General features: G+C 35.3%; 1 protein-coding gene, 2 long non-coding RNA genes and 1 other non-coding gene across 12 annotated transcripts; 2 read left to right on the forward strand and 2 right to left on the reverse strand.

Moving 5' to 3' along the window:
• Positions 1-11,028: 11,028 nt before the first annotated feature.
• LOC112754089 (uncharacterized) lies at positions 11,029-20,076 on the forward strand. The gene is made up of 5 exons (XR_003178383.3): positions 11,029-11,404; positions 11,922-12,073; positions 16,987-17,039; positions 18,083-18,147; positions 18,223-20,076. It is a non-coding gene; the product is annotated as an uncharacterized lncRNA (long non-coding RNA).
• Positions 20,077-42,398: 22,322 nt separating this feature from the next.
• Positions 42,399-47,625, forward strand: LOC112758046 (uncharacterized). 9 transcript variants are annotated; one of them, XM_072219268.1, is made up of 7 exons: positions 42,399-42,770; positions 42,841-42,933; positions 43,710-43,835; positions 44,129-44,647; positions 44,732-44,957; positions 45,049-46,159; positions 46,829-47,625. In XM_072219268.1, the coding sequence occupies exons 6-7, from the start codon at positions 45,845-45,847 to the stop codon at positions 47,372-47,374; spliced, it is 861 nt and encodes a 286-aa protein (XP_072075369.1). In that variant the 5' UTR covers positions 42,399-42,770; positions 42,841-42,933; positions 43,710-43,835; positions 44,129-44,647; positions 44,732-44,957; positions 45,049-45,844; the 3' UTR covers positions 47,375-47,625. The 9 variants fall into 9 exon arrangements, with proteins under 9 accessions (XP_072075369.1, XP_025662396.1, XP_025662393.1 ...); XM_072219269.1 differs by having other exon boundaries at positions 42,615-42,770; positions 43,749-43,835; positions 44,133-44,647; XM_025806608.3 differs by lacking the exon at positions 46,829-47,625 and having other exon boundaries at positions 42,541-42,770; positions 44,133-44,647; positions 45,049-45,706.
• Positions 47,626-48,165: 540 nt separating this feature from the next.
• LOC112758047 (uncharacterized) lies at positions 48,166-50,357 on the reverse strand. The gene is made up of 2 exons (XR_003179490.3): positions 49,960-50,357; positions 48,166-48,673 (listed from the first exon to the last, which is right to left on the reverse strand). It is a non-coding gene; the product is annotated as an uncharacterized lncRNA (long non-coding RNA).
• Positions 50,358-53,629: 3,272 nt separating this feature from the next.
• On the reverse strand, positions 53,630-53,737 carry LOC112761344 (small nucleolar RNA R71). The gene has a single exon (XR_003181744.1). It is a non-coding gene; the product is annotated as a small nucleolar RNA R71 (small nucleolar RNA).
• Between the last annotated feature and the right edge of the window lie 18,352 nt (positions 53,738-72,089).

A 72,089-nucleotide genomic window follows, 5' to 3' on the forward strand; every position in this document is an offset into this window, starting at 1 on the left:
TTAAGTCTCTATACTTTTTTTCCTTTTAATTGGGTCCCTATACGTTAATTTTTTTTTTCAATTTAGTCCCTATTAACGTTAAACGTCAAAAAAAACGTTAGTGAATTGTGAAATTACTTTTATACCCTTAGGGACTTAATTGAAAAGAAAAAAATATAGGGACTTAATTGAAAATTCGGTAAAACTATAAATATTCAATGAAAGATATTCCTATAATCCCTATTCAATGATTCTAAGACATGAAAAATATTCCTATAATCCCTTTTATTTTATCACTATCATTCTTTTGCTTATTTATATACAAATTGTACCAAAAATACCTTCTTTTTTTTTTTGACTTTCAAAATACCTTATCTTAAGAACCTAAAAAAAAGAATGGATAAAATGAAATAGAAATAGTAGTAATAAGCATATATAAAATTCAATTTTCATCCTTCTTATTCATTATGATAATGTAACATTTTACATTTGTGTGAATTCATAGAATATAATTTATGTCTTTATTATATCATGGTACACAATAAAAAACCACAAGACTATGTAATTTGTGTTATTGAAATTTAAAATATGCAAATCAGTTCTTGTGTTGCAGCCTCCCACTTCCTGAACTAGCATAGAGATCAATAATAACATTGATAACGGACGATTTTGAGCGGAGAAGGATTCTAAGATAGCAAACTTCAGTTCATCAGGTGTCCCAATAATTTATTGCATAAAGTAAATATATGCAACCATATATGATCATATCAAAGTTTTGAATATCAATGCCATATACACAATCTTGGAGAGTAGTTAGGGAAGATGGCTGCATATAACAAGAAAAATAAAAATTAAGTTTACATTATATGAATATGTCACTGTAAATGCAAGCTTAAAGATGTGAGGTGTTGTACCTTCATATATGCATCTAAATCACGGTCCGTCATTATTATTGCTTCTTTCTCTCTTCTATTTACTTCCTTCAAAAGCGCTTTCATACAAGGAGAACAAAACATCACTCAAGCCAGTTTAACTAAATCAAGTGTTTCCCTAACTGTCATCTCTGGAATATGAAGATCATATTGGCTTACATAAGCCGAGGATTTTTGAGGAATAAATTCTTCTAGTGTGTGTCTATTGTAAGAAATTTTCAGTTTTACCTATTAAAAAAGATATAAAATGCATGTGAAAATGGAACAAGCATGCAAAAAGATCCATTTTAATTTAAACAAGTTATCACATTTGAAATGTCAAATAAATTAAATAGAAACTATCAACTATTGAGTTTCATTCCACCTCATTCATAATTAATTTCTTTGTGGTACTATATATTAGCAGACAAAAAAATACTATGACAAATTAATGCAGCAATGCTTGAAAGATTCAATATGGCATGACATGCAGATGCCATTTTCAAACACCAATTATTATAGAAAAAGTTAGTCAAGAAAAAATTACAAGAAAAAAGGCTAAAGATTCAGAATCTTGAGAGAATGGTCAAGTCTTCCTGTCAGAGCCAACAATAGTGTTGTTTTGCCACTTCCTGGAGGGCCAAGCAATAAGGTCATCCCGAAAGAGAATCAAGCATTGAAAACAAATCAGTAGTACAATCAAGTTATGAATTATGTTATTGAATACTGATCATCAAACCCTAAATAGAAACAAACAATAAACAAGTATTCAAGTAATCATGAAGTAAAACATATGCAATTGAAGATAGACTCAAATTTCTTTACAATCATGATGCTGAAAAATAAAAACTAATATCATACATGTTGTGAAGTAACCAGCACGGGGAGCAGAGAACAGGGGTGGGTTATGCACCATGTGAATGAGGGATTAGGAGTTTGCCACTTCCATTCTCCTTTCACGGGTTCCTCTCTTTCAGATTTTGGGTAATCTGAACTGATTTTGGGTGAAATCACTATATTAGGTTAGGGTTAGCAGCGGGGCTTCATGGAATTGATGCTAATCGAAGTTGATTCTGCGTCACATTGAAAAGATCGGATGTCAATTGCAGCTATCTTGACAAATTGCAGCAAACGGAAAAACCGCAAGTAATTTGTCGCGATCTTCCGTATTTTCTGTAGTGGGCGCAGCGAGGTGACACGAGGCGAGGCGAGGCACGGTGAGGGCTTCGACGGGCAAACAATGCAGAAGACCACAGAACAGAGCAACGCATAACAGAGCAGCACAGGGAGAAGGATGCGACAGACGGACGACCACCAAGCCTCCGCCACGGACGACGACGACTATGGATGAAGACTACGGACCGATGGAGAAGAAGTGCAGTGCACACGACCTTCAGAGAGCAAGTTAGGGCTGGATAGGGCTTTTTTTTCTTTGAGATAAAATATGAAGGGTTCTTTTAGTATTTTAAAAAAATAGATGTATGGTCAACTAGCTATTCTAACTAATTCATAAGAATATTCGTTTTTTAAATAGAATATTCCATTATCTTAAACGTTATACTCACGGTAGGGACTTAATTGAAAAAAAAATTAATGTATAGGGACCCAATTAAAAGAAAAAAAAGTATAGGGACCTAATTGAAAATTTCGCGAAACTATAGGGACCAACAGAGTAATTAAACCTATTTTAAACACATGAGACACATCCAGAAAATACATCTATAAAGACACTTCTATTAGACACAGCCATAAAAAATACATTTTTATTAGACCCATCCACAAAAACACTTCCATTAAATATAATCATAAATAAGAGTTGGCTGAAGTTGGCAGAAATATTGTTGGTAACGTAGCGAGATTGATTTTTTTTTGTGACTGAACATAACATAAAGAAAAAACACCTAAGAGAAAGAGTAGCACTCCTCTCTAATAATAATGTCTAAATTATTAGGGGCTGTAACCACTCTAGATACACCTGCTTGTTTAAAGCAGCAGTCTTAGCCATTAAATCAGCCGCTCTGTTTGCTGTACGCTGGATGAGCACTAAAGTAGCTGTCCAATTGCGCTGAAGCATCTCTTTGATTTTGTCAAGCAGATCAGAGTCATTCGTAATCATGCTGGTTGTGCCTCACGAAACAAGAAGAAACGCATCAAGATTATCAGTTTCACATATGACCTCTTTACACTCGCAATCCCAAGCCATAACAAGCCCTCTCCAAATAGCATGAAGCTCACAAGAGAGAACACTAGAAAGAGGTATACTGGCAGAATAACCTTTCATCCAAATTCCCATGCTGTCTCTAATAATACATCCAAAGCCAGCTAATTGTCCATTTTCAAAAACGCTTGCATCGCAGTTCACTTTACAGACATTCATTGGAGGTGGTTCCCAGTTATATTGCAAAGAGGAAGGAATAATATGTTTTTGGTTGGTAACAACCTTAGAGAAATCGCGAGCAGTATGTTGAACTAAGTGAACAATTTTCTCCTTACTCCATGGATCATCTTGATGGAAGATGTCATTGTTCCTATCCCTCCAAATCCACCAAAAGGCCGCTGCAAAGAGAAACTCATTTTTGTTGATGTTAGAACGCATCCAAGACACAAAATTCAAACTAGAGTCCTCAGCGGTCATTCCCAAATTTAAGCTAATCCAAATCTGACGAGCTTTTTGGCAAGTCCTAAAGTAGTGGTTAATATCCTCTAGAGCAAGATAACATCGCTGACAAAAATCAGAAGTAGCAAGACCTCTTTAAAATTGGTAACTAGATGTGGGAAGTCCGTTGTTGAGACAAAGTCAGAGCAGACACTTTATCTTCTCCGGTATTCTCAAGCGCCAAAGCCAAAGCCAATTTTCATTATCGTTCCAGTCAAATTTCTTCTTCAATAGCCATTCATACCCGCTTTTAGTCGAGTAGGTGAGAGTATTTGAGTTTGTCCAAAACTAACCTGTTTTATCTCCTGCCTGCTTGATAGGATCAAAGAGCATCAAATCAAGTTTAACTTCTTCCGAAATCATTGTGCAAAGAATATCCCACCGCCAATGTCCATGGTACCAGACATCTTCTAGCTTCAAGTGAGAATCAGAGATGTGCACAAAAGGAACCAAAGGAGCTAGCGTTCCACATGGTCGCCAAGCATGATACCAAAAGGATTGAGACATCCTGCCTGTACACCAATCAAAACCATCACGAAGCTTTTCTATTGTCTTATAAATCGCTCGCCAAGTGCTTGAAATATTATTAGAAAAATTGGGTGAAAAGTAAGACCTCCCAGATAAATATTTTGCCAACATAATTCTTACCCAAAGCTTATCATTATTATGCAGTAATTGCCAAACAAGCTTTTCTAATAAAGCAAAATTTACACACTGGGTATCTCTAATTCCCAAGCCTCCATATTTTCTTGGAGTGACAACTTTGCTCCACTTGACATAATTTAAGCAACGCTCCCCCACCTTTCCCTTCCACAAGAATTGTCTAAGCACAGAATCAATCTTTTGACAAACCGAAGTAGAAAAAAGAGTCACTTGCATCTGATAAATAGGAAGAGAAGAAGCAACAGATTTAATTAAGCAAAGCCTTCCTGCTCTGTTAAGGAGCTGACATTTCTAACTAGCCAGCCTATTCTTGATCTTCTCTAAAGAGTCCAAAAAAATAGACCTAGCAGCTCGAGGATGATTAAGGTTCACCCCCAAATATTTGCCTAGGTCACTAGTAAAAAGAATATGAGAAACACCAGACAATATTTTCTTCCTTCTATTAGAGATATTTCTAGAACAAATAGCTTTAGATTTTTCAATGTTAACCTTCATACCTGAAGCTTTGCAGAACAACTCCAAGGTGTGCACAACATTCTGAACTTGACTTTTCTTCGCTTTACAAAAAAGGAGGAGGTCATCTGCAAACATCAAGTGAGAAACTCTAGGTCCTCCTCTAGAAACAGCCACACCATCCCAAATACCTTCGTCAACTTGTTTGGAAATGAAGCACGCCAATCTCTCCATGCACAAAACAAATATATAAGGAGAAATTGGATCTCCTTGCCTGAGCCCTCTATGAGGTTGGAAGCTGTCCAATCTATTCCCATTCCAAAGGATGGAAAGATTTGAAACCTGAACACAATTCATTACAAGCCGAATAATTAGAGAAGAAAAGCCAAAAGATTCAAGAGTGTGCTCAAGAAAATTCCAATCAACTTTATCATAAGCCTTTTCTAAATCAATCTTAAAAGCCATAGCTCCTTTTCTATACTTTGTCCGCTTAAGAAAGTGAAGAACTTCTTGGGCCACAATAATATTATCAGGCGCTCCTCTACCATGTATAAACCCTCCCTGAGTTGGGCTAACAATCTCATCCAAAAAAGGTCATAATCTATTAACCAACACTTTAGTCACTAGCTTATAAATTACATTACAAAGGCTTATTGGCCGAAAATCCTTCAATCTAGTTGGAGGGTCGCATTTAGGGATAAGAACAATCAAAGTTTCCAACAAAGAATGGCTTAAAGTCTCCCCTAAGAAAGCTTTCTGAACAGTACACCACACCTCATGACCCACCACATCCCAATATTCCTTGAAGAAAAAAACTTGAAAACCATCCGGCCCAGGAGCTTTGAACGAGCTCATATTATCCAGAGCTTCTTTAACCTCCAACATTGTTACTGGTTTAGACAATTATCACAAGCATCCTGGCTAAGAGATGGCATAGGAATTTCTCCCATGCAATTAACCTCAACAGGCTCAGTAGAGCAAAAAATATTTTTGAAAAAATGAACGACCTCTCTTTGCAAAACTTCCGGATCATCAGACCAGGACCCATCACTGACCAGCAACCCATGAACCTTGTTAGATTTTCTTCTAATGATGGTTTGCATATGGAAAAAGCTAGTATTTCTATCACCATACCGAACCCATTGATCTCTTGACTTCTGGTACCAAAGCAATTCTTCCTGGGCCAAAACTAGATTATACTCAGCTCTCAATTCTTCCTCTTTGTGCTTCAAAATCGGATCATCGTCAGCTACCATTTTCCATTGAATACAATTCAAATAAGCCTCCAATTCCCTCTTTTTAATAAAAATATTGCCGAAGACCGTAGAGTTGAATTCCAACGAAACTTCTTGAACCCCCAACAACTTCCTATGGATGCCAAAGTCTGTACTATTCCAAGATTTCTGAACAATGGCCTTGTAATCAGGATGCGTTGTCCATGCCGCTTGGAATCTAAAAGGCTGGTTTGCTTTCTTGATAGGAACTCCTTGACATCGAATAAGTAGGGGACAATAATCAGAGTGGGAACAGTTGAGAACTTCAACAAAAGCTTCTGGAAAAAGAAGACGCCATTCTGCAGTATAGCAAGCTCTATCCAATCTCTTTGCAATTTTTCTATTTCCTTGAATTTTACGGAACTAAGTAAACCGTCTTCCAGAGGTTGTCAGACCAAAAAGACCACAAGAATCTAGAGTACTTGCAAAGACACTACTGCGAGTCGAATAGTAATTACCCCATTCACCTCATGAACACTCAAAATATCATTAAAATCCCCAACCACCACCCATGGGTCCTGAATGCACAAACCAATATCAAGCAGATGACTCCATAATTCTACTCTATTAGTGGCTTGAGGGCTGCCATAAACCGCACTGCAAATCCATCTTTGCCCACCACCATCAATTTCCAAAGTTACACATTGATTCATAGCCCAAAGAATTTTACAAGAAAATTTTAAATTAGTAGAGAGGAACCAAATTCCTCCCTTATGTCCAACAGCATCTACAATCCCTACATGATAATAGCCTAATCTCCCCCAAAATTCTTTCATAGTTTCAAACCCAATATGAGTTTCCACCAAAATAAAAAAAGTTGGTTGAAATCTTCGTACTAACTCCTTACAGTGCACACGAGACATCTTATTTGACGCCCCCCTTATATTCCAACTAATAATATTTAAATGGTCACAATCCATAAAAATAAATTAAATAATTGGAATTTATAATCATTCTACCTCACGTTGATGGACCCCTGTCTCCAATTGTCTTCTAGTGGACTTGCGTCGCAGAACCATCATTCTTCTGTTGAGGTTGGTTCTCCAAGTTTGTTGTTGTACTAGCTTTATCAAGCTCTTTTTGTACTCGAGAATTCGTTGACAATGCTTCAGTAGGTGAGTTTTGAAGCGAAATAGGACGCTGCCTTTTGTGCCCTACTTTAGAAAAAGGAGTACTCTGATCCTTGAAAGCCACCTGAGTTGTTCCCAAAGAGCCAAGCGTGGATGGATGATCTTTCTTTTCCTTAGACTCCACCTTTGCATTTGATAAAGACTTCACCTTTGCATTTGATGAGGATCCAGCATGCATTTTATTAGACCCAAAAGAAAATTTCTTACTTATCAAATTGGAGCATATTGCTACATTGGCTTTTTTTGGCACCACATTGGGGCCTTTACCCATTTTTTCCTTGCCTTTTCTACTAACTATAACCCATTCACCATCTTTTGCTTGAGTATCCCTATCCATGCATGATTCTTGTAAATTATCATGCACAAGACTCGCTGCTCCATGCTTCTCCATAATTGGAATTGATTTGGCATTAATTCCAAATTCAAAAGTTGAATTTTGATTTTTTACTTGGATTTGACTACCTTCTGTCGTTTTCTCGTTGTTATCCACCGAAAACAGTGACGACAAATTTTTCTCCTTCACCATGGTTTCCTTCCCAATGCCAATGTTGTTCTCTTTCACACATTCTCTTGTTACATGCCCAAAGCAGCTACATTTTTCACAAATTAAATTCAAGTGCTCATATTCTATGTCATACATATGACCATCAACTTGAATCTTTTTATGACTGGAAGTCCCAAGTTAATTTTCACACATGCTCTTGCATACTTTCCCCTATCCGCAGACTTGGTGGCTAAGTCGATGCGGATCGGTTTACCAACAGCTGACGCAATCATTTTCATGGCTCTCTCTTGATAATAGTTAATGTTTAAACCTGTGATTCTTATCCAAACCATAGTAGATCCAAAAGTGTTTTCATAAGGTCTGAATGAAGAACTCCAAGGCTTAACCGCAACATAACTACCAGTAATCATCCACGGTCCTCCAAGGAGAACTTTTTCTCTATCCTCCAAGAGATCAAATTTGACTAAGAAATAGCCAAAACCGACATCTAGTACCTCATATCCTCCTTTGGTTCTCCAGACTCCTTTAAGCCTGTGCGTGATTGCCGTATAGCTAAAGTTTTTTCCAAGAACTTTGATCACGATGGCATCTTTGTAGGGTTCTGCCAATATCTCCTTTGCTTCTTCAGTGAACGTCAAAGTTGGTATCTCCGAATCGCCTTACTTACCAACTACTGTAGCCATCTTATCCCCATCAAGAGAATCATCAACCTCCAAAGCTCTCCTTGTTGAGGCACCCACAATTTTATCTCTGAATGATATCCGCTAACCTTGAATCTTGTTATTGTCTCCTTTAATTTCCTCCTTTTCACCTGATGCATGCCCACCTCTACTCTCCCCCTTATTGCTCTCGCCGGCATGGCCGGCTGCCTCGCTATGTGCCACCCTCGAAGACTCTCCCCCACTCTCTCCCCTCTCCATTTCAAAATTCAAAAAATAGCGAGATTGATTTATCAATCATCAAAATCATCACTATCTTTCTTATTTTTTGAGCTGTTATATGACTCAAAATTTTATTGTAAGTGGTGGTGTCCAAATTACATGAAAGTACTAAATTGCAGCATTAAAAACGTGGCCCAATCAAATTTAGGTAAATACAATAATAAAAAGTTGGAAACTTAAAAAAGGAAAAGTATTGAGAAACAACAATTTTATTAAATTTTAGTCAGCATGTAATTAGTAAAAGAAAAATGAGTAATTTTATACATTGAATGAAATCTCACACCATTAAAAATATTATTGATGACTACTTGATGGCTAAAAATTACAAAAATTACTAGCTCTCTAGCACTTCTCCTTAAAATAATAGAAATCATATTAGAGAAAAAACAAAATTTGCCGCTCTCACGTATCAATATAATTTTTTAAATAATAATTAAAATAATCTTTTTTAATTTAATTCAAAACATTATGAATAAGTAATATTTTTTATATAAAATTTGAGAAAGAAATCAAAATTATTTTTAATTTATTTTTTTTAAATCGTCCATAAAATTAAAATTTTTTTAAAATAATTTTTATTAAAATATATTATTTTTTGACTATTTTATCTTGTTATAAAATTTTATTTTTTAACACTTATCAATAATGAAAAAGAAAGGAGAAGGAGAAAGAAGCACCAATGGAAGAAAAGCAGATAAAAGAAAAAAGAGAAAGATAAAGAAAGAGAATTGGTTGGAATAGAAAAAAAAAGAATTAAAGGAAAAAAAGGAAAGGAATAGACGAAGGTGTAGGAAGTTACTGTCACCGCGACTGCAAATTAAGGAGAAGGAAGGATTGATAGAAAGAAGGAGAGTAGAGAGAAAACGGGTGTTGTTTCAGTAGCCGAGTTCTCTGCCTCTGCCTTTTCTCGTGAGAGAATTGAGAGAGGGTTCGGTTGCTGCTAATAGTTTATTGTTTATGAAAGTGTTCTATTTTCTTTTCCTCTTTTTTCTCTTTGATATTTATTTAATGAGCGCCGAAGAGGAAGGGGGCGCGGATGAACTGCGGCGAGGATGACGAACGCCTCTAGGTTTATGATGTGCGGTGAATATGACTGTTGTGATTTCTTCAGGGTTTTGTATGATATTAGTTAATAATTAGATGATTTAAGGTTTATTTTAGAATTTTAAAATCGAAATTTTAAATTTTAATTAATTTAATTTTTGGATGTGTATTTAAAAAGTAATATATTAATAATTAAATATATTAAATCTGAAATGAAACTTTAAAATTTAAATTTTAAATTTTAGTTTTATTTAGTTTATATTTTAGATATATATTTAATTTTAAAAGACACTAAATTTATTTATAATTTTTAGATGTGTTTATTTTATTTTTTTTAATTATTACAATAAAAAGTTAAATATTATACAATTTTTAAAAAATATCTAATTAAATTATTATTTATTTAATTAAAAATCTAAATTTTAATTTTAAATTATTTTTTTAACCGTTGTTTATCTTGTTCACAGTATACATTTAGCCTATTCTATATTACTATTTATTATTTATAAAAATATTTTATTCTACGTAAATAATTGGTACTGTTAATTGTTAACTGTTAATGAAAGAATTTTTCTGCCTCTTTTCAATCTTTACTTTCTCTATTTGTTTTAAATAAAAATAAATTATTTTATTATGAATAATTTAATTCCAAATTTTAAGAATTAAAAAATATTTATCCTTTTAATTCAATAATTAGGATGATTCATTAGTTTTATTTGAAATAACTCATTTTAAAATTTGGCAGACAAATTTTAAAAGTTATTATTTAAAAAATAACTAAAAAAAAATCCTTACAAGGTCGTTTTTATACATGTCATTAAAAAAATTAAGTCTATCCATCTTCTTTTTACTTTGACACTTAAAAATAGTATATGTTCTGTCATAAGAGAATAATTTCATACTATCGAATGTAACCCGTTATTCTTTGTAGTGAAATGATATTATTATTATTGTCCTTAAATTTAAATATTGAAATACTTAAAATTAAATTATTATCAAATTATTATTATTAGTGTTGTTTTAATTGGAATATTTGATGTTAAATTATTATTGTTGGCGTTATTCTTTGAGTACTTAACATTATATTATTATTATTATTATTATTATTATTATTATTATTGTTGGTGTTTGATGTTAACGCTTTGAAAAAGTATAGGGAGCCAATGAAATATTTGTATAATGTGTACAATAGAAATTTAAAGAGTATTAGAAATATAATCATTAGTGTTTTTTTTATTATTTTATTGCATTGGCGTTGAGAAAGTTGAGAATTAAAAATAAAATATTAAAAAAGAATAAAATAGTAAAAACATATATTTCAATAAAAAATAATTTTTAAAAAATTTTATTTGAAAGATGATTTAAAAAAATTAAAAATAATTTTAATTTCAATTGACCAAAAGAATATTTGTTCTTAATTTTTGAATTAAATTAAAAATAAAAAATATTTTAATTATTATTTGAAAAATTATAATTATTTAACTTGCAGAAGATTTTTACTTTCTATTAAATGCATACTTGGAGAATAAATATACCTTTTTAAGAGTACGAGAAGAGGCATCGATAGAGATAGAGAGAGAAGCAGATCAAATAAAAAAAAGGGAGAGACAAAGAAGAGAACTCGTTAAGAGAGGAAGGAAAAGTTGAAGGAAAAAGAAAGGAAAGGAAAGGTTAGGTAGAGGCCACGGTGCAGGAAGTCACTACGCCATGGCCACCGCAGGTTAAGGAGAAGGATAGATTGACAGAGAGGAGAGTAGAGAGAAAATGGTGTTGTTAAGGAGACGTTGCTGGGAGGAGAATCGGAGGAGAAAGAGGACACAGTGAATTCCACTTAAAACGTAGTTGTTGGTGATGTGCTATTTTTTTCCTTCATCTACTTAATCTTCGATCATTATTTCATCTATTCTGTTTTACTGTTTATTGTTTATGGAAGCGTTCTTAATTGTTAACAGTTAATGGGTTTTTCTCCCTCTCTCCCATCTTCATCTCCTCTGTTTTTTTAATTTAGTCCCAAACCTTAAGAACCAAAAGAATAATTATCCCTTTAATTCAATAATCAAAATGGTTAGGCGATGTTAAATTTTAAATTAAATCCATTTCTCTTCTCTTCTTCCTTGACATTCAGAAATAGTATATATTCATATGATAAGAATGTTTATACACTGTCATCTAACATATAATTTTTGAGTGAAATAATCGTTTTATGATTATACTTAAATTTAATTATTAGAGTTAAATTATTATTAGTATGATTTTAATTGGAGTACTTATGTTAAACTATTATTGTTGTCGTAATCCTTTGAGTACTTAATGTTAAATTTTTATTATTGTTGTTATTATTAATGTTTTTTTATCAATGTTACAGGAGAAGTTGAGAAGGATATTAATATGATCCATAGAGAGTATGCATCAGTGGAATTAAGGTTATTACCTGCTAATTCTGATGATAATGTATCTACTAAAATAATTTTTATCCACTTTGGATGGAAAGATAAAGTTTGAAGAAGCTTTAGAAAGGTACGTTTTTTTCCCTACATGTGCATTTAAAAAAATAGTAAAAATATTTAACAGTCTTAACAAATTAAGACGTTTGATATTTCAATTCAATAAGGATCTTTTCTCTTTGCATTGTTAAATGTTATTTCAGCTTAATTTTATGAAATTAATTTCAATTCCAAACTTTAAATCATCAAACAAGAAGAACTAATTTATTGTTCTTTTATATTGTGTTTGTTTACATAAACAGGACAATAGGGATATTGAGACACAAAATTATGTTTGGCAGAAAAAACATAAACAGAAATAATGTGTCTAATTTTGTGTCCATCCTGACAGGAAGGACACAGAGATATTAACAAGAGACACAACTTATTTTTTATTTTTTTTATTATTCTTGTTAATTTTTCATAATTATATTTTTTATTATTATATTTTTCATCTCAAATTTTTTGAATGAAAAAAATGAGAATAAATTGAATTCTTATAATTTGTTCTAGTTTATCACCAAACAAAATACAAGAATTTCGTGGATAATTTTATTTTACAACTTGCATAGTTCTTTTACAACAAAAACTTTTTAGGTTGAATATATAGTCTTTTTATCTTGAAAAATTATTAATGAAATGTTGGATTTAGTTATATAAATTGTTGCCTATTTATAGTTTATGAACTTTCTTTTCAGAGATAATAAAAATACTATTTTAATTAATTTAAAAAGTTAAAAGAATTATGTTAAATATTATCTCTATTTGTTAACATGTCAGTAAGATTTCTGTGTTAACGGTATTAATTTCGTAATTGACGAAAAACTATATATTTTCATTTTTGATTTTAAATTGAGAAACTTTTTAAAATTGTCGAAAAGAACCAATTTGATTATCTATAATTTTTTACTAGTGAGCCTTCTTTTAGTGAAATTGCTAAAAAAAATTATTTATGGCTTGATCTTACTCACGTTATGTTTTCTAAACACACTCGTCATTATTATTTAAAATAGATATTTAAAAAATTTTAATAAATATACAATAAAATATTAAAAGCTTAACCTTGTTTAAGTATTTAATTTAAAAAAATGTATATTTAGTACTTTGACAAGTACAATGCAACATTTGTTAGAAAATTTTTATTTAAAAAATTAAATAAAACAAATATATATTAATAAAATTTAAATTAATTTAACTATTCTTTTAAGAAAAAGCTTTTCATATTAGTAAATCTTAACAACTATTTGTGAAAAATTAGTATTATAAATCTTTTATATATTAGCAATATCAATTCTAAAATAAACTATTTTTTATTTTTTTAATATTACTTTTTAGTTTGACATTTTAATAATTAATTTACAATAAATTTAAATTTTATTAAAAATTTGATGTTGGTCAATAATAAATTATTATATATATAAAATAAAATTCAAACTCTCTATATTTATTTAAAAAATAAATAAATTAAATACTCGATAGAAGAAGTTAGTTGCAATTTTAACTCATACTTTATTAATCAAGTCTCCTGTATCTAAAGTTACTACTGCTTTTAGAGGCATTAAGTTTTTAACTCTCATCTACTCACCACTGAGCCAAGTGGATTATTGTATATTGCTACGTTAAAAATTATATATATTTAATAAGCATTTTAAATAATTTAATTTATAATTTGTATACTTATTTAATTTCATTTTATCATATTATAAAATACTTAAACTTTCATTTATTTCCTTATTTAAATATAATATATATTTTATTATTTAACAAAATTAAATATATTCTTATTAAAAGTTTCTAGTTTCTTAATATATTATAGATGTAGTCATTGTTTTGTTCATTCTATTTGTTTTAAATTTATTTATTATGATTGTAGATAATCTTAAACTATAAGTTATTATTTATATTTATATTTTTTATTTTTATCTTTTAAATATAAATTTTTATTATAATTTTATATATTTATTTAATTGTGATCGACCAGTTTAATGATTTATCTATTGAACCAATAATCTAATCACCTAATAGTATAACCAATCTGATTACCAATTCAATCTGATAACTATTTACAGTGGGAGCATTTGACTTTGTTGAATTTTAGAAAAAATAATTATATATACACGTATATATTGTTCCTACACTTAAAATATTTTTATTTATGTATAAAATTTTATGTTATTAAATATCAATGATAAAAAATTATTGTATTATATAAATTTAATTGATTAAGATTAAAAAAAATCAAATTATTCAAATAAAAAACAAAGAAATAATAATAATAATAATAATAATAATAATAATAATAATAATAATCCAATTAACTAACTATTCAATGTCAAATTTAATTTCTCAACTATAAATAAAACTATTAGTATTTAGTAGTTTTACTTCAAAGTTGACAGAGATAATTTAGTTTTAGTCTTATATATAATAATTATTTTCATAAAAAAAATCTACAAAAATATAATAATTATTTAAATATATTTATGTCAAAATTTTATTATACTTGATACTATCTTTACTCTAACCACTAGATTTGTTTGGGTCTGTTATGTATATTATGTGTATATTAAAATTAGTTATTATATATCTGTTATAAATATATGTGTTATTTAACTTATTTTTAATATATGTTTTATACTTTAACATTTATTTTATACTAATGAGTAATGACTGATTCATAGTTGAGTTTAAATAATTTTTGATATTATAAAAAGATCATTGTTTTTTTAAAATATTTTAAAATTATTTTTATCATTGATAAATTATTTTTTAAAAAGATCACTGTTCGTTTATACCGATATGCTAAGCTAATCTTTTAATATGTGATTGATGGATTTTTTTACGTTTTTGATATAGTTTAATTTTGATTAAAGTTGAATACTCGAATCTACTATTCTATAAATGTTAAAAAGAGAAACTAAAATTACTGCATAGCAAAAATATTTTTTGAATGACTTTAAAGATATTTGGTTTAGGACTATGAAAAATATATTTAAATGTTTTTAAACATTTTCATTTTTGGTTTGGCTATCTTTGTTTAACGAGATTTTATACTCTGAATGCATGTTTACTTCTTCCATTAAATTATTAGTTAGAGAAATTTTTTCTTTCAATCGTATTCTTTATTCTCTTCTTTTTTACAAAGAAGTACAAGAAACTATGCATTTTAAAAATTAATTCTACTAAAAAATTAATTAAATAAAAAATTAATCATAAAATAATTAAGTTATAAATAATAAAAAATTATAATTCAAAATAGTATTAAACAAGAGTACGAAAAGTATTAAAAAAACATGGATTCTATTTTTTTGTTTGATTTTATAAAATTTATCATTATAATTCTTGTGTATTTTTTATTATAGTTCTCTTATGAGATGAATGATTAATCTTTTTTTTTGGTGACAGATGAATGATTAATCTGGTTAGAGAAGACAAATTAAATAAAAATTAACTATAAGTAATAATAAGATTTGATTATTTGATCACTTCAATTGTTGATGTACTTAATCAAATAAATTCTAGTAAAGTTCCCCATCTTGCAAAGGTGAAAAGATATTGCGTTGGACGTGTAATTTTTTAACTGTGATTTTTGTATATTATATTTATTATTATTATTTTTTTTATAAAATAAATTGTTAATCCTATGAATAGAGCAAATTCAACAAAAATTAACCATAAATAGTAATAATAAAAAATTATAAAATATTAAAAAATATTAAAAAAAATTAAAAAAATACCATACAAAATATATATTAAAAAAATTATAAAAAAATGCTTAAAAAGATAACATTATAATTTAATATTATATTTTTTTTAATAATTATTTATTTAAAAGTAATTTTAACTAACATTATTCAAACAATATTCATTCAATCAAAATTAATTTTGTATAAAATTGTTAAACATAAATTATATTGACTATAAAATGAAATTTATTCAAACTCCACGTTGACAAATGGGAATCTAAAGTCTAAACACACTTTAAAATATTTTTCCTTTTTTTTTTCTCTCTTTTTGACTAATGATGGGTGTTAAGGGTTGAAATCTAAAAACCAATCACTCCCCCTCTCCAACCCAACTTTAATTATTGTGTTTTTGATTTATTGATGAGTTAGAAACATAATCATTTCAGTTATGCTACACATCTAAGACGTTTTGGTAACTAAATTTAATTAAGTTAGCCAAGTCCAATAAAAATAGTTTGATTAGTAAGAGTGTATTACACACGTTTCAACTAAGGGTGGAAAAAGGTGGTCTTCTAAGAGTCTGCAGCTTGGTTTGTGTTTAGCTAGTCTGGCCTGGCCTGTTATTAAATAAGCACATGGTCAAATTTTTATAAAAGTCTTAATATGTTAATAGGTCAGGTCCAGACTTATTAATTAATTTTATTAGCCTGTTAGGCCTGTCTAGATCTGTTAACACATAATTAAATATATAAATAATTATTTTATTATTAACAAAATTATGAGATATTTTAAATTTATTATATTTTATTATAAATATTTCTGTATATTTTAAATACTTTAAAAATTTAAAAATTCTTATAAATATTAAATATGACATATTACATATAAATATTTTTATTAAAAAATAGTTTTTTTAAATAATATTTTTATTTTTGTAAAAAAAATTCAGGCCTTTTAACAGGCTTCAGGTCAAGCCAGGCTGCATAACAGGCCAAATTTAATACTTTAGAAAAAGTCTATAACAGGTTAGGTTGTGTTAAGAGCAAAGCTTGGCCTGGCCTGTTTCCACCCCTAGTTCCAACTCTCCAATAACATGAACGAACAAACATTTCATAGGTCGTGCTCTTTAATATGAATACATTCGAGAAAAACGGTTTCTAAAATAATCATAATTGCAACACACAAACTTTAAACCATTCTCAAAATCTTTTAGAAATTTCTCAAAATTTTTGCAAAAACTCAGAAATGCTCTCTGTGCTAGGCTTCAAATCTTCAACAATAAACAATGAAAGAAAAAAGGAAGCATTATTGAAGGTAATGAAAATCTAAGTCGTCCATTTCTGTTTACTTTTTCCTTTTTCCCTTACATTCTCTCTCGCGAAACACTAGATACTTGTATTTCTATGTATTTAGTAGATTTAGTTTATGTTATTGCGATAAAGTAGAAATTACGAACAATAGTTCTCATTATAGTGTTGATTTTGTGATAACTATGCTAGTTTGATATTATCTAACTCATATTGATAACTTTTCTGCATTTTAACATTTACATGCATATGTTTTTGTAGATAACTGAGTCTTGTTTGTGTGCTTGTTTTGAACTGAGTTTGTGTGTTGTTGTCATCCTTAGGTTCTTTTGGTATAATTGTGAATTAAATGTGGTATACTTGGTTTCATTGATTTTGATTTGCTATAATTTTGTCATAAAGATAGTTGTAGTGATTCTGGTATTATTTAAAGCATATTTATGATTTTTTCTTATCCAAAATTGATTTGGATGTCTTTTTGTGGTTAATTGAGTCTTGTTTGTGCACTTATTTTTTAATTGAGATTGTGTGTCGTCATTATTAAGTACTTTCGGTGTCATTGTGAGTTAAATATATTGTACTTGGTCTCATTGATTTGGATTTGCTATAATTGGGTCATATGAGATAGCTATAGTAATTCTGGTATCATTTAAGGCATATTGATGATTTTTTCTTATCTAAAATTGATTTCGATGCGTTTTTATGGATGATTGAGTCTTGTTTGTATTTATTTTGAATTGAGATTGTGTGTCATTATTATTAAGTGCTTTTGGTGTCATTCTGAGTTGAATGAGTGTACTTGGTTTCATCAATTTAAATTTGCTACAATGAGGTCATATAAGATAGCTGTAGTGGTTTGGTGTCATTTAAGGCATATTAATGACCTTTTCTTATCCAAAATTGATTTGGATATGTTTTGTGATTGATTGAGTCTTGTTTATATTTGTTTTAAATTGAGTTTGTATGTCATCATCATTAAGTACTTTTGGTGTCATTGTGAGTTAAATATTGTGTTGTTATCTATTAACCAAATTTTTTTATTACATACAGCCAAAATGACAATGCAAAAAGTTGTTGAGACAAACATCTCAAAAAAGAAGGCACCATAATATGATGTAAGCATATATACGTTAAAACAACTATATTTTTATTGGATAAATATATGTAACATAATTTTCAATTCTTTACAGAAAACTCATGATTTACGATGCTCTACAAGAATAATATCTGAGACAGTAAAATGAGTGAAGAGAAGAAAGGTCTTGTAGATGAAATGGGGTTTGGTGCTCTGACACAAAGCTTTTGAAGGAACTAGCTCATGTCTTCGATTTATATAGAAGCTGACTAGCACACGTTATGTATTGACCCAACTCCTAATATGTCATGATCACACCAGAAGCTAAGCATCACTAAACTGGTACCCGGGCTAGTCTAGCACTTCTAAACTCTCCTAATTTCTCTATGTGCTAACAAAAGTGAGAGACAAAATTGAAAATTGTACTAAGCTGGAATGCCACTAAAAAAGATGTCAAAAGATGTCCCCGTAGCCGGAATCATATAACGCCGTTTGACAGACCTTAGTGTGGTCTGCCTACGGCCATATAGCTCCCCGAGGAAGGTAACTCCTCCTTCAGATACTCCTCTTGGTCCTCCTCCTATAAGTCCTCTCGAACTGCTACTTCACTAAAAGAACTACTGCTCCCATTTTTGCCGCGCAAGATAGGTTTGTTGGCGTAAATTAGAGCCAAAGCCTTGCCCAGTGGTTCAAACTGAGCCTGCAACTGCTCTACTAGGGAGTGTGGTGCCTGTGGTGCCGGAAGTATGATCACATTTGGAGGTGGATCAGATATGTACGCCTCATCTGCGTCAGGCTTAGGAACCGCCTAATTGAAAGCTTGAGTTGGGATAGGTGGTCTGGGGAAAGGATAACCTAGTGCATCAGGGAGAAGTCAAGAGAAAGAGAAATCATAGACATGTCCGGATTGAAGTTCGGGCTGTCCAACGGGTGCAAGAAAGGTCTGTCGCATAGTACATATAAATGAATACGAGGTTTCCCGCAATAAACATGATAACTCCCAAAGGTCGGATTCTCATATATAAACAGATGACCCACATCATAAAAGAGAACTCCCTTCTCCATCTGAAGGAAAGAATTGGGTATAAGAACTTGGGGTTTTCTCTTCTATGAGGTGGAGCATCCGTTTATATACGAGGACCCGACCTTCGATAGTTATTATGTTTATTTCAGAAAACCTCGTATTTGTTTATATGTACTATGTGACAGACCCTTCTTGCACTTGTTGGACAGCCCTGACTTCGATCCGGACATGTTGTATGTTTTCCCTCTCTCTTGGCTTCATCCTGACGCGCTAGGCTATTCTATTCCTAGACTAACTACCCAACTTAACCTTTCAATTAGTCAGCTCCTGAGCCTGATGCAGATGAGGCGTACATACCTGATCCACATCCAGACATGATCATACCTCTAGTACCATAGGCACCACTCTCCCCAGTAGAGCAGTTGCAGGTGCAATTTGGACCACTAGGAGAGGCTTTGGTTCTAGTCTATACCAACGGACCTATCTTGGGCGGTGAAAGCAGGAGCAATAGTTCTTCTAGTGGAGTAGCAGTTCCAGAGGACTTAGATGAGAAGGAGTTACCTTCCTCAAGGAGCAATGCGTTCGTAGGCAGGCCATACGGAGGTCTGCCAAATGGTGATATATGATTCCGGCTAGGGGGACATATATTGACATCTTTTTGGTGGCATTCCAGCTTAGTATAATTTTTAGTTTAATCTCTCACTTTTGTTAGCACATAGAGAGATTAGGAGGGTTTAGAAGTACTAGACTAGTTCAGGTACCAGTTTAGCGGCTTATTATATGGGCCAGGGCCTGGGAATGTCTTATGTTTATATATGTACATATTTATCATATGGGATGTAAATTGGCTGGGTCTGTAAACACTTTACTAATGACTATATCTCTCTTGGATGTATGATACGAGGTGTATATATTATGTTATTTTATTTATGCTTTTGATATTAATTATTCATGTATGGCTTGCAATGCTAAATCGATAAATATCTCCAAAAAAAAAATATATCCCATATAAATAATGACGTTTTAACAATGAATTAGACTCATATAATAAACAATAGTTAATAATTAGGAAGGCAAGTTAATGACTTTTAGCTTCTTGTGTAATCATGACATAGTAAGAGTTGGGTCGTTATACGTTATAGGAAAATCAAGATCACCCCTGTCAAGATAAGGGATGCCCTTGGTTCAAATGCAATTGGTAAAATTTTCATTCCTAATCTATTCTATCAATAAAATTTTGGTGTTATTTTGATATTACTAGCCTATTTCGATGCTATTTGAGGGGATTATTTTTCAAAATAATCATCTATAAAAATATCAATGAGGAGCAACAGATTGTCGAAATCTTCAAAGGTTCTTCTTTGTCATTCTTGACAAAATTTTAGCTGGAAATGAGTATGGATAGAGATGAAAATCGGTTAAAATTCAAGAGAATATTCATTCTTTTTATCCATAAGTACTTCTTGTTACCAACAACAGCAAGTAAAATTTTTTGGTTCACATGCCAGCAATTCATAACGGGAATGGAATTGAGCTACTCATGTGCTCAACTTCCTTTTTTGATAGGTGTCTGTTTATACTGGTGATTATATACTTTCATGGATCCAAATTTAATACACCAGCGGATACAATATCTGGGCCATCTGGATTGTGAATTGGACAAGGGAGAGGCTGGTTCAGAGGATTGAACGCGAAGCAAAGGATGAAACGGTAACCTAAAAGAAATAATTTCTTTAAAATTTTGGTGTCACTATTTGTAAAATATTGTCATATTGATGTTTTAAACTGAATATGCTAATTAAATAACTTTTTATTTTAGGACTTCATAAAAAAATATTAGAGCTAAGACAAGGAAAAGAAGTAAAGAAGGATAAAAAAAGGAAAAAAAAATCAAGAAGAAAAGAAATATGTTATAGTGGATTCATATTCAAAAACATAGATTGATTCTTACTATGAGTAAGATTGAGAAACTATTTATTTATTTAAAAATATATTTATTTTTTTATCAAAATTTTTTCTGTGTATCATCAGAAGAGAAGAAATTCATGAAAAACTAAAAAAAAAACAACCGGAAAGAAGGATGAAGAAAACAAATAATAAGCCGACAGAGTAACTGTTATTTTTTAGTATCATTTTTTTAAATATTTATTGTATTTATTTGCCTGATGTTTTTCTGCTGGTCATGCAAGCTAAAAAGAAAGATATTCCAAAAAGACAACAACATAAAGAAAAAGAAAGATTGTACAACCTGAACAACTAAAAAGTGGTTAAGACTCAACAAAAGCTCGTCATGGTTGTTTAGAAACATAAGATTCGACATCTTATATTATTTTATTTTTTTCTTGTTTGCTAAAATCTCCTAAAAGCTGTTGTAATTTCTCTAATTTCACTGAATAATGTTTATTTTGTCTTTAGAATATCAGCTGTCAATTTGTTGAACAAAAATGATACAGTGTTTTAAACACAATTAAGTGTTTAGGGGTATGTAAATGCATCAAGTGATCCCATGTAATTTCTTTTACTATTTTTTTATTTCTTAAATATAAAGCTATTGTACTATCCTAGATGTAGCGTATGTGCTTCTAATAAGAACATTTTAGTTGATAATTATAATTTAAGTAAAGTATCGTTTTTGTCCCCAACGTTTGGGGTAAATCCTATTTGTATCCCTAACGTTTAAATCGTCCTATTTGTATCCCTAACGTTTGTAAAAGTGATTCAATGTTATCCTGCCGTCAATTACACATCATGAGCGCTTTAGTTTGAATTTTAAAAATCTTTTCTTGAAGTTAGAATACAAATGTTTGGGATAGAATCGATGATCTATTCCGAAAAATAGCTCATCAAATGTTGAAACTAATTCCTACAACATTTACACAATTCACTTTTTTAGGGACATAATTAAATCTAAACACAAATAGTGGGTATAATATTAAAATCGAACATATCCAAATGAGACCTAATTGAGAATGAATACATTCAAGTGAGAATAATTAAAAAATATGATCTAATTTGTTAGTATAATTGATAGTAGGATAACATTGAATCACTTTTATAAACGTTAAGGATACAAATAGGACGATTTAAACGTTCGGGACACAAATAGGACTTACCCCAGACGTTGGGGACAAAAACGATACTTTACTCTTATAATTTCATATCTTTGTCTTTTAGAAAAAAAAAAAAAACACAACAAATCCTTGTAAATTTTTTTTCAAGAAAAAATAGCACAAAAAAAGAAAAAAAAAGAATTTATAGCTTGCAATCTTGTAAGTTCTCATATAACAAAATTTATATTCTGATTCAATAGTTGTGGTGCTGTGTTGACATAATTTTGATACTTTTCAAGTTGAAGGTACGAGAAGAGAGATGGGAGGAAGCCAATTCTATTAAGGAAGATGTCTTAGTTAAATAGTAGAGAAAGAAAATAACCCTGCTAGCAAGGATAGAGCTTAGCTTCGGCAATGAGGACCACGACCCCCTCAAAATTTTTATAAAAGAACTAGTAGTACTATTAAAAGAGAACAAATATAGCTCAATTGGTTTAAGTCTTAAATTTTTACATTAGACTTGTAGAATCAATTCCCGTTTTCTGCATTTATTCAATCATTTTTAATTTTAAATATTAACATCTTGAACTTGGATTTCAATAAGTTTTCACAAGTTAAAGGTCATATTGGCTTATTCATACAAATTAAAATCTCATTCTCATTATCATTTATTATTCTCGTTATCAACAAAATTTTACAATTTTAATATTCGAATTAGTTGTGATAAAATTAATTTCTTTTATCTATATAGTTATTTATTTTACAATAACATCTTGAACTTGAGCTTCAATGGATTTTTATAAATTAAAAGTCTTATTGACTTATTTATACAAATTAAAATCTCATTCTCATTATTATTTATTATTATCATTATCAACTAGATTTTATAATTTTAATGATGAAATTAGTTGTAGTAAAATTAATTTCTTTTATCTATATAGTTATTTATTTTACAATTTTAATTTTAAATTTTTTAAAGTATTTTATAATATCTGTTTATATAATTATTTATTTATTGTCATATTAGTAATAAACTTAAAAATATTATATTTATAAATTTTATTTTGATATAAATATTATTGTATAATTTTTATGTTAAAAAATTTTTGCCTCCAAAAATCTCTTCAAGATCCACCATTGCTGGCTGTTGCTATAAGGAAGTCCAGCTGGAAGCAAGAATGGAAGATGCAATGAAATCTCACAAGTAAGTAAACTATTCTTTTAGTTAATAATTAATATTTATATTTTATTTAATTTTATTGACTTAATGATACTTTCAATTTAAGTCTTGCTGATTGATATAAAAAAATGTTTCTAATAATTGGCACCGAATTTCATTTAGTATCCCACCTAAATATTTTTGTTAAGACACACAAATCCAAAATTTATACCTTTATTACAATGAATTTTTGAATTAGTACTACACAATTTTATTATTATTTAGATCATATTGATATCTTTTTTAGAAAAAATTATTGTCTTTTGTATGAATAGTCCAACTATTAATCTTAGGAGTGAGACTAATTTCGAAGAACATATGTAATACTCTACCATACAGAATTTTATGTTTAAGTCATAAAATAGAGGTAGTGTGGTATTACGACGTCTAAAATAAAAAATATCTATATATATATATATAATATAGTCGAAAGAATATAATATTCGAGGAGCCTTGAAGGTTAGTTAAGTAGAAATGTAAAAAATAAAAACGCGATTGCTTGCGTACGAAGAAAGTATATATATATATATATATATATATATATATATATAAAGTATAGAAAGTCAAGGATACAAAATATTCAAGTCCCAGACTCAACCTGCAAAGCTAAGGCTGGCCGGAGAATATCATATACATACATATACAACCTGAGTCCCAAAATACTCAAAATACCCTAGTTCTCCATCAAAAGCCTCAACGAGGTGCAAGAGCTAAACAAAATAAGAAGTCTAAACAAAATAGCTAAACTCCGTTGTGATCGGAACTCCAGACGCTTAGCGAAATGCCTCTCGACCTGCATCTGAAAACAACAACATATGTATGGGGTGAGAACCGGAAGTTCTCAACATGGTGATGGTGCCTACATATATAAGATATAAGGTCCTGGAAAATCCAGAGGCAATCCTAGAACTCTGACACTCAGATTTAAATCTTAATGTTTATAAATTAAAAACCATAAATAGGGTAGGCTATCTAAGGTTCTTAAGTCTAGCTCAATTCTCTACTTTCTAACTTAAGCCCTGATTTTCCACTTTCCTCCAATCCTCTGAAACTCCGGTGCACAGACAAGCAATACAGACAAAGCAAACACAAGTAGGATACAGATACAGCAGGTAGCAATATAGCAGGTAAGCATAATGATCACATAGGCAAGTCCAATTAATGCACAATCAAACAAAGCACACATATGCATATGATGTATGTCTATCCTACTAGCCGTGAGCTCACGTGTCGATTAAATCACCAGAACCCGACACATCCGGTAGCTAACTCAGGTATTGTCTCTAGGTTGTGCATCCCTAGGAAGAACTTTAATGAAGGAGAGTGCATTTTCACCTTCTCCTGGAGGTATCACGAAGGAGTGTGCCTTTCTACATTGAAAGAGTGTGCCTTTCCACCTTGCAACCAGAGAAGAACGTGGGGAAAAACAAAACGATGGAGTGTGTTTTTCTACCTTCCCCACACACATCCAGCTCGACAAGTGAGGGAATCCTTCATCCTCAACTTGCCAAAACCGTGAGCAAGACAGAACCATCGTCCTCATAACATTAATCGTAAATCTCATTTCATTCCCAATCATGGGTCAAACCTCATCATTCTCAGTTCTGTCATCCTTCATATTATCATTAGTATTTTCGCACTTTCTAATCATAACTCACCATTTCACAAACTTTCTTCACTTCCAAGTTACCTCCCTTTCTAGTTCAACCCCTTTTACTATCATTACAACTCAATTCTAGGATCTTAGAGAGTAAAAATTGAGGTTTAGAGGTTCAAAATCATGTTTAAATCATAAAACTCAAGTTGCTGAAAAACAAGATCATACGTACGCGAACTATGTTCTGCGTACGCGGAAGGATGATTTTCCCCAACTCGCGTACGCAACCTCTGCTCGCGTACGCGAGTACTCTGGACAGAGGCGAATGGTTGCGTAAGCAAACGTATTTCTATGTACGCGACTGTCTCATTTTCCGATGCCGCGTACGCAGTCCTTGTCCGTGTACACAAGTGCATTGGACAGAGGCCGTGTAGGCAGCCATATGTGCGTGTATGCACCCCGTTCATTTTCCTTAAAAAACTGCTAATAATGCAGAATTCACATTTTTTACATCCAACTTTCGACGCGCATAACTTTTTCGTTAAAAATTATTTTTATCCGTTCTTCCAATAATGTAAACTTCATGAATCCAATTTTCAATTGAAATAAATTTAGAGAAGTTTGAGGGTCCGAAAGCCGAGTTATGACCTGCCAAAGTTCGCTAAAAAATCAGATTTTTCCTCAAAAACACCAACCTCTATTTTTACCAAATTTTCATTTTCAAACCAAACTACTATCAACCAAAATACTTCCAAAACACTCATAATCAATACCAAATGCTTGTCAATCTTTAATCAAGCTAACCCATTTAAACTATTAAATTCTCAATTCCACAACTCATTCAAGATTCTCAATTTAATATACTTCAAGTCAATACTCATCAATAATTAACACAACAACTTTTCTACATATACCAACTCTTACTCATTCAACCAATTCATACTCATATCTAACCAATTCTCATTTATTCCATGAACCATCAATACACAAATTCATGAATTTCAACCTTAAAAATTCATAATCAACATAATCTCATACTCAGTCATTAAAGTATCATCATTAAATCACCAATCATCAACCCATTTCAAGATAACTCAATATTTTTGTTAAGGTTACTAACTCATAACATACATACATGATTCAACATATCTTATGGTCATCTAGCCTAAGTTTTCACAAGACATTATATATTACATACGAGAAACAAAAATCATACCTTAGCAAATTTTTCCCTACACCAAAGACACCTCAAATAAGCAAGATCTCAAGATTCACCACCAAAATTTAGCAACCAAAGCACAACCCAACCTTCCAATATGCTCTAAATCACATATACACACTGCCTAATTCATACCATTACACATACACACACAAACTCAATACCCAACCACATATAAACAAGGAATTCACTAGGGTTCGAGAGATCTTACCTTACACTTGCCTTAGTCGAACAAAAACCTGCTAATTCCTCAAGCTAATTGGACCCTAGAACATCAAAGAATAAAAAATCTCAACACCCACAATCTTGAAATTTCAAAAATTGGGAGAAGAGAGGCTGAGGATGAAAACATGGTTTCCTTACCAAATTGAGTACTGAGCTTTGTAGAGCTCGACGTGGTCGATGTGTGACCGCAAACGGTGCGGCGATCGGAACTCTCGATTAAAAGTTATTTGAGATTAAAATCAAGCCTAGGTTTTTTATTTTCCTCTTTGTGTGTGTGCAGTGTGAAAGTGAAAGAATAAGGGGAAGAGAGCTGAATTCATTCCCGTAAGTTGTTATTGGGTTGGACCTTGGGCCTGGTTTGGGTCCAGTTCAACCGGTTTGACTCGTTTAGCTGAATTTTGTGCCAAAATCTTTGAAATTAGTGTTAAAATTTATGTTTTAATTATCTCTACCTCATTTGACTATAAAATTTAACTTTCTAATTTCTATAAATAGTAATTTATTTATTTCATACTTATTTATTAATTTTTCAGATTTTACAACACATGCTTATGGTTCAAAAACAAAGTTTGAGTAAAGTGCTGATTATGTGAGTTTTCTAATTTATGTTCCTATTCTAATGAGTGTGCATATTTCATTTAGTGTTGTTGAGTTAATGATATTTTGAATTGAAGTATTACTCATGGACACCGAAATGTGTTTAGTATCGCACCTAAATATTTACTCAATATTAAGTTCTTTATTGTTTGCCTTCGTTGGAATGTCACTTCAAGCAATTGATCTTCCAAAACATCATAAACAAGAACGAATACAAGTAGAAAACTCTACCTTCAGTCCTCCACAGCCTCAACAACAAGCTCATAAGGAATCTTTGCTAAAAGAATATCAGTAAGAAGAATCTCTTAATGCGTAAGTTTTACTTAATTTTTTTTACTAATTTCGGTGCTATTCCATGAATTGTTCTTTGTTGTATTGCTTCATATTATTGAGTTATTTTAAATAATTTTCTATGTCATCCTACATTTTTCCACAAGATCAATATGTAAAAGCTGCATTATTGATGGTTGCTAACACTGCACTGGATATTGACTTTTTTGCATTGTCATTTGACTTTGGCTTGAGTGATTCAAGCAATGAACCTACCATTACCCAAGAGGATGTGCCACCAGCCAACATGGAAAAATCACAAAAACCTAAAACCCAAGAGACCCCATCATTATTTAAAGAGATGAAAATTTTGGTTAAGATGATGGATGCTAGGTTGCAGTAGCATTGGACTATGCTAAGAAAACAAATTCACAACAAAATTAGAAGATGTAAAATCAAGCTTGAGCTTCCTTCATAAGTTCAACACTTTGGTAAAAGAAAAGAAAATAACAGAGGAGCAAAAGAAAAAGTACTATCATTAGGCCACACATTCCAAGAATAACAAAGATAGGGAGAGCAATGAGTGAGAAACCATATTTGTGTTGAACCATGAAGCTCAATTAGCGGGAGCTAGATTTCACTTCATGTCTTTAAAACACAAAGAATATGTAGATAATGTAGTATGTTCTTGTGCTATAACATTAACAATTTTTTTATGAGTTCTTGTGCTATATATGTAAAAGATTTGGGTCCTTTGTTTTCATAGGTGGTCTCTGCAACGTGTCAAGTTCTCAACAACAATAAATATAAAAGATTTGAGGAGTTGTATACTATATCCTATTGGATATTGTGGTAAGCTTTACAACCGTTAAGTTTATCTTTGATTTTGGTGCTTTTTGGATATATGTTGTGTGCTAACTTTGCTAATATTGGTGCTATTCACATGTTGCAGAATAACATGTTGATGAAGCATGAGCATAACTACATTGATGAAGAAACTAAGGCCTTCAACATCAATGAATGTAAAGAGTACCTACTTTTTTGGGACAAAAAAAGCTAGCATCTCATCCTTTTTTAAGTTTTAATTTCTGAAATATCTTAAATAATTATTCTATTCGGTGTCATTTTGAATAAAAATTGTACTATTTACCCCAATTGCAGCTATTTACCCCACTTTGCCATGAAGACCACCAATGGCTGTGGATTGCGAATATTCAAAAGAAAATGTTTCATGTTCTTGACCCTATTCATAAAACATGTCCCTCTGACGAAAGAAAAAAAAAACTTAATAAATTTGTTGTAAGTTATTTACATAATACGTATTTTTATTTTCGTTGTGAATTCTCTAGTGTTAATGTTTCTTATATTTGCCTTTTTCTATTTTTCAAAATTTGATTATATCACAAGTGAAAATGTATGCTGAAACATCACCTTTAATAGACAATGAATAGGGTACTGAAGCACCATATATTACAATCAGTGGATAGCAAACAAAGTATGCATCTTTCTATTATTCTTTGCTATTACGGTGTTATTTAATATATTTTACCATGCTTTTCTCTTACTGTGCTATTAAACATTTTTTTACTATGTTATTAACTTTTTGTTTATTAGCTACGATTTCAAAATATATGTCATGAAATGGGTGGAGATGATTAACTTGAAAAGATTAACAAAGAAAAATATACATAGAAGAATTGGAAAAAAGTAAGTATCACTAAACATAGTTGATTCTCTACTTCTAAATTAACACAAATTAGTAAATTTATTTCAATTGTAGGATGAAATTGATCATTACAGATAAGAATATGCTTCACTAGTTCTCTTTGACGAAATGAATAAATTGAGAGATCAAGTCATTTCATAATCTGAAACCATAAGACTCTCCAAGCCGTCTACTGCACTATTAAGCCCTTTCTATAGATTTTCATTAGGAGATATAGAAAGTACAAAGATTGAATATTGTAAAATTTTAATACTGTTAAAAATTTTTAGTATTTTCAATTGAATATTAAATTTTTTGGATACCGTTTAGTTAAAACAAACACATCTTTTACCTCTTTGTAAATATTCATTGCTTTTGATAATCTCTTTTGTCATATTAGACTTCAATAAAAGTATTTGCACTGCATTGCGATCCACTATTTATTTTAATAAATTTAGGTTCACACTTATTAGATTGAATATATTGAAAAAATAACAACAGCACTGACATCTGTAAATATTGTCACCTAAAACAATTTACTACAACACAATTGCAAAAAGTAATTGAAAAAGGAAAAGTGACTATCGAATAAACACCATAATATCGAAAATAATAAAACCCTATCACTATAAATTGAACAACACAACACACAATTCAAAAAACAAAGTTTATTCTCATTACAAAAGAAAAAATTAAAGGAATAACACTGAAATTCTTCATGACAACACCGAGTGTCATTCAACTAAACACAAAATACTATTTTATTGCATTGAATCTCTGAATTGATAATTCATAATTTTTCCGTGATAAAGGCTTAAATTGATTGCATCATTAATCCAACATCTAAAATGTTCGACTGCCAAAAGTATAGCATATATTAGCACAAATATGTACAAACACAATTTTAGCTAATCAAAGCACATCAATTTTATCTCACTTAGAGCTTTCTTTTTCTTTTTCTTTGATGCATTTGCAATCTATTTTTTAGTATTTGATTTGAATCTATTTTTTGGATGTCCTCTTGTCATCACACGTGGCGGGCTTTGAAGGGTATTAATCTCATCCAGGGAACCATCTTCATGTGATAAGAAATATTTTCTTTACTTTTGGCTTTATATTCTTGCATCTCAGCCATCAAATTATCATATGCACGGTGCTAAATCACAATCAACTCCTCAAATTCTGATGCAAATTCACAAATATTTTGTGAGTGAAACACCAAATCATCAAATCTTCTACTTCTTGACTCCAATAAAGACTCATCATGTCTAATTTTGATATGTGTATGTTTCCTCTTTACATTCTTACTCCAACATTCTAATACATATCTCGGTGCCACTTTATCTACTCGTTCAAAGCTTAACGCTCTCAAACAATGATAGCACAATATACCTCTTGACTTAAATAATAAGCATTGAAATTTTACTTCACATGATATCGGGTCATATGTAACCAAAAACTTATTGAATGTGGGTTTGAAACCTTTTCTAAAACTTCATATACTATGAAACCTAGAGCGGACTCTATTGATCTTGTGATACCCTAAACATCTCATGAGTCATGAGTATACACATACTGAAATTGAGCTTCTATTGATGATTTTGTTGCACAAAGTAAAATTGTATAAAAATTTTTAGCATCTGATTCTCTCTTTTTTTGCTTTTTACTTCCTAGGCAGTTATCATATTATTTCACAAATTGAATCAATGAGCTATTACGCGTAATAAACTTATTAAAAAAGCATGCATGTTCTTACTCCTTAATGTGATTTTCATTCCATCCCAAAAGTGATCAAAATATACTAGAATCCATAAATGACGATCTTTAAAAAGCTCTAAAAAAAGTATCGAAGGAGTAAATCAAAAACCATAGCACCGAAAGGTATATAGTTTCGCATCATTATTACAAAGCAAAAACACATAACATCTAAATACTAAAACTAATAACATGCATTAATTCTAATGAAGCAACCACAAAAATGTTACCTAAAAGTCACTTATTATCTCCAATACCATACTTCATAAGAAAATTATTCCAATTTCTATCAAATATATTTTTTGAAAGAGTTTCAAATAGCATGACTCATCTCTTGTTCAATTTCTTCATGTCTCTTGTAACCATTTAATTTATGTGAAATCTTTTTCATAATATGCCAAATACACCACCTATGAATTGTTGTTGGCATACAAAGCTCAATATCCCTTTGCATCAATGCACATTCGTTAAGAATGTCTTTTGGAACTTTTCCTCCCATGTAACGAAGCCAACATTCAATTGACCATTTGAAAGATTGAATGTCCTCATTTTTTTTCCAAAGTACATCCAAGAAGTGTAGAATAACCATGGTAATTCACATCAACAAAAGAACCAAAAATCAAATTATACCTAAAGTCAACAACAAATAAACAAAATTAGATATGCACCGAAATATATTTCAAAAAGCACAACAACTATTTTCAATTAACACTAAAAATGTTTGAGATCAGCACAACAAATTATCTGTTTGTATTATAAGTGGTATCAAATGAAATTTTGCCAAAATACTCAAAAGCAGTCCGACTTTTTGCATCAGCCCAAAAAGTATTTTTAATTGAGTGATTAACCTCAGGTTCAATCTCATAAAAAAAGTTATGATTATTCTCTTTCAATCTCAATAAGTATTTTCTAAATACTTTGGCATCATCTTATTCAAAAGCATTACAAATTTTTCTCATAATGTAATTTCTAATATCTTTTTCAATAGAGCTTAATTCACCATGATCCCCAATTGTTGCAATAAAGGATTGATATTTCTTACTTGGTCTAATACCAACTTCATCATTATTCTCAATTGTGCGACATACAAACATGCTTAGCTGGCTATGTTATTTAAGCATCTCTACTTGATTTGGACAATATGGATGTGAATGAGTCAAAACATTCTTTGAAATAACCAAACACCAATATCCTTCAATATATGTACATAAATTTTTACAGCACTCTAGCTGAGGAGTTTGTCTTTTGAATAGGAGATATATTGAATTTGTATTTTTCCTCTCTATTACATGTAATCAGTTGATTTTTAATTTCATTTTTCTTCCTATTTTAGTTCCTTATTTTATTAGCAAAACCTACAAATTTTGAATAATCATTATAGAATCTTTCAGCTTCTTTAAATATGTTGAAAGTCATGGCAACCTTTGGCACAAACTACTCATCAACATTACACAAAAATTGAAACAACACCAAAATTTTCTAAGCACAACACCATCTTAAACTGGCAACAACACCGAAATACTTATATTCATAATCAACGAATTTCATCAGTTCATTGCTAAATGAAAATCACATAAAAGTAAAAATATAATAACTAATTCTATTTAACATCGAATGTATAACATAAGAACTAACAATATCAACTACAAAACCATATATCAAATTAATGACAACAAAATAAACAGCATAGAACTTAATTCTATTAAGCATCAAAGTATATTTTGAACAACCACGAAATTATCATGAAGTATAACATAAATAGATTAATTGAAAAAATAATTCAAAACTCTTCAATTCCATTGAAATTCAAATTCTTAATCCTGAACGTTGATTTTCACAAAGAAAAAATGTAATAACATTAAAATTATTCAACTCATATATAAAGTAATTACACGATAATCAATTACATCTGAACTACATTTATTAAAAGAATAAATCAAATCTCGTCGATTTAAATTGATTCAAAACAATGATCCAATTCGTTCTTATTCAATGGATCTGAACTTGCATCATACATTATTTTCAAAAATGAAAATGCTATACTAATTCTAATTTTACTGCTTGATTTAAAAAAAAAAAACTAGAATCACCATGAAACAAATAAAAGTTTGAATGAAAAGGAGCTCAGATCTAACAACATTGATTATAAAAGGAGAAATCTACAGAGAGACAAAAAAAAAAAAGGAAAAATTCGCAAAGAACATAAAAAAAATCATCAAAAAGAAAACAAAAACAAAATGAAAGAAAATATTTATGTTAAAATCAGTTATATATATTGCATTTAGTTATAAAATCAGTTATATATTGCGTGAATGTAAAATAAGTTATAACAACTTGGTTGAATTTAGTTAAATAATTTTTTTAGTTGTAGAATTTTTTAATAATAATTTTTGAAATAAATAATTTTATAATATAATATTAAACATTTTAGAATAAAAAACTCAAGAATTTATTTTTTATTGACCTCAAAATAAAGAATTTAAACATAAAATAAATAAACAAATAAAATTTATGCTAAAAAAATCACCCGTCTTCAAGGAGATTAAACTTTGGAAAAACACGGTCTCATGATGACATGATGTTTAATGAGATATGAAATGAAATGAAAACGATATCCTATATTAATAATTGCTATCCAACACGGGTGAGCATTTATACAGGAAATGAAATCAGTTGCGGTTCGGTTAGAAAATCAATTAGGAGTGAAACAAATTTTAATTAATTAGTTAAAAAATAAATTTATTATAAAAAAATAAAAAGAATCTTTTACTATCTTAATTTTTTAAATTTTAAAATAAAAAATAAAAAAGAATTTACATAATTGGCTTGTTATGTAGTTAGCCTATGAGACTTCTTTTTATCATTTTAAATTTAACTCAAGTAAAAATATTTAAAATATTTTTAAATAAAGATGTTTAATTTTATCCATTGATTATATTGTTATGTATTAGATTTTTTATACGTAGTATAAATTAAAAGTGTTATCATTATTAAAAAGAGTTGTTATATTCTTAAAATCGTTACTTTAGCTTTGACACTAATCTTTTAATTTATTTAAAATTTGAATTTTAACAAAAAAAAACGTATTAGAAGATTATTTTATCTTTTTATTTTTTTTAAATTTTATAATATTACTTTTCTACTTCTATTTTATTATCATTTTGATTTTTTTACGAATTTAATAATTTTTTACAAGTTGAATTTTATTTATAATTTTTATAATTCTTTTAATATTTTTGTCTGATTTTTGAAGATCTATATTTTAATCTACTAATTCTTATTGTTAATTATTCTATTTTTATTCTAACAATTTTTATTCATTTTTCAATTTCTTCAACTTCATTGCTACAAGCTTCACGCGCTTGTCGTCTGAAATGTCTTTTAACTTAAACACTCTTTCTCCTGTGCAAAGTTAGTCGATGAAATCATCAGGTTGGAGTCTTCTTCGAAAATATCAATTTTGATTCCTAAGTCTTTAGTTTTGTGAGTCGTGTTGTGTCGTGCTCTTCGTATGGACGAATCTTCAGACAAAGAAGAATAATGAAAGAGATTTGCATTATCCTCTTCACTAGAAGAACTGTCATCACTCTGCTTGCCGTGATTATTTTGAGTAGCTTCATATTTTGTAAGTTACTCTTGTTTTTTTTTGAAACAAAGGAAGCTCAACACTGTAAAGTGGAGCAAACAAGTTAAACAACAAAACTACATGGAAAAACATAACATTTTAGTCTAAGTCAACAATGCCATCAACAACCCGCAGAATCACTAGCAGTCCATTCATTGTAACTCTGGATTGTTCTCTTTATTACGAAGTCAACACCTGTTTCTTTATCATTAAAGATCCTAGCATTTCGTTCCACCCAAATATTCCAAATCACTGCGAAGAACCCATTCAGCCACCTCTTCTGTTCTTGTTTTCGCTTATGCCAACCAGTCCAACTCTCAAACAGTTCTCTAATGGTACCAGGAATAACCCAATCTTCACCAAAGGACCGCAACCAACTGCACCACACCTGCCATGTAAGGTCACAGAGAAGAAATAAATGCTTGACCGATTCTACCTCCTTCTTACAGAGTACACAGATATTATCAGTTGGCAAAATAACGCCTAGCCGACTCAATCTCTTCTTGGTATTAACTCTACCAACAAGCACAAACCATCCAAAAAGCTCAATTCTCGGAGGTACCACTCCTCTCCAGACTGCACTTGTAAAACTGTAACTCGTTACCTCCGCTGACAGAGTCTCCGATTGTAGGACCTTCACGACAGAGTTGGTTGAGAATATCCCTTTACAATCAAACTTCCAAACTAGATGATCCTCTTGCCCATCTGCCAATGTCACCGCCCTTAACCTCTCATGAAGGTGGTTGACAAGCTCCAACTCCCATTGGAACAACTCCCTTCTCCACTGAAAATTCCATATCCACTCGAGTCCATCCCAAAAACCACAATCCCCTATTACATACCCTTGTTGGTTTGAAATAGAAAAGAGTCTTGGAAAAGTCCGTTTTAGGGGCTCACCTTGCAGCCAGTTATCTTCCCAAAACAGGGTGCTCCTCCCATTCCCTACCTCCCTCGCCAGGCCAGTAAGCAGTTTGTCCTTTAGCCGCTGCTCCTTAATGTTCAAATGACAAATGTCTTTCCATGGCCCTCCTCTACTCGGCAACTGCTGATTTGTTAGCATTTCATCAGAGTTCAGGTTGTTACATGAGCATACAATCTTTTTCCACAATGGGCATTCTTCCTTTGAAAACCGCCACCACCATTTGAATAAGAGGGCTGTGTTTCGAAGCATTGCATCCCCAATCCCCAAGCCCCCATCCTTTTTCGGTGCCTGAACTAACTCCCACTTAACTAACGGGATACCATCATTCCCATCCCCCTTAGACCACAAAAATCTCCTTTGTAACACAATAAGTTTATCCGCAACCGCCTTTGGCATCCTGTACAAACTAAGGTAATATATTGGTAGGCTATTCAGCACTGATTTGATGAGCACCAGCTTACCCGCTTTGTTCAGGACCTTCGCTTTCCACAGGCTAAGTTTCTCTTCCACCTTATCTATTATCGGTTTCCAAGTTTTCACCATGCGCGGATTCGCACCCAATGGGATGCCAAGGTACCTCACTGGTAAAACCGCTTCATTGCACCCCAGCATACCACACGCCTGATCTACCCATTCCTGATCACAATTCACTGATATCAGATTTGACTTATCAAAATTAATGCTGAGCCCCGACATCAACTCGAAACACTGCAACAGTCTCTTATAATTCACGATTGTGTCTGTGACTGGTGGACAAAACAGTATCGTATCATCTGCAAATTGTAAGTGTGACAATTCGATATGCTCTCCTCCGACCAGTAGCGGAGCAATGCGTCCATTCCTAACTGCTTCTCCCAACATTCGATGCAACACCTCGACCACTAGCACAAATAAGAAAGGAGAAAGAGGATCCCCTTGTCTAAGGCCGCGCTCCATGTGAAACGGCTTGGAAGGTGACCCATTTATCAGAACAGACATAGTGGCAGTACTAAGACACTCCTTCACCCAATTCCTCCAGCACTGTCCAAACCCCATTTTCTGTAACACTATATCCACAAAACTCCATCGAACTCTATCATAAGCTTTATGAAAATCCAGTTTGATGATTGCTGCTTTTTTTCTCCGCGCCTTCAGCCAATGTACCGTCTCACAGGCGATGAGAGCACCATCATGAATTTTTCTGCCTTTGACAAACGCAGTCTGAGTCTCCCCCACCAACCCCGGCATAACTGATCTCATTACTGTAAGTTACTCTTGTAACTCCTTAATTTGTCGGCGTAACTCCTCCATTTTAATCTCTTGAGTAATTTTACGTTTTGGAGCCATCTTTTACTACTATGTAATGAGGTTGATGCTTAGGCGCCGATGTTATGATGATGATGATGTACAATGATGATGAAAATGTACCAATGATGATAATGATGAGAATGCATTAAGATAATCACCAACGGTAAAGGCCCTAAAAGAAGAGAAAATAATCCAGAACTCCGCAGTAGACAATCCGCACTGACGACGACTCGTACCAACTAACGCAGAGACGTCATTTGTCTCATCAATCTTGACGAGGTTAACAACCCCACTATAGTGAAAATAGCCGAGAACCCACATTGGTTTGCTAAGCCAAGGATGCACCCCTAGAGAAAAATAAACACACAACTTATTTAATATATAACTCAATCAATTCCACTTCATAAGCAAAAGAGGTACATATGCATATTTATACTAGTAGGGGAGAAAAACCTTCATGACTCAGGTAATATGTGAGACTAACTCATAATATAATATAATAATATATATTAAATTAGACTTCTTTATTTAACGGCATAAACATAAAAATATATGCTCCTGTATTATATTATCTTTAATTAAAAGCAGAAATAAAATTTTTAATAAAAATAATATATAAAACACAATAATTTCTTCAAGTTTTCTTTTGGTAATAAACACAAACCCATTCAATTATATGCATTTATGTACACATTGTATATATTTTGACACCCGCCTCTACCAGCATTAGTGCCTTCATTTGTCTCTAGCATTTTGTTCTTTCTTGTGTTTACAACAATCTGAGCAGGGATAAAAAAATTATGTCTATACAAATAATCAACACTAAATTAATTATTATATATTTGTATATAAAAAATATGTTATTTAATTTTTTTAATATATATTTTATATTTTAATTTATATTTTATTAGTAACTAATTTAATAATTAATTTTTTACGTATACATAACCTGTCATGTTAATTTGAATTATTAGCTTTTTAGGAGGATGGTAACCTATAAATAGTTGAAATGGATATCCTATACTTTACATATACTTTTTAATGGAAATTAAATATATAGACATAGTAAAAAGTAAGAATTTCCTTTTTCCGCTTTAGTAGCATCAATAAATAAGATTCTTACGGTTTGTTATGACTTATGAGTAATTCTTGGCTTTTATCTTAATATAATGAATTAGTAAATTGATTTTATATAAGAGAAATGTTAAAAATATTATCAAAATTTATTATTTTTTATTATTATTTTTAGTTATTAATTTAATTTTTTTAATCTAATAATTCAATTAATTAAGATGCTATTTTTTTTTTGAATAAGTGAGCTCAACACAATAAAGTGGAGTGACAAAGTCACAAACAAAGTCTCAAACATAAAAATAACCAATCAAAACCTGAAACCAATCCTTAGTGTTATCTCCGGCAATGCCGTCAACAACCAAAAGGATCGAAACTACACTATTCTCTGTAGCTGATAAAAGATATGAGAAACACCTCTTCCATTCCGGTTTCCTTGTTATTAAAGATCCACCCGTTCCTCTCTAGCCATGCATTTCAAATAACTCTCAGTCCACCTTTACTCGAATATCTGAAAATTTCTCAAGCCATTCTACACTCAATAGAACTCTATCAATACGACTGCAGGAGCAGCCTCTGAACCAAGTAAATTTTCGATCATTCAACGGTAGGTCCACTAACTGCATATCTTGAACCCAATCCTTGAACTCTTCTGCTGATGCTGTAACCTGTCCTGACCATTCCTCTCTTCAATTATAGTGAGATTACTTATATTATAGTGAGATAAGAGTATATTTATATTTCTCTATTTTATATTTATTATAGTTTCCTTATTTATTTCATAACACGTTATCAGCACAAGACTCTGATCAAATTTTTAGGAAGGCTCAGGTAACAAATTTTCATTATGTCGAAGCTCTCTCATCTTGAATTCAATGCTCTTAATATATCTGAAAATAATTATTTATCATGGATACTAGATGTTGAAATTCATCTTGATTCAATGGATCTTGGAGATACCATTAAGGCTGAAAATAATGCATCCCAAAAGGATAAAGCCAAAGCCATGATTTTTCTTCGTCGTCATCTTGACGAGGGATTGAAAATGAATATCTCACATTAAAAGATCCTGCAGATCTTTGGAAAGACCTTGAAGAAAGGTATAATCATCAGAAAACGGTGATACTTCCTCAAGCCCGGTATGAATGGACGCACTTGCGTCTACAAGATTTTAAATCCATAAATGAATATAATTCTGCAATGTTTCGAATCACCTCACGAATGAAATTATGTGGGGAAAAGATAACTGACCATGATATGTTGGAGAAAACTTTCTCAATCTTCCATGCCTCAAATATGCTCCTGCAGCAGCAGTATCGAGAAAAAGGGTTTAAAAAATATTCTGAGTTAATTTCTTGCCTTCTTGTTGCTGAACGCAATAATGAGTTGCTCTTGAAAAATCAGGAAGCGCGCCCAGCTGGTGCCGCCCCATTTCTTGAAGTAAATGTGGCAAATTACCCCAGAAGAGGTAAATGGCAAGGTTTCAATAACAAGAAAAATTATGGAAGGAAAAGGAATTATATTCAAAAGAGAGGATCTCACCAGAAGTGGGATAAAGAAAGAAATATCGGGCAGAATAAATTAACAGAGGATAAGTATTTCCGTTGTGGTGGAAAGGGCCATTGGTCACGTACTTGTCGTACCCCAAGGCACCTAGTCGATCTTTACCAAGCATCTTTGAAAAAGGACGATAAGGGAAAAGAGTCGAATTTCGTTTCAAATGATGCTAAAAATTCCACCACTCATTATGATGTATCTGATTTCTTTGAGGATCCTGAAGAAAATATTGGTCATTTGATCAATGATGGAATAGTTTAATGTGTGAGATTGTTAAGTATTCATGTAAATAAATAATGTAAAGAACTTATTGTTAAGTTTTATTTTCTATGTATTTAAGTTTCAAATATAATGTATATAAATAATGAAATATTAATGTTTATGAATTTTGAAATCATTAAATGTGTCATGTTTTAAAATAAAATTTTAGTATATGACATTATTTTTATGTGTAGTATTTCTTAGAAGTATAATTCCGATCAAGTATTCAATTTAAACTGTGCATACTACTCATTTTATCATTATTTGTCTTTGAAGAGAATGGCAAGGATATGTAATGAAGATGTATGCCTTGCGGATAGTGCAAGTTCGTACACTATTCTCAAAAGTGATATATATTTTACCCATCTTGTGCCAAAAGAAGAATGTGTTAATACTATTATTGGCTCAGAAAATGTAATTGAAGGCTCCGGAAGAGCTATAATTTTGTTTCCCGGAGGAACAAAATTCATAATAAATAATGCACTGTTGTCTACCAAGTCTCGAAGAAACTTGTTGAGCTTTAAAGATATTCGCCGAAATGGATATCATATTGAGACAATGAATGAGGAAAGTCATGAGTACTTATGTATCACAACTCATGATTCAAATAAAAGGGTTATATTAGAAAAGTTACCCTCACTTTCATCTGGTTTATATTATACCAAAATTAGTGCAATTGAATCACATGCCACTGTAAACCAGAAGTTTACTAGCCCAAATAAATTCATAACTTGGCACGACCGATTGGGTCATTCGGGAACAACCATGATGAGGAGAATTATTGAAAACTCTCATGGACATTCACTAAAGAACCAGAAGATTCTTAAATCTAGTGAATTTTGTTGTGCTGCATGTTCTCAAGGGAAGTTAATTTTAAGGCCATCACCGGTAAAGATTGGATTTGAGTCCCCTGAATTCCTAGAAAGGATTCAAGGTGATATATGTGGACCTATTCATCCACCATGTGGATCTTTTAGATATTTTATGGTCCTGATAGACGCATCTTCGAGATGGTCACATGTGTGCTTATTGTCTTCTTGCAACCTAGCGTTTGCGAGATTACTGGCTCAAATTATTCGATTAAAAGCACAATTTCCGAAAAATCCAATCAAAGCAATTCGTCTTGATAATGCTGGTGAATTTACTTCTCAAGCTTTTGATGCTTATTGTATGGCTAATGGAATAAGTGTTGAACATCCAGTAGCTTATGTTCACACACAAAATGGGTTAGCAGAATCACTTATTAAACGCCTCCAATCAATTGCTAGACCCTTGCTTACGAGAACAAATCTCCCAACTTCGGTTTGGGGGCATGCTATTTTACATGCCGCAGCACTTATTCGTTTGAGGCCAACGAGTTACCATCAGTTCTCTCCTATGCAATTAGCATTTGGCCAGCAGCCAAATGTTTCCCATTTAAGAATATTTGGGTGTGCGATATATGTTCCCATTGCACCACCTAATCGCACCAAAATGGGACCCAAAGAAAATTAGGGATATATGTTGGATATGATTCTCCCTCTATAGTGAGGTATCTTGAGATACAAACTGGGGATGTATTTAAAGCCCGGTTTGCGGATTGTCATTTTGATGAATCAAAATTTCCAACATTAGGGGGAGAGAATAAGCTTCCTGAAAAGGAACTTAACTGGAATGCATCATCGTTGATGCATTTAGATCCTCGATCAGGGCAATGTGAACTGGAAGTTCAAAAGATTATACATTTGCAAAGAATAGCAAATGAATTGCCTGATACATTTTCTGATACAAAGAGGATAACCAAGTCGTATATACCAGCGGAAAATGCCCCAATTCGAATTGATGTTCTAGTTGGACAAATTGCCACTGAAGCAAATACACGTCAGAAGCGTGGCAGGCCTGTCGGTTCCAAAGATAAAAATCCTCGAAAGCGAAAAGAGGTAAATACTATTCCTGTTGAAAAAGACATAGTAAAGACACCTGTAGTTGTCCAAAATTCTGATATAGTTTTAACGCCAGAAGACTGATGAGCGGATAATTTATACGCTTTTTGGCATTGTTTTTAGTAGGATCTAGTTTCTTTTAGGGATGTTTTTATTAGTTTTTATGCTAAATTCACATTTTTGGACTTTACTATGAGTTTGTGTGTTTTTCTATGATTTCAGGTATTTTCTGGCTGAAATTGAGGGACTTGAGCAAAAATCAGATTCAGAGGTTGAAGAAGGACTGCAGATGCTGTTGGAAAGTAGACATCCAGGGCTTTCCAGCAATATATAATAGTTCATACTTTGCCCAAGTTTAGACGATGCAAACTGGCGTTGAACGCCAGTTCTACGCTGCATTCTGGAGTCAAACGCCAGAAACACGTCACGAACTAGAGTTGAACGCCAAAAACACGTTACAACTTGGCGTTTAACTCCAAAAGAAGTCTCTGCACGTGTAGATTTCAAGCTCAGCCCAAGCACACACCAAGTGGGCCCCGAAAGTGGATTTCTGCATCAATTACTTACTTCTGTAAACTCTAGTAGCTAGTCTAGTATAAATAGGACTTTTTACTATTGTATTTTGATCTTTTTTGGAATAGACATCTTTAGTTGGATCTTTGGACCATCTTTAGTTTTCATCTTTAGATCACGTTTCGGGGGCTGGCCATTCGGCCATGCCTGAACATTCATCACTTATGTATTTTCAACGATAGAGTTTCTACACTCCATAGATTAAGGTGTGGAGCTCTGCCGTTCCTCATGAATTAATGCAAAGTACTATTATTTTTCTATTCAATTCAGCTTATTCTGCTTCTAAGATATCCATTCGCACCCAAGAACATGATGAATGTGATGATTATGTGACGCTCATCATCATTCTCACTTATGAATGCGTGCCTGACAAACACTTTCGTTCTACATGTAAACAAGCTAGAATGAATATCTCTTAGGTAGTGTTTGTTTGCAGAGACTAGAACTAATACTGGGGGACAGGGTCTCAGTATTGTGTTTGTTGAGGTAGAGACTAGCACTGAAAATTGTGTCTCTGTCTCAATAATTTGAGTATTTCAGTGCTTCAAAAAATTGGGGACACTAGAGACTGGGACAAAGACAGAATTTGAACCAATTAATTTCTACCTAAAATACCCCTAAAATAATTATGTAATTCCAAAATTACCCTTTCACTATATGAAATTAGGGCTTCAGTTTTTACTCAGCCCCTCGAAACACCTTCTCCTTCATGCTCGAAGGAGATCCTGGTCGGCGTCCATAGGCAGCGAAGGTCCGTCAACCGCGCCGGCGTAACCGGTTGAAGGTAAGCGCTTGGGACTTCCGACGTCCTCTCCGTAGGCCTCCGTTTCTGATGTCGTCTCCCTTGTTCACAGATCTGGCGGTCCCACGAACCTGTAGGAGAGAGCCTGCCGAGTAGGTGTGGAGTCCATCTGAGAGTTTTTGCGACCACAGTTTCTGTTATCCAGGTTAGTAATGCTCCCTTTCTGTGATCTGGGTTCCTCTGTCTTCATTTGGTGTCTGATGCAGTTCGGATGAAGAGGTTTATGTGTAATTTATTTTGTGGAACACTAGTTGGCAATAACTTAATTGAATGATTAACTTCAAATTATTGTCATAACTGTATTTTATTTGGACATAATAGGAATGGACATATGCTGTAGTCCTCATTTGCCACATGAAACATACTTGCTGCATGCATCCCTTGCATCTGCTGAAATTGGAATCAATAGCATGAGTCACGTTATAATAATAATAATAATAAGGAATCTCAATTCAGTGTTATGTATTGCTTGCGTAGATGAGATGAACCCGATTCATGTCAATGTTCAGTGTTTCGGTATTTTAGGTATTTTAGTATAGTTTTAGTTAATTGAAATAAATAACACAGTTGAAACACTAAAATAAAACATTTGAAATATTTGTGTGAAGAGGTTTGTTGTAATTTATTTGAAATATCCATCTGTCGTTGTTAAGATTGCATATGGAAGTGACATTTTGAATGAGATGCAAATCTCATGACTCACATTATCTTAAGATGTTATGTTGAATCAACAAGTTGTTATGCTTGTAGATAGTCTCTGTTGAATGTTTTCTATTTTGTCACTCTGTTTTTCGAGTGCAGTTCTAATATTTTGGTAACTGCAACTATGTGAGACCAAGTTATGTTGAATAGTTGTTTGGTTTTATTTTTCGTGGAAAATACTGTGTGTGCTTTCTAACTCAAAAGTCTTTTTCTTATAAGGCTCAAGTTCTCATTGCAACAATTGATTGAGGTTTGCAGTGACAGAGAGTGGTAGTTTACTCACATTCAAAGGGTGTAACTATAAATTCTGTTTGTTGGGTGATTAGAGCTTGCTTCTTTGCTAAGGTAAATGTTCCAAAACTATGCTAATTTATTTTATGAAATTAATCATGGAATCTTAATTTAGAGACTAACACTGCTTTGTTGTTAACGTTGGTTTTCATAAAAATTCCAAAGTCCAAACTCCATACTCCCTTTAAAGTTTTGTTTGTTTCTTTTTCTTTTAGTTAATAAAAATATATGGTAAGCATTTCCTTGGATGTAATCACGTTATTAATAAATAAATTTTAATGAAAATTTTGAAGTTGTGTAAGAGTTGTTTGGAAATTATATTTTTTTTAATGAAACGATTTTGGTAGGAAGAAATGGAGCGGTCGGAAATTATTAAGCGATGCGTGTCTTTTTATGAAGAGATGAGATCCAACCATGAAGAAAGAATGTTGTTCTTTGTGCTTACGCTGTTTGTTTACTTTAGGGATAGAACTACTGGGCAACTATCGTTAGGCGGAAGAATGAATAGTAGAATTAGACGTGAGGCGTTAGAGCGTATTGTTGGTGAGGGTGATATGAATTGTATCTGGGAGTTGAGAATGAACACAAATACCTTTGCTAACTTGTGTGAGTTGCTCCAAGTTCATGGAGGACTTACAGAGGATGGTCATGTAAGCCTGCCGGAGCAGGTTGCGACCTTCTTAATTATCTTAGCGCATCACAAGAAAAACCGTAGTCTACAGGTTAGATTTTGTAGGTTCAGCGAGACAGTGAGTAAGTATTTTAATAAAGTTTTGAAGTCTGTAATACGGATTCAAGGGATGTTGTTCGCGAAGGCTACACCAGTTGCCGAGGACTGTGTGGACCCCACATGGAGAAGGTTTAAGGTAGATCTTATTCGATGTTCTGTATGATTCATGTTTATCTGATGGATTCTCTATTTGAATATCAAAGCTTTCTATGGATGGTAGGGTTGCTTGGGAGCATTAGATGGCACTTATATAGAGGTGACAGTCCCCGAGTCTGAGAAGGCAAGGTACCGGACAAGAAAGGGTAAAATATGCACGAATGTCTTAGGGGTGTGTAACCGGGAGATGGGTTTTGTCTACGTACTCAGCGGATGGGAGGGTTCGGCATCTGATTCACGGGTACTTCGAGATGTAATAACTCGTTGTAATAGTCTTAAGATACCCCACGGTAATTATGCCCTCTCTATAGTTAAGCTTATACAACTAGATTGAGTTCATGATAGCCACCGTCTTACCTTATTTGCGTTACTTGTGCATAGGTAATTACTATTTAGTTGATGCTGGCTACACAAATGGTCCGGGGTTTCTTGCACCGTATAGAGGGACTCGATATCATGTAAGAGAGTGGGCCCAGGGAGCACGTGCACCGCGCAACTACCAAGAATATTTTAATCGGGTACACTCTTCTGCAAGGAATATTATTGAGCACTGCTTTGGTTTGCTGAAGAAGAGGTGGTCCATCTTAAGAAGCCCTAGCTTTTATCCCCTAAAGACACAATTTCAGATAATTATTGCCTGTTGTTTGCTGCAAAATTTCATTAGAAAGAGTATGGAGATGGATCCGGAGGAGGAAGGTAGCATATTGGATGAATTCACGCCCGATGGAGACGAGGAACAAGATGGATTGATCGATGTGGTCGAAAACACGAACGAGTAGAGTCACTGGCGTGACAACATAGCAAATGAGATGTATGAAGAGTGGTGTGCGAGTCATACGGAGTAGTGTTGTGTGGTTTAGGGTTGTTGTAATGGCGGCAATTTTAGTTGTATCAATAGTTGAGTGTTGAGACATTGTAACAGCACATTATTTAATTTTTGGGTACTGCGTATTTGTGATATTGTTTGGTGTTTTATTTTCATTTGTAATGGCAACGACCAGTGTTTTAATAATTGAACTACTTGTCTACTTTTTCCTTATTTCATCTCTTATGGCAAAGACCAGTTTTACTAATTTTATCTGTGGTGTAATTCTTTGCTATTCTTCATTGGTGATAAGTGATTGTAACTTACATTATTAATGCAGGGTCTTTATTATCGTAATATTGGTAGCAAGAAATGGAGAACAAGCGAATGTGGAGTGATGAAGAGACATTGGCCTTTGTTGGCTTCATGGAGGAGTTTGTCGTTGACGGTCAGCGGGCTGATTGTGGGCAGTTTAAACCGGGAACATTCGAGAAGCTGGCTTTGAAGATGTTGGAGGCTTTCCCCAGTTGTACACTGACCGCGAAGCATTGCAAGAATAAGCACAAGCGGCTGAAGGAGAAGTACCAGTACGCCGCTGATATGCTTGCTTGTAGCGGATTTGGCTGGAACAACGAGAAACAATGTGTTGAGGTTGACAGCAAAGACGTCCTTGATGCTTGGTTGAAGGTGCGTGTGTTTGAAGTATTTCATTGGGTTATTCCTACTGTGTGCTACTTGATAAATCTGTTTGAATATCATTGGGATAAATTAATCATTCATGAATATTTGGCTGAAATTTTTCCCTGCCAGATTGCTCAGTTTAAGCACTTCGATATTTGCATTGAAATTTGACATGATAGGATCCTACTTATCATTGGATTGACAAAAAATATTTCAGTAATGCAGCAGACAATAATTCATTCAATCTTTTGTGTTACATATGTGAGATTGCTAGAGTTAATGCCCAAAATATCATGAGCTCATCACGGATTAGTAGCTCACCTACACATAAAATGTGAGCACCTAATCTATCTTAAATTTTGGGATTGACAAATTTTCAAGACTTGGTGCAGATTATGTAGAAAAGGATTCAAACTCAAAAGATATACCCTGAAGAAAGGTGGATTTGAATATAATTAATACTAGGGTAACTGTTTGATTAAGTTTGCAGTTTCATGAATGGAAAAAATAGTGATCTAATGATTTCTGATATAGTTATCTTGGTTATTGAGTTGTTTTTGCTGAATTATTTTGTACTTGTCCCAATGATGCTCTGAATGGCTACTGATCAAGTTTGTTTATCTGTAATTATCATGTTTTCTGAACGTTACTAATTCCGGTGTACAAGTTTCGCAGGCACATCCGACCAAGTTCTACAGTCCTGGCAAGCTATTTCCTTTATTTCACCGGCTGGAAGGTATCTTTGGCAGGGATAGAGCCACAGGAGTGGCGGCCGTTAGTGGCTTCGATGCGGAGGAACAGGTTAACGAAGAGACAGACGACACCGCTGCTGGATTTGATCAGTCCGAGATGTCTCCACCTCCAGACCAAGACGGAGTTGCAGCAATGCAAGGACAAGCATCACATTATGAGGTCGGTGCGAGCGCGGGAAGCACTAGGCAATGCGGGAGGAAGAGGAAACAGGTTGACGTACTCGAGAGGATGGCCAATCAGATTCAGCAATCATCGGCTGACCAACGAAAGAATGCCCAACTGATAGCTGATGCCATTGTTGGTGTGAACGAGAAGTGGAAGGTTGGCGAGAAGCTCACACAGCTTGGATTCGGTGATGACGATGTGGTCAGGGCGATACTGAAGTTTGCCGAAAGTCCTAATGTGTATGCACACTTCTGGGGCTTATCAGATTCACAAATGATTGGGCTCGTGCGTTCCATTATATGAAGTTGAATACTTGTTAAGTTTATTAGCTTTGGCTTCTGGTCTTAAGTTTGGTTTAGGGTGTTAACTTTTTGGAAGTCGGGTTTTAGGATTCCAGGACAATGTTATGTATAGCATGGTAAAACTTTGGTACCATCTGTGTGTTGCTATGTTTTCCATACCTAACTATGCAACTTCCTTTGTTTTGCTCTTATTTGGATAAATACTTTGGTGGATGATTACCAATATTAACAACTCTCTTCATTTTCCGCCTATGTTATGTAGTTTACCATATCTTTGTATTTAATTTGTATTAGGATTTAGCTTACAAAGATTTCATTCTAGTAAGTCTAATAATTCTATGTTTAGTCTTCTTAGTAAAAAATAGTGTTTTCTAACAAGACAATAATGGCTCCCACAACATTTAAGTGCTAAAATAGATATGCACAAAGTCTTCTTCCTTTAACCTACTTCTAAAAATCTTATTCATAAAGAAACTTCAGATAAATTTATGAAAAAAGCTATGGCCAATCATACAAGGAAGAAGAAAAAGCCATGGCAAATCATAGCAGCAACAACCTAATCCAATTGGCAACACATATATGCTTATGCAATAACCTTGACATTCAGAACACATGGGGAGAAATTGGATCAAAATTTGAATGATAAAAGGATCAAACCCTTGCAACATATTTGGAAGGACTAGCATAACACCCACTTCTGGGCCTGTTTTCTTTGATAAAGTAAAGATTTTCATTAACATGAGCAAAAGGATGATATAAAGTGGGGAATAAAGGTTTCACAAAAGCAAAAGCTAAAAAAAGGAAAAAAGATTATCCATAAAGTATAACTTTTGAATGTCTCAACATGTCCAACATGAAAAGTGCCAAATATGTGCTACTGTTATTACAATTTTTGAAATGCCTATTTGAGTTCAAAGCCCATACTACAACTTACACAACACCACAATGATCAACACAATACAAAGACCGGAAACAACAAGCTGAACGCATGATAGAAACTTCAGATACACAACATCAGCATGAAGTTTTTCCACTCGTTCGGTCGTCTTAAAATTAAAGTTAAGCTGAGAAGATCGATCCTCTCCAATGTCAGAATGCTGGGTATTTGGACCTGCCCACCTGAACCATCCACATCTCCTTGTTGGACACGCGTAATACTTTCTACCCGGGTTGGCCACGCTATTGGAAACTTGCAACGGTGCTCTTAACCCACACTCACAAAAACGGTCTCCCGTTGTGTTCCCGCTGCCGTACGTACCACTTGTAGTTCTTCTACTTGTGGAAGCCATTGTTGACCACCCTATAAATGTAACAGTAACTCACAATAGTTTTAATGTAGTACATACTACACATAAAAGAAGAAGAGGATTCATATATGAAACAACCAATCATGATTCAACAAGTGTAAATTCAGAAATGGCAAAAAAAGTTTTGGTAGGAATCAATACAATGCTCCTGTTATTGTCTTTTTTTTTTTGCAAAAACAAAAGAAAAGTTTTAAGAAACAAACAATTTACGGATTTCAACAGATATTTTATGTTATAATTCATTTTTTGATTAGTTGACACTAACAAAGAGTACATATTCTGAAACAGATCACTCAAACCATATCTTCTACTTTTTTTTTCTTTTTTTTTCAACTATAATCACAACTGGATCTAATACATAAATTAACTAAAAAATAACAATGTGTTAGATCCCCTCCTACAAAATCAGACACCCACCACTTGCTAGTGCTAATCATAAGGTTTGATGCAATAATCCAATAAAATCACATTTAAAAAATGAGCAGTAGAAAAAGGTGAAAAGGTTCATTATTTTCCTTCAGGTAGCATGGGTGTGTACAAATTCTCGTAGCCTTTTCAGACAAGCTGCAGCCTTATTGGAAATTAATATATAAAAGGATATTGAAATTGAAATACTAATGATACTACTAGATAAAGTGCCTAACATATAAAATAAAACACGATGCTAGGTTTATATATATACTCATTTCATATCAAATTGCCATGGTTTGAATCTAATCATGTCCAATTAGTAAGTTTAATTATAAGACGTGACAGACCAACCTATCCTGAATTTGATTCCATGTAGTTAGAGTACCATGCAATGAATTGGAGCTTTATAAACAAAAAAAAAGGGATATGTACAAAACAGAGGATCTTAATTATTAGTAATGTTTAACAATTATTAGGCATCAGCATTGACCAATTGTGCTAATTTATGTCCACTCTCTCAAACAAAACCCTAGATAAGATATGTATCTATCAGATGTTGATGAACTAACATGCAAAGATCATAATTTGTTTTATTTAAGAAACATTCCATGATTGATGTGTGTCACTGGGTCATTAAAAAACAGTATCATTATTCAGCCTCCAACGATAACGAATCAACAAAACAACCAATGCACAACAGAGCTAATCCTATCAACCAATTCACAACAGAGCAACAGACCTAATCCAATCAAGCAGTTCACAACACAACAACATAGCTAATCCAATCAACCAATTCACAACAGAGGTAACCCAATCTAGGGAACGGGGAAGGAGCACCTATTAAATTTTGAAACCATACGAAACTTACCTAATCCGTGCACCCACAAACACCGGCGACCAGACACAGAAAGCCGGCACCGGGTCGACGCACAACCCCAGACGTGGATTCCGCAGCGGCGCCACAATTCACGGGGTCCGTCACGGGACGACGAACATCAACCACGGATCGCTGCCGACTCGCCTTCCTTGGTCCCACCAAAAACAACTGACAAGCTCAGGTCCTTGCGGCGGCGGGTCGGGCTCTAGCCATCTTTGCCGGAAGAGAACAGGAGGAAGGGTTCATTGGAGGAGAAAGGGGGTGAGGATAACTCCAACTTATGAAAATGAATTTGGCTTTGTGGGGGGGGGGGGGGGTTAGGGTTGTTTGGTGATATAAGGGCATTTTAGTAACTTTACAAATTTAGTCTTCATCTTTTATTTCAAACCAAACACGATACTGAGACATAACTCACTCTTGTACACCATCACACCAAACACAATACTAATACTTATTTCTGTCTCTGTCTCTTAGTCTCTGTCTCTCTGTCTCTGTCTCTTGGTCTCTGTCTCACAAACAAATGCTACCTTAGATATCTAATACAGGGGACCGAGTCCGAGATATTAGAATCTTCGTGGTATAAATTAGAACCCATGGATGGCCATTCTTGAGATCCGGAAAGTCTAAACCTTGTCTGTGGTATTCCGAGTAGGATCTGGGAAGGGATGGCTGTGACGAGCTTCAAACTCGCGAGTGCTGGGCGTAATGACAGACGCAAAAGGATAGTAAATCCTATTCCAGTATGATCGAGAACCGACAGATGATTAGCCGTGCCGTGACAGAGCATTTGGACCTTTTTCACTGAGAGGATGGGATGTAGCCATTGACAACGGTGATTCCCTACACAAAGCTTGCCATGGAAAGGAGTAGGAATGATTGGATGAAAGCAGCAGGAAAGCAGAGGTTCAGAGGAACGAAAGCATCTCTATACGCTTATCTGAAATTCTTACCAATGAATTACATAAGTATCTCTATCTTTATTTTCTGTTAATTTATTATTATTATTCAAAAACTCTATAACCAATTATTATTCGCCTAACTGAGATTTGCAAGATGACCATAGCTTGCTTCAAGCCGACAATCTCCGTGGGATCGACCCTTACTCACGTAAGGTTTATTACTTGGACGACCCAGTGCACTTGCTGGTTAGTTGTATCGAAGTTGTGAACGAAAAAGAATTTGAGATTAAGAACATGCGTGCCAAGTTTTTGGCGCCGTTGCCAGAGATCACAATTTCGTGCACCGAGTTTTTGGCGCCGTTGCCGGGGTTTGTTCGAGTTTGGACAACTGGCGGTTCATCTTGTTGCTCAGATTAGGTAACTTTATTTTAATTTTAAGTTTTTGTTTTTATTCTTTTAATTTTCGAAAAATTTCCAAAAAAATAAAATATATTTTTCTTCATAATTTTTTAAGAATGAATTCTAGTGTTTCATGAAAAATGTTGAAGCCTGGCTGGCTGTAAAGCCATGTCTAAATTCTTTTGGACTGAGGCTTCCAAACCATCAGCATAGAGGCAAGTTAATTTGATGACTTAGCTGTTGAATATCTGATTTACATGCTGAAGCTTGGCTGGCCATTGGCCATGTCTAGTGTTTTGGACCGAAGCTTTCACTGAAAGCTTGGCTGGCTAGTGAGCCATGTCTAATTCCTGGACTGAAGCTTTAGACTAAGAGTGCAAGATTCCTGGAATTCATATTAAAAATTTTGAAATCCTTATTTTTTTTTCAAATAATTTTCGAAAAAACAAAAAAAAATCATGAAATCATAAAATCAAAAAATATTTTTGTGTTTCTTGTTTGAGTCTTGAGTCAAATTTTAAGTTTGGTGTCAATTGCATGTTTTTATTCTTCTTGCATTTTTTCGAAATTGTGTTCATGTGTTCTTCATGATCTTCAAGTTATTCTTGGTAAGTCTTCTTGTTTGATCTTTGCATTTTCATGTTTTGCATCTTTTCTAATTTTTCATGTGCATTCTAGCATTCATAGTGTCTAAAAATAAAAAATTTCTAAGTTAGGTGTCTTGCATGTTTTCTTTTCTTGAAAATTTTTCAAAAATAAGTTCTTGATGTTCATCTTGACATTCAAAGTGTTCTTGGTGTTCATCTTGACATTCATAGTGTTCTTGCATGCATCATTTGTTTTGATCCAAAATTTTCATGCATTGAGTCTTTTCATTGTTTTTCTCTTTCTTCATTAAAAATTCAAAAATCAAAAAAATATTTTTCCCTTTTTCCTCTCATAAATTTCGAAAATTTGGATTGACTTTTTCAAAAAATTTTAAAATCTAATTGTTTCTTATCAGTCAATTCAAATTTTCAATTTAAAAATCTTATCTTTTTTCAAATCTTTTTCAAAAATCCTATCTTTTTCATTTTTCTTATTTATTTTCGAAAATTTTAAAAAAAATTTTCAAAAATATTTTTCTTAATTTTATCTCATAATTTTCGAAAATATTATCAACAATTAATGTTTTGATTCAAAAATTTCAAGTTTGTTACTTTCTTGTTAAGAAAGATTCAAACTTTAAGTTCTAGAATCATATCTTATGATTACTTGTGAGTCAAGTCATTAATTTTGATTTTAAAATTCAAATCTTTTTCAAAACTAATTTTAATCATATCTTTCAATCATATCTTTTTAAATCTTATCTTTTTCAAAAATTTGATTTTAAAATATCTTTTCTAACTTCTTATCTTCTTATCTTTTCAAAATTGATTTTCAAATCTTTTTCAACTAATTAATTGACTTGTTGTTTGTTTCTTATATTTTTCAAAACCACCTAACTACTCTTCCCCCTCTAATTTTCGAAAATACTTCCCTCTTTTTCAAATTTTTTTTAATTAAATAATTGTTTTAATTTTAATTTAATTTGATTTCAATTTCAATTTTCAACTTTAATTTTTTTTATTTATTAATTTTCGAAATTCCCTCTCTCTCATCTCCTTCTATTTATTTATCTACTAACACTTCTCTTCATCTCATATCTCTGCTCCTATCCTTACCCTTGTGTTTGGATTATCCATTCTTCTTCACTCTTATTCCCTTTCTTCTTCTACTAACAATAAGGAACCTCTTTACTGTAACATAGAGGATTCCTCTTCTTTTCTTGTTCTCTTCTCTTTCATATGAGCAGGAACAAGAAAAATGGCATTCTTGTTGAAGCTGATCCAGAACCTGAAAGGACTCTGAAGAGAAAACTAAGAGAAGCTAAATTACAACAATCCAGAGACAACCTTACTGAAATTTTCGAACAAGAAAAGGAGATGGCAGACGCACCTAACAACAATAATGCAAGGAGGATGCTTGGTGATTATACTACACCTACTTCCAAGTTTGATGGAAGAAGCATCTCAATCCCTACCATTGGAGCAAACAATTTTGAGCTGAAACCTCAATTAGTTGCTCTAATGCAATAGAAATGCAAATTCCATGGACTTCCATCAGAAGATCCCTACCAGTTTTTAACTGAGTTCCTGCAGATCTGTGAGACTGTTAAGACTAATGGAGTAGATCTTGAAGTCTACAGGCTCATGCTTTTCCCTTTTGTTGTAAGAGACAGAGCTAGAACATGGTTGGACTCACAACCTAAGGATAGCCTGGACTCCTGGGATAAGCTGGTCACGGCCTTCTTGGCTAAGTTCTTTCCTCCTCAAAAGCTGAGCAAGCTTAGAGTGGATGTTCAGACCTTCAAGCAAAAAGATGGTGAATCCCTCTATGAAGTTTGGGAAAGATACAAGCAGATGACCAAAAGGTGTCCTCTTGACATGCTTTCAGAATGGACCATTCTGAATATATTCTATTATGGTCTGTCTGAGTTCTCCAAGATGTCACTGGACCATTCTGCAGGTGGATCCATTCACCTAAAGAAAACGCCTGCAGAAGCTCAAGAACTTATTGACATGGTTGCAAATAATCAATTCATGTATACTTCTGAGAGAAATTCCGTGAATAATGGGATGCCTCAGAAGAAGGGAGTTCTTGAAATTGATGCTCTGAATGCCATATTGGCTCAGAACAAAGTGTTGACTCAGCAAGTCAACATGATTTTCCAAAGTCTGAATGGATGGCAAAATGCATCCAACAGTACTAAAGAGGCATCTTCTGAAGAAGAAGCTTATGATCCTGATAACCCTGCAATAGCAGAGGTTAATTACATGGGTGAACCTTATGGAAACACCTATAATTTATCATGGAGAAATCATCCAAATTTCTGATGGAAGGATCAACAAAAGCCTCAACAAGGCTTTAATAATGGTGGAAGAAACAGGCTCAGCAATAGCAAGCCTTTTCCATTATCTTCTCAGCAACAGACAGAGAATCCTGAACAAAATACCTCTAATTTAGCAAACTTAGTCTCTGATCTGTCCAAGACCACTTTAAGTTTCATGAGTGAAACAAGGTCCTCCATAAGAAATTTGGAGGCACAAGTGGGCCAGCTGAGTAAGAAAATCACTGAAACGCCTCCTAGTACTCTCCCAAGCAATACAGAGGAGAATCCAAAAAGAGAGTGCAAGGCCATTGATTTGACCATCATGGCCGAACCTACAAGGGAGGAGGAGGACGTGAATCCCAGTGAGGAAGACCTCCTGGGACGTCCAGTGATCAACAAGGAGTTTCCCTTTGAGAAACCAAAGGACTCTGAGGCTCATCTAGAGACCATAGAGATTCCATTGAACCTCCTTATGCCCTTCATGAGCTCTGATGAGTATTCTTCTTCTGAAGAGAATGAGGATGTTACTGAAGAGCAAGTTGCCAAGTACCTTGGTGCAATCATGAAGCTGAATGCCAAATTATTTGGTAATGAGACTTGGGAAGATGAACCTCCCTTGCTCATCAATGAACTGAGTGATCTGGATCAACTGACATTGCCTCAAAAGAAACAGGATCCTGGAAAGTTCTTAATACCTTGTACCATAGGCACCATGACCTTTGAGAAGGCTCTGTGTGACCTTGGGTCAGGGATAAACCTCATGCCACTCTCTGTAATGGAGAAGCTGGGAATCTTTGAGGTGCAAACTGCTAGAATCTCATTAGAGATGGTAGACAATTCAAGAAAACAGGCTTATGGACAAGTAAAGGACGTGCTAGTAAAGGTTGAAGGCCTTTACATCCCTGCTGATTTCATAATCCTAGACACTGGGAAGGATGAGGATGAATCCATCATCCTTGGAAGACCCTTCCTAGCCACAGCAAAAGCTGTGATTGATGTGGACAGAGGAGAATTGATCCTTCAACTTAATGAAGACAACCTTATGTTTAAAATTCAAGGATCTCCTTCTGTAACTATGGAGAGGAAGCATGACAAGCTTCTCTCAATACAGAGTCAAATAAAGCACCCACAATCAAACTCTAAGTTTGGTGTTGGGAGTCTATAAAATTGACCTGAATCACCTGTGTGGCTCCGTGAGAGCCCACTGTCAAGCTATTGACATTAAAGAAACGCTTGTTCGGAGGTAACCCAATTTTTATTTATCTAATTTTATTTTTATTTTTATTGTTCTTTCATGTTTTATTAGGTTCATGATCATGTGGAGTCACAAAATAAATACAAAAATTAAAAACAGAATAAAAAACAGTAGAAGAAAAATCACACCCTGGAGGAAGGACTTACTGGCGTTTAAACGCCAGTAAGGAACATCTGGCTGGCGTTCAACGCCAGAACAGAGCATGGATCTGGCGTTGAACGCCAGAAACAAGCAACATCCTGACGTTCAAACGCCAGGAATACACCCTGAGAAGAGCTGGCACTGAACGCCAGAAACAAGCATGGAACTGGCGTTCAACGCCAGAAACATGCTGCACATGGGCGTTGAACGCCCAGAACAAGCATCACTTCGGCGTTTAAACGCCAGAATTGAATGCAAAGGCGTTTTACATGCCTAATTGGTGCAGGGATATAAATCCTTGACACCTCAGGATCTGTGGACCCCAGAGGATCCCCACCTACCTCCACTCATATTCTCCCCTCTTCTCAACATTCATCCTCTCTTTCCAATAAACACCCTTCCCCAAAAACCCTTCACCAATCACCTCAATCTCTCTTCCATATCACCCCTTCACCACTCACATCCATCCACTCTTCCCCATAAACCCCACCTACCTTCAAAATTCAAAATCACTTTTCCACCCAAACCTACCCAATATGGCCGAACCTACTCCCTCTCCCCTCACTATATAAACCCCTCCATCCCTCCTTAATTTTCACACAACACAACCCTATCTTCTATACCTTCGCCGAATACACCTCCCCCTCACTCTCCTCCATATTTTCTCTTCTTCTTCTTCTTCTTTTCTTTCTTCTCTTGCTCGAGGGTGAGCAATATTATAAGTTTGGTGTGGTAAAAGCATAGCTTTTTGTTTTTCCATTACCATTGATGGCACCCAAGACCGGAGAGACCTCTAGAAAAGGGAAAGGGAAGACAAAAGCTTCCACCTCCGAGTCATGGGAGATGGAAAGATTCATCTCCAAAGCCCATCAAGACCACTTCTATGATGTTGTGGCCAAGAAGAAGGTGATCCCCGAGGTCCCTTTCAAACTCAAGAAAAATGAGTATCCGGAGATCCGACATAAGATCCAAAGAAGAGGTTGGGAAGTTCTAACCAACCCCATTCAACAAGTCGGAATCTTAATGGTTCAAGAGTTCTATGCAAACGCATGGATCACTAGGAACCATGATCAAAGTAAGAACCCGAATCCAAAGAATTATCTCACCATGGTTCGGGGGAAATACTTATATTTTAGTCCGGAAAATGTAAGGCTAGCGTTCAACTTGCCCATGATGCAAGGAGATGCACGCCCCTACACAAGAAGGGTCAACTTTGATCAAAGGTTGGACCAAGTCCTCATGGACATATGTGTGGAAGGAGCTCAATGGAAGATTGACTCAAAAGGCAAACCGGTTCAACTGAGAAGACTGGACCTTAAGCCTGTAGCTAGAGGATGGTTGGAGTTCATTCAATGCTCAATCATTCCCACTAGCAACTGGTCTGAAGTTACTATAGACCGGGCCATCATGATCCATAGTATCATGATTGGGGAGGAAGTGGAGATTCATGAGATTACACCTCAAGAACTCTATAAGGTGGCTGACAAGTCCTCCACTTTGGCAAGGTTAGCCTTTCCTCACCTTATTTGCCATCTATGCAATTCGGCTGGGATTGACATAGAGGGAGATATCCTCATTGATGAGGACAAGCCCATCACTAAGAAAAGGATGGAGCCAACAAGAGAGCCTATTCATGGATCTCAAGAGACGCATGAAGAAGCTCATCACCAAGAAATCCCTGAGATGCCTCAAGAGATGCACTTTCCTCCACAGAATTATTGGGAGCAAATCAACATCTCCCTAGGAGAATTAAGTTCCAACATGGGACAACTAAGGATGGAGCACCAAGAGCACTCCATCATCCTCCATGAAATTAGAGAAGATCAAAGAGCAATGAGGAAGGAGCAACAAAGACAAGGAAGAGACATAGAAGAGCTCAAGGACATCATTGGTTCTTCAAGAAGAAAACGCCACCATCACTAAGGTGGACTCATTCCTTGTTCTTAAATTTTCTGTTTTTCGTTTTTATGTTAAATGTTTATCTATGTTTGTGTCTTTACTACATGATCATTAGTGTCTAAGTGTCTATGCCTTAAAGTTATGAATATGAATCCATCACCTTTCTTAAATGAAAAATGTTTTAATTACAAAAGAACAAGAAGTACATGGTTTCGAATTCATCCTTGAAACTAGTTTAATTATTTTGATGTGGTGACAATACTTTTTGTTTTCTGAATGAATGCTTGAACAGTGCATATGTCTTTTGAAGTTGTTGTTCATGAATGTTAAATATGTTGGCTCTTGAAAGAATGATGAAAAGGAGAAATGTTATTTGATAATCTGAAAAATCATAAAAATGATTCTTGAAGCAAGAAAAAGCAGTGAATACAAAGCTTGCAGAAAAAAATATATATGCGAAAAAAAAATTGGCGAAAAAAGAGAAAGAAAAAGAAAAAAAAAAGCAAGTAGAAAAATCCAATAGCCCTTAAAACCAAAAGGCAAGGGTAATAAAAAGGATCCAAGGCTTTGAGCATCAGTGGATAGGAGGGCCTAAAGGATTAAAATCCTGGCCTAAGCGGCTAAACCAAGCTGTCCCTAAACATGTGCTTGTGGCGTGAAGGTGTCAAGTGAAAACTTGAGACTGAGCGGTTAAAGTCAAGGTTCAAAGCAAAAACAAGAGTGTGCTTAAGAACCCTGGACACCTCTAATTGGGGACTTTAGCAAAGCTGAGTCACAATCTGAAAAGGTTCACCCAATTATGTGTCTGTGGCATTTATGTATCTGGTGGTAATACGGGAAAACAAAGTGCTTAGGGCCATGGCCAAGATTCATAAAGTAGCTGTGTTCAAGAATCAACATACTGAACTAAGAGAATCAATAACACTATCTGAACTCTGAGTTCCTATAGATACCAATCATTCTGAACTTCAATGGATAAAGTGAGATGCCAAAACTATTCAAGAGGCAAAAAGCTACAAGTCCCGCTCATCTGATTGGAGCTAAGTTTCATTGATATTTTGGAATTTATAGTATATTCTGTTCTTTTTATCCTATTTGATTTTCAGTTGCTTGGGGACAAGCAACAATTTAAGTTTGGTGTTGTGATGAGCGGATAATTTATATGCTTTTTGGCATTGTTTTTAGTATGTTTTTAGTAGGATATAGTTACTTTTAGGGATCTTTTTATTAGTTTTTATGCTAAATTCACATTTCTGGACTTTACTATGAGTTTGTGTGTTTTTCTATGATTTCAGGTATTTTCTGGCTGAAATTGAGGGACTTGAGCAAAAATTAGATTCAGAGGTTGAAGAAGAACTGCAGATGCTGTTGGATTCTGACCTCCCTGCACTCAAAGTGGATTTTCTGGAGCTACAGAACTCCAAATGGCGCGCTCTCAATTTCATTGGAAAGTAGACATCCAGGGCTTTCCAGCAATATATAATAGTCCATACTTTTCCCAAGTTTAGACGACGCAAACTGGCGTTAAACACCAGTTCTACGCCGCATTCTGGAGTCAAACGCCAGAAACACGTCATGAACCAGAGTTGAACGCCAAAAACACGTTATAACTTAGCGTTCAACTCCAAAAGAAGCCTCTGCACGTGTAGACTTCAAGCTCAGCCCAAGCACACACCAAGTGGGCCTCGGAAGTAGATTTCTGCATCAATTACTTACTTCTGTAAACCCTAGTAGCTAGTCTAGTATAAATAGGACTTTTTACTATTGTATTTTGATCTTTTTTGGAATAGACATCTTTAGTTGGATCTTTGGACCATCTTTAGTTTTCATCTTTAGATCACGTTTGGGGGGCTGGCCATTCGGCCATGCCTGAACCTTCATCACTTATGTATTTTCAACGGTAGAGTTTCTACACTCCATAGATTAAGGTGTGGAGCTCTGCTGTTCCTCATGAATTAATGCAAAGTACTATTGTTTTTCTATTCAATTCAACTTATTCTGCTTCTAAGATATCCATTCGCACCCAAGAACATGATGAATGTGATGATTATGTGACGCTCATCATCATTCTCACTTATGAACGCGTGCCTGACAAACACTTCCGTTCTACATATAAACAAGCTAGAATGAATATCTCTTAGATATCTAATACAGGGGACCGAGTCCGAGATATTAGAATCTTCATGGTATAAGTTAGAACCCATGGATAGCCATTCTTGAGATCCGAAAAGTCTAAACCTTGTCTGTGGTATTCCGAGTAGGATCTGGGAAGGGATGGCTGTGACGAGCTTCAAACTCGCGAGTGCTGGGCGTAGTGACAGACGCAAAAGGATAGTAAATCCTATTCCAGTATGATCAAGAACCGACAGATGATTAGTCGTGCCGTGACAGAGCATTTGGACCTTTTTTACTGAGAGGATGAGATGTAGCCATTGACAACGGTGATGCCCTACACAAAGCTTGCCATGGAAAGGAGTAGGACTGATTGGATGAAAGTAGCAGGAAAGCAGAGGTTCAGAGGAACGAAAGCATCTCTATACGCTTATCTGAAATTCTCACCAATGAATTACATAAGTATCTCTATCTTTTATTTTCTATTTATTTATTATTATTATTCGAAAACTCTATAACCAATTATTATTCGCCTAACTGAGATTTGCAAGATGACTGTTCCGAGGGTTACCTGAAACTGTAGGTTGATCTCGGATGAGAACTTCTGTGCTGGTCGGAGCTGTTGTGTCCGACTTGTTGATGGTGGCTGGAGCCGCCGCGTCCGACTTGTTGATGTTGGCCGGAGCCTCTGCGTCCGACTTGTTGGACTGGCTGCGCTGCTGATCCTTGGTCACCGGAGGGTGGGGGGTACCTGCAAGAGACTCCGATGCTTAAGTTAGCAGGGGTATTAAACAGGTTTTTAGTAGAATCAGAGTATGAGTTATATCTGGGTGCTCCAGTGTATTTATAGTGGTTTGTAGAGTGACCTTTCTAGATAAGATAAGTTAGTTATCTTATCTTATCTTTTTCTTTGAGTTGAGATCAGCTTATCTTCCATGGAACCGCCTTTATCTCTATAGGCTAGGATTGCCTTTGGATTTGGGTCGTGTTCCTCTATTTGGGGCCCTTTATTGTGCTATCCTGTTGATTTGGCCGACCTATTTGAGAAGAGATCGGGTAGCTTGACCTGAAGAGGTCGGTCGCTTTGGCACCAATCATCCCAGGTCGAGTAGCTCGACTCAGGGTATGAACAGTGCCCCTGCTTGAGCTCGGTCTTTTTGTTGAGGTCGAGTCTTTGACTTTGGTCCTTCGAAGCCGAACTCAAGCATTTTGTCGCTTTCTTCCTTTTGTAGAATCTTTTAAATGTAGAACATTTTTTTCTAAAAGCGCGCGCTTTTATATCAGCGCTTTGTTTTTGGGAACGTGAGAGGGTTTAATACCTTCATTAATTGGTATTAATTGCCCCATTTTCTCTTGGCTTTTTATTTTGAATTTCTCAATCAAAAAATGGTTTCTCTTCTTCGCTCTTCTTCGTAACTTCTCCCTTTACTCTCTCATTTTCTGTTTCTTTCGTAGTTCCTTCCCGCAATGTCTGTTCTGCTACTGCTTTCTGTGGAAGAGGGGTGATTTCCAGATTTCTCCTTCTATCTTCGCAGTTTTCCGCTTCGAGGGGTGGCTTTGTTGCTTCTGCTCTTCAGCTTTCTTTCGAGGTTTTCTTCTATATCTCCAGGTTTGATTTTTCTTCCTCTATTTCTCTATATGTCTGTTTTTAGAAAGTTTGAATTTTGCTCAGAAAAAGTTTGGATCTTTCTGCTTTTACTGTGCCTGATTGTTGCGTGTTCTGGAATTTCTTCGTTTTTGGTGCGAATGTTTTTGCTTTTCTTGTTGCTTGAATCTTTTTTAGGGCTTTTGCATGTTGTCGCCGTTTCTGCTTGCGCCTTTGATGATGGTTTTTTGCTTGATTCTGAAAAAGTTTGCGTCTTTGATGATTTTCTGCTTGGCATTTTTGATGTTTGACAATGCTTTTTGCTGATAGACTGTAGAAAGGTAGTGACTTTTGTGTTTTTACTTCCTTTGTTTCATTTGAAACCTTATTTTCTTTTTTGATGAGTGCCGGGACGTAAGCTGTAGAAATTTTTTGAAACCTTGCTTTGTTACTGCCTCCAAAGGATGCCCCAGGACTTTGGTTTGAGTCTTGGGGTTTTCCTTTTCTGTTTGTTCGTCTGTCGAGTTATTTTGCCCCTCGTCCGAGATGTTTTTTAGTAATCCACTCTTCTTTTCTTATTGTAGGATTTAGTTGGCCTCATGTCTTCTCGCAATAACGTTGTAGAGAAGCCTTCCCAGATTTTCGAGGGCATAGCCGATTGGGTGGACTCAATGGTTCTTATGTGTGTCTCTTTGGTTGATTCTGAGTTTTGTGCGTAGCTTAGGCAGTTTCATAGGGTCTGTAGTAATCCTGGTGATGAGAGGAATTATGAACTTGTCCCTCCCTCTTCTGAAGAGAGAGTTTGTTTTTCTACCCGGGTTGTTAAAGATCGCCCTTTTTTCTATGCTTATGACTTTTTCTTTGGTCAGCTGGGTATCACCCTTCCTTTTACTGAATTTGAGACCGACCTGTTATGGTCCTGTAATGTTGCTCCCTCTCAATTTCACCCTAATTCCTGGGGTTTCATAAAAAAATTTTCAATTGTTGTGTCATGATTTTGGTATTCCTGCCTCACAATCTCTCTTTTTATATCTATTTGTCTTGACGAAGCCTGGAGTGGTAAAAAAGAAGGCGGCTTGGGTCTCCTTTCGATCTTCCCAGGGAAAGAAGGTCTTTTCCATGTTTGACGAATCGTTTCGCGATTTTAAAAACTACTTTTTCAAGGTTCGAGATGTTGAAGGAGCTCGGCCCTTTTTCCTGGATGAAAATGATGAGCCCGCCTTTCCCTTGGAATGGCAAAAAGATGTGAGAGTGTCCAGATACACGTGGGAAATGTTGGATGAGGATGAGCGGGCTTTTGTGACTGTCTTGGAAGAACACTGGGGTCAACCTCCCCATCTTGATACAAAGAAATTTTTAACCAATCCCTCTCTTCTTCAAACTGAGCTGGGTATTTTGCGTTTCCTTTATTATCTATTTATATTTCTTGTAAATGCCTTTCTGACTTACAGCTTAACTTCTTACTGTTGCGTTTTATTTGCAGAGGCAATGAAGAATAATGAATCCATGAAGGCTTTTAAAAGAGCACAGAAGGCAACTGCTGCTAAAAACATCTCGGCCAAGGCGGCCGGGGAGGGATCTTCCCAAGTGCGTGTGAAGCTATCCATGCCGAGTTCTCCTGGGGTGAGGAAGGTGATCCCCACTCCCCGAGTTCGTCTGGCTGACCCTCTCCCAACTTCTGCCGCTCCTTCTGTCGCTCCTCCCAACAAGAAACAAAAAACAGCTGAGCCCTTCAACCTTGATGCTCCCGATTGTGGATCAGCAAATTGGTCCCTATGGTGCCCTTTCCATGGACGATGTGTCCATCCTTCATCATTTGGAATTTATGACCCGAAACAGCGTAAAGATGGAGTATATGGGGGCTGCTCTGTACCGAACTGCTCAGAATCTTCCTCTCCATGCCACCAAAGCGTTTATGGAGGAGGCAAAGCAAGAGTTCGACCAGATGAAGAGGCTGAAGGAGGAGCTCGAGGTAAAGGTGGCTAAGTTGGAGAAGGATCTAGAGAACGAGAAGGCGAGTTCCCTTTCTCTGGCAGCTTCTGTGAGGTTGGCTGAGGACACAGCAATGATGCATAAGGATAGTTATGTTACGTCTTATCGGGAGGTGATGCGCCTGAGGGGGGAGCTGGAGAGTGCCCGGGAAGATTATTCTGAGCTTCAAGGTCATCTCATCGGTAGCGTGACTGCTGCTTACGAGAACCTGAAGGAGCAAGTTCGGGTCATTGCTCCCGAGGCCGACCTTGCCCTCTTCAGCCTGGATAATGTTGTCAGGGATGGTAAGATTGTCCCTGATGACGAGGGTGATGATGATCTTGATCCCCTCCTGTGTCCTCTGCCAAGGTGTCGATCTCCTCTGCTCCTCCGGTTATGTGTGATATGGATTGCCAGATTCTGAACCGGGAGGATGGAACTGTAGATGCTGTGCCTATTCAAACTCGCCCTCCTTCTCCTTGTCCTGATGCTGCCAAGAAGGCTCCTGATGTTTGCTGATCTCTCTCTGGATATTTATGCAACTGGCCTGGCTTGTGGGCTCTTAAACTTTGTTTTGTTAATCGCTGACATTTTCTAGTTGTTTGCCTAGCAACTTTTACTTTGAAAAAACAAAAGTAGCTTACTAGCCCTTTGAGGTAAATTTTGGTGGCCTCTGAAGCTTTATAACTTTGTAGATTATATCATGCTTTTTGCGCTTGACTTGGTATCTCTTCTGTTTTCTGAGAATGTTGGAACCATGCGGCTCGACCTCTTTGGATTGTTTTGTACTTTATTGTTTGTAACTTGGATCCTTTGAGGTTGTGGGTCCAACTTGATTTTTCGGTTTTCTCGCTCTTGCTTGTATTTTCAGCACTTCGTGACCGATTTCTTTACGTTGGTCCTCTTTCCAGTTATTTCTGTAATCCTCTTTCTTGGACCTTTGTCAGGTCTCTTTCAGGGATTACTTTTATAACTTGGTTTTTGTAGGAGGTCGACTTCTTTGCGCCGTCCTCTTTCTAAGTTATTTTTGTAATCCTCTTTCTTGGACCTTTGTCAGGTCTCTTTCAGGGATTACTTTTTATAACTTGTTTGCTGTAGGAGACCGACTTCGTTAGGTCGATCTCTTCTAAGTTATTTTTGTAATCCTCTTTCTTGGATCTTTGTCAGATCTCTTTCAGGGATTACTTTTATAACTTGTTTGTAGGAGGTCGACTTTTTTGCGTCGTCCTCTTTCTAAGTTATTTTTGTAGTCCTCTTTTTTGGACCTTGGTCAGGTCTCTTTCAGGGACTACTTTTATAACTTTTTTATTTTGGGCTGACTTTGTCACGTCGCGCCCTTCTAAGTTAAAGTAATCCTCTTTAATAGGGTTGGCCAGACCTCTTTCCAGGGTTTACTTATAACTTGGGTTGACTTGGTCCGACTTCTTAACGTCGGCCAGTCTTTAAGTTATTATTTAGCAATCTATAAGACCTCGTCAGGCTCTTTTTCGGATCACTTTCGATAACTTCTTACATTATTCTGTGTTCATCTTTGCCGATTTGTAGAAGGTGGTTGCTATCTTTAGATCGTCCTTTGGGTGAATCGCGTTTTCACCTTTATCGGACGATTCTCTTTATCGTGATCGTGCTGTGAAATTGTTGTTCACTTTCTGCCGATCTGTTGCTTTATAATCGAACGATGAATGCTTCAGATTAATGCGTCTTAAAAACTTGTAGAGTATCTAAAATATGTATTTTATTCAAAAGAAAATACAAACATATACATGTGGGCATTTTTCGTCCCTTTAAGTCGAATAGTGTTTGAGTCTCAACTTGGTGCCTCATTAAAAAACCCTTTCAGGAAAAAGAGTGCATCCAATAGTGAGATTTTTTACTTTTTCTAGCTGTAGTACCTTCTTAGGTTGCAGGCGTGCCATGATCTGGGAAGCTCTCATCCATCGAGTTCGGATAGTTTGTAGTAGCCCTTCCCAAGTACTTCTACAACTCGGTAGGGTCCTTTCCAGTTTGCTACCAACTTTCCTTCTCCTGGTCGAGTTGTTCCAATATCATTTCGGATTAGGATGAGATCGTTCTCTGCAAAACTTCTCGGTACTACCCTTTGATTATATCTGGAAGCCATTCGATGCTTTAGTGCTTCTTCCCTGATCCGAGCTCTTTCTTGGATTTCGGGTAGCAGGTCGAGCTCTTCCCTCTGAAGTTGGGAGTTTGCTCCCTCATTGTAATGAACTACTCTAGGCGATCCTTCCTCAATCTCTACTGGAATCATCGCCTCTATTCCGTATGCTAACCGGAAGGGAGATTCCTTCGTGGTGGAATGTGGCATCGTTCGATATGCCCATAGGACCTGTGGAAGCTCTTTTGCCCAGGCTCCCTTTGCATCTTGTAATCTCCATTTTAACCCGGCCAATATGACTTTGTTAGTAGCTTCGGCCTGTCCATTGGCTTGTGGATGTTCAACGAAGGTGTACTGGTGCTTTATATTCAAGTCGGCAACAAGTTTTCTGAAGCCTGCATCTGTGAATTGAGTGCCATTGTCTGTGGTTATTGAATATGGAACCCCGAACCTTGTGACAATGTTTCTATATAAGAATTTCCGGCTTCTTTGAGCGGTGGCGTTGGCTAGGGGCTCTGCCTCGATCCACTTTGTAAAATAGTCTACCCTTACTATGAGAAATTTAACTTGTCCTGAACCCTGGGGAAAGGGGCCAAGAAGATCGAGTCCCCATTTTGCAAATGGCCAAGGTGAAGTCACGCTGATGAGCTCTTCTGGCGGGGCGATGTGAAAGTTGGCATGTTTCTGACATGGTGGACATGTCTTTACAAATTCTGTAGCTTCTTTCTGTAGAGTTGGCCAATAAAATCCCGCCCGGAGTACTTTTTTGGCGAGAGCCCGTGCTCCGAGATGATTGCCACAAATGCCGCTGTGTACTTCTTCTAGCACTTCCCTTGTGTTAGAGGTCGGCACGCATTTTAGTAATGGTATTGAGATCCCTCTTTTGTACAGGATTTTGTTTATGACGGTGTAGTACTATGCCTCCCTTTTTAACCTCTTTGCCTCTTTTTCTTCTGTGGGGAGTGTTCCTGCTTTGAGGTAGTTGATTATGGGGGTCATCCATCCTTGGTTCTGACTTGTTATGGCCAGGACTTTTTCCTCTTCCGAGATTGACGGGTTCTGTAGCATTTCCTGAATGAGGCTTCTATTGTTGCCCCCTGGTTTGGTGCTGGCTAGTTTCGAGAGTGCGTCAGCTCGGGCATTTTGTTCGTGGGGTATGTGGCAGATCTTATATTCCCCGAGCTGTCTGAGCTATTTCTTGGTTTTATCCAAATACTTTTTCATGGTAGGATCTTTGGCTTGATAGCTCCCTGTTATCTGTGAGGTGACTACTTGTGAATCGCTGTAAATGTTGAGTTTTTGAGCTCCAACCTCTTTAGCCAGCTTCAAACTAGCTAATAATGCTTCATATTCTGCCTGGTTGTTTGAGGCCGAGAACCCGAACTTGAGGGGGAGCTTAACTTGGGTTCCTTGGTTGCTTTCTATTATCACGCCTGCGCCGCTTCCAGTTTTATTTGAAGAACCTTCCACATAGAGATTCCATTCTGTGGGGGTTTCCAGGGCATCCGTGAATTCTGCGATGAAGTCGGCCAGATACTGCGATTTGATGGTCGTCCGAGGTTCATATTGGAGGTAGAACTCTGATAACTCTACTGCCCATTGTAAAATTCTGCCTGCTAAATCTGTTTTCTGCAATATTCCTTTTATGGGCTGGTTAGTTCGGACCTTAATGGTGTGAGCCTGGAAGTACGAACGAAGTTGTCGAGATGTTAGAATAAGGGTATAGGCAAACTTTTCTATTTTCTGGTAGTTCAGCTCGGATCCCTGTAGCACTTTGCTTATGAAGTAGACGGGTTGTTGCCCACTTTCGTCTTCTCTGACTAGTGCTGAGGCTATTGCCCGGCTTCCTACTGCGAGATATAATATGAGCGATTCTCCTTCTCGTGGTCGAGATAGGATAGGCGACCGTCCTAAGAATTCCTTGAAGTCTTGGAAGGCTTGTTCACATTCTGTCGTCCATTCGAACTGCTTTCCCTTCCTTAAAGTGGCATAGAAGGGGAGAGATCTTATCGCTGCTCCTGCTAAAAATCTGGATAGGGCGGTGTTCATACCCTGGGTCGAGCTATCCGACCCGGAATGATCAATGATAAAGCGACCGACCTCTTCAGGTCAAGCGGACCAACTTCTTCTTAAAGAACTCGGCCGTGTCAACAAGAGAGCCCAGTAAAGGGCCCAAATGGAGGAACACGACCCAAATTAAAAGGCAATTCAAGCCTATAGAGATAAAGGCGGTTCCCTCGAAAGATAAGTTGACTCCACTCAAAATAAGATAAGATAAGATAAAGTAACTAACTTATCTTACCCGAAAGGTTAGCCCACATTACTATAAATACACTGGAGCACCCAGGTATAACTCATACTCTGATTCTACATAACACCTGTTTAATACCCATGCTAACTTAAGCATCGGAGTCTCTTGCAGGTACCCCCCACCTTTCGGTGACAGAGGATCAGCAGCACGTTCAAGTCCAAACAAGTCGGACGTACCAGCTCTGGTCACCATTCACCAGCCGGACACATCAGTTCTGACCAGCACAGAAGATCTCGTCCGAGATCGACCTACAGTTTCAGGTAACCCTCGGAACATTGGCGCCGTTGCCGGGGAACCTGGAAGTCATCCCATCACCATGGTGGACAACCATGACAACGACCACGACTCAGATCTAGAAAATAGAACACCGCACAAAAATGCGGACACCCCACCAAACGACACTTTGGAATCCAATGGAGACAAAAATTCAGCTAAACCGGGAGCAATAGAAGCCCTTCAAGATCGCTTGAAGCAACTTGAAGAAAAAACCCAACGACAACAAGAAATCGGAAAAGATCTACAAAAAGAAGTACGGCGACGTCGAGAATTGGAAGACAAGTTACAACAATTAGAAGCCGATCTCAAATTAAAAGCCCCTCGGGTCCTTCCTGAGGAAAGCTCACGCAAAGAACAGGATCCGTTCACCAGGGAAAGATTCAACAAAACATGCATGGACATACAAAGCTTACCCACAGAGGCCGCCATCATGGGACTTATCAACGGCCTACGAGAGGGACCTTTCATCCAGTCTATATAAAAAAAGTACCCGACCTCCTTAGACGAAGTGCAGGAACGGGCAGAAAAATACATCAACATGGAAGAAAATGCTCGGTTAGGAGAGACCTCAAAATCGGGGGCCTCCTACCGTGACAAAGACAAGGAATCTAAAAGAAAAGAAGACCGACAAGGGGAGAAAATTAAAAAATACCATAATTATACTCCCCTCAGAGCATCCCTAGTCGAAATATACAAAGAGGTCTGCCATACAGAAAAAATTTCCCCAGCACGGCCCCTCAAAGGAAAAAGGGGAGGAGGAAATCGGAAGGAATATTGTGAATATCATCGGGTCAGAGGACACGCCACCAACGAATGCTTCGACTTGAAAAGTATCATAGAAAAATTGGTGAGGGAAGGAAAATTAGATCGATTCCTGGCCACCCGAGATGATGATTAAAGAAAAAGACGAAGGGATGAAGATACCGAACGAACAGAACGATCACCTCGGACACCAGAAAGACATGTCCACATGATACATGGCGGATTCGCAACAGGAGGGATCTCCAAATCTTCCCGCAAAAGGTATCTCAAAGAAGTATATCATGTCAAAGGAGAGGAGGAAGCACTCAACATCCCAGCGATAACATTCACTAAGGAGGACGCGTCCGGCATCATCACAGGACACAACGATCCCATGGTCATCACCATCATATTGGCAAACGCCAACCTACACCGCACCTTAATAGACCAAGGGAGTTCTGCCGATATCTTATTCAAGACAGCCTTTGATAAACTCGGCTTAGAAGAAAAAGAACTTAAGGCATATCCAAACAGTCTGTTCGGGTTAGGAGATACCCGGGTTCGACCACTAGGATATATATCACTACATACAACCTTCGGAAAAGGAGACCAATCCAGGACCCTCAAAATAGACTACATCGTAGTCGATGTAAATTCAGCTTATAATGCTCTCATAGGTCGGACAACACTCAACCAACTCGGCGCAATAGTCTCGACCCCACACCTATGTATGAAGTTCCCAACTCCAAAAGGGATAGCCACGATAAAAGCTGACCAAAAGATGGCACGTCGCTGTTATAACGAAAGCCTAAACCTCAGAGGCAATGGAAAAGAGTTCCACACAATCGAGTTGGGCAGAGTTCAACAACGAGAAGATCTTCGCCCCCAACCAGAGGGCGAGATAGAAAAAATTCAGATCGGGGACACCTCGGAAAAAACAACTAATATCGGCACAATCCACAAAGGAGATTTAAAAGAATTGCTAATACAATTCTTACGAGATAATGTCGATCTCTTCGAATGGAAAGCCGCAGACATGCCAGGCATAGACCCTAAGCTAATGTGCCACAAGTTGGCGGTCTACCCAGGATCTCGACCGGTACAGCAGAGACAAAGAAAGCTTGGGCCAGAGCGATCCAAGGCTGTGGAAGAGAAAGTACAGGCACTGCTGGAAGCCGGATTTATAAGAGAAGTTAAATACCCACTATGGCTAGCCAACATCGTCTTGGTGAAAAAATCGAATGGGAAGTGGCGAATGTGCACCGATTACACCGATCTCAACAAAGCTTGTCTAAAAGATCCATACCCACTCCAAAGTATTGACGCCCTGGTAGATGCTTCCTCTGGATATAAATATCTCTCGTTTATGGATGCATATTCAGGATACAACCAAATTCCCATGTATCTACCATATCAAGAAAAGACCTCGTTTTTAACACCAAAGGCGAACTACTGTTACATCGTGATGCCCTTCGGTCTCAAGAACGCAGGAGCTACTTATCAAAGACTAATGAATAAAGTTTTCTCGGATCACATCGGAAAGATCATGAAGGTCTATGTGGACGACATGCTAATAAAAACACAAAGCGAAGAGACACTATTGTCCGACCTGGCTCAAGTATTCGACACCATAAGGAAGCATGGCATGCGACTCAATCCCGCGAAATGTACCTTTGCAGTAGAAGCAGGCAAATTCTTAGGCTTCATGCTCACTCAAAGAGGAATTGAAGCAAATCCAGACAAATGTCAGTCCATACTCAACATGAAGAGCCCAACCTGTGTTAAAGAAGTACAGCAACTCAACGGGAGATTGGCCGCCCTATCCCGATTCTTAGCAGGAGCCGCGATAAGATCTCTTCCCTTCTATGCTACTTTAAGAAAGGGAAAATAATTCGAATGGATAATAGAGTGCGAGCAAGCCTTCCAAGACCTCAAGAAGTTCTTAGGACAGCCACCTATCCTATCCCGACCGCGAGTTGGAGAACCACTCATATTATACCTCGCAGTGGGAAGCAAGGCAGTAGCATCAGCACTAGTCAGAGAAGACGAAAATGGACAACAACCTGTCTACTTCATTAGCAAGGCACTACAGGGATCCGAGCTGAACTACCAGAAAATAAAAAAATTCGCCTATACTCTTATCCTAACATCTCGACGACTCCGCCCGTACTTCCAGGCTCACACCATTAAGGTTCGAACTAACCAACCCATAAAAGGAATATTGCAGAAAACAGATCTAGCAGGCAGAATCCTACAATGGGCAGTCGAGTTGTCAGAGTTTGATCTCCAATATGAAGCTCGGACGGTAATCAAATCACAATATCTGGCCGACTTTATCGCAGAATTCACAGATGCCCAAGAAACCCCCACAGAATGGAACCGTTACGTGGATGGTTCTTCAAATAAGACTGGAAGCAGCGCAGGCGTGATAATAGAAAGCAACCAAGGAACCCAAGTTGAGCTCTCCCTCAAGTTCGGGTTCCCGGCCTCAAACAACCAGGCGGAATATGAAGCATTATTAGCTGGTTTGAAGCTGGCTAAAGAGGTCGGAGCTCAAAAACTCAACATTTACAGCGATTCACAGGTGGTTACATCACAAATAACAGGGAGCTACCAAGCCAAAGATCCCACCATGAAAAAGTATATGGATAAAACCAAGGAACAGCTCGGACAAATCGGAGAGTATAAGATCTGCCACATACCCCGCGAACAAAATGCCCGAGCTGATGCACTCTCAAAACTAGCCAGCACCAAACCAGGGGGTAACAACAGAAGCCTCATCCAGGAAATGTTACAGAACCCGTCAATCTCGGAAGAGGAAAAAGTCCTGACTATAATAAGTCAGGACCAAGGATGGATGACCCCTATAACCAACTACCTCAAAACAGGAACGCTCCCCATAGAAGAAAAGGAGGCAAAAAGGTTAAAAAGGGAGGCACAGTACTACACCATCATAAACAACATCCTGTACAAAAGAGGAATCTCAACACCTTTACTAAAATACGTGCCAACCTCCAACACAAGAGAAGTGCTAGAAGAAATACACGGTGGTATCTGTGGCAATCATCTCGGAGCACGAGCTCTCGCCAAAAAAGTGCTCCGGACGGGATTTTATTGGCCAACTCTACAGAAAGAAGCCACAGAATTTGTAAAGACATGCCCACCATGTCAGAAACATGCCAACTTTTACATCGCCCCGCCAGAAGAGCTCATCAGCGTGACCTCGCCTTGGCCGTTTGCAAAATCGGGACTTGATCTTCTCGGCCCCTTCCCACAGGGATCAGGACAAGTTAAATTCCTCATAGTAGGGGTAGATTACTTTACAAAGTGGATCGAAGCAGAGCCCCTAGCCAATGCCATCGCTCAAAGAAGCCGGAAATTCTTATATAGAAACATTGTCACAAGGTTCGGGGTTCCATATTCAATAACCACAGACAATGGCACCCAATTCACAGATGCAGGCTTCAGAAAACTAGTAGCCGACTTGAATATAAAGCACCAGTACACC

The sequence above is a fragment of the Arachis hypogaea genome, chromosome 16, assembly GCF_003086295.3.
Source record: "Arachis hypogaea cultivar Tifrunner chromosome 16, arahy.Tifrunner.gnm2.J5K5, whole genome shotgun sequence".
NCBI classification, from domain to species: domain Eukaryota; kingdom Viridiplantae; phylum Streptophyta; class Magnoliopsida; order Fabales; family Fabaceae; genus Arachis; species Arachis hypogaea.

Coding starts and splice junctions, on each gene's coding strand:
- LOC112758046 (XM_025806608.3), top strand. CDS start 44,135: ATGGAGCGGTCGGAAATTATTAAGCGATGCGTGTCTTTTTATGAAGAG. Junction 44,648..44,731: donor CCACATGGAGAAGGTTTAAG/GTAGATCTTATT, acceptor TATGGATGGTAG/GGTTGCTTGGGAGCATTAGA. Junction 44,958..45,048: donor TAGTCTTAAGATACCCCACG/GTAATTATGCCC, acceptor ACTTGTGCATAG/GTAATTACTATTTAGTTGAT.